General features: G+C 34.2%; 1 protein-coding gene across 1 annotated transcript; it reads right to left on the bottom strand.

Annotated features, from left to right (window-relative positions):
* Nucleotides 1-29,850: 29,850 nt before the first annotated feature.
* On the bottom strand, nt 29,851-64,217 carry LOC117321794 (LIM homeobox transcription factor 1-alpha-like). The gene is made up of 9 exons (XM_033876368.1): nt 63,997-64,217; nt 51,214-51,399; nt 38,577-38,794; nt 35,595-35,731; nt 35,200-35,277; nt 34,613-34,754; nt 34,117-34,152; nt 33,628-33,702; nt 29,851-31,278 (listed from the first exon to the last, which is right to left on the bottom strand). Exons 2-9 carry the CDS (start codon nt 51,396-51,398, stop codon nt 31,103-31,105), a joined length of 1,047 nt encoding a protein of 348 aa, XP_033732259.1. The 5' UTR covers nt 51,399; nt 63,997-64,217; the 3' UTR covers nt 29,851-31,102.
* Nucleotides 64,218-64,911: the final 694 nt, after the last annotated feature.

Below are 64,911 nucleotides of genomic sequence, written 5' to 3'. Positions count from 1 at the left end.
ACTGTGCTCGTGTCATTCGCTATTACGCTACAGGCATTACGACTGTCACCCGCCGACTAGGCTTTGTCGCTCATGCCATTGACAAACGCGAAAATCATCGCGAGATCACGTCCTGCATGAGACTTTGGTAATATTTGTCACATTTGTGAATGGGGGAGCCCAGGACGGGGATGATGTTCGGATTAGGGGCGGGGTTTTCTGATTAGCCTTCTGTCAATCAATCATGTGTCACATATCTCCATATGGTAAAACTCTTCATCGCTTACTTCCGCTTCTGTGTTTTGTTTTTAACTAAAGTGAAAGTGATCCGAATACGATTCTATTCATTTATTGCCTTTCCTTATCGTCTGATACAGGATGGGAAGATTTCAGACTTGAGAACAAAACTGATAGCCAAATCCTTCATATCAAGCTTCTAGTGGTAGGAAACATCATATCACAGTTATAGTATTTCAGGAATCTATATATTTGTCCAAAGCCACGTAGTTTAAATTAAATAGCTTAACTTATAAGTAAATCACTTCTTAAGTAGCGTACCATGAATTACAATTTACTTTCTTGTTTCTAGACTATGTATCTGTCTCAGATCGTGGTGGGATTTTGAAGTTAAAGGGGACACTGTAGAGACAAGTACGTCATGTTAGAGTGAGACATCAGTTATGAAGCCTGGTTACAAAATATTCTATAACATCAACACACCAGGAAAAATAATCCTACAGCGTGAGCATACAAGGTACAATATACCACAGAACAGTATAGAACACAGCGTTAACACAAGGTACAATATACCACAGAGCAGTATAGAACACAGCGTTAACACAAGGTACAATATACTACAGAACAGTATAGAACACAGCGTTAACACAAGGTACAATATACCACAGAACAGTATAGAACACAGCGTTAACACAAGGTACAATATACCACAGAACAGTATAGAACACAGCGTTAACACAAGGTACAATATACTACAGAACAGTATAGAACACAGCGTTAACACAAGGTACAATATACCACAGAACAGTATAGAACACAGCGTTAACACAAGGTACAATATACCACAGAACAGTATAGAACACAGCGTTAACACAAGGTACAATATACCACAGAACAGTATAGAACACAGCGTTAACACAAGGGGCAATATATTACAGAACAGTATAGAACACAGCGTTAACACAAGGTACAATATACCACAGAACAGTATAGAACACAGCGTTAACACAAGGTACAATATACCACAGAGCAGTATAGAACACAGCGTTAACACAAGGTACAATATACCACAGAACAGTATAGAACACAGCGTTAACACAAGGTACAATATACCACAGAGCAGTATAAACACAGCGTTAACACAAGGTACAATATACCACAGAACAGTATAGAACACAGCGTTAACACAAGGTACAATATACAACAGAACAGTATAGAACACAGCGTTAACACAAGGTACAATATACCACAGAGCAGTATAGAACACAGCGTTAACACAAGGTACAATATATTACAGAACAGTATAGAACACAGCGTTAACACAAGGTACAATATACCACAGAACAGTATAGAACACAGCGTTAACACAAGGTACAATATACCACAGAACAGTATAGAAGACAGCGTTAACACAAGGTACAATATACCACAGAGCAGTATAGAACACAGCGTTAACACAAGGTACAATATACTACAGAACAGTATAGAACACAGCGTTAACACAAGGTACAATATACCACAGAGCAGTATAGAACACAGCGTTAACACAAGGTACAATATTCTACAGAACAGTATAGAACACAGCGTTAACACAAGGTACAATATACTACAGAACAGTATAGAACACAGCGTTAACACAAGGTACAATATACTACAGAACAGTATAGAACACAGCGTTAACACAAGGTACAATATACTACAGAACAGTATAGAACACAGCGTTAACACAAGGTACAATATACTACAGAACAGTATAGAACACAGCGTTAACACAAGGTACAATGTACTACAGAACAGTATAGAACACAGCGTTAACACAAGGTACAATATACTACAGAACAGTATAGAACACAGCGTTAACACAAGGTACAATGTACTACAGAACAGTATAGAACACAGCGTTAACACAAGGTACAATATACCACAGAACAGTATAGAACACAGCGTTAACACAAGGTACAATGTACTACAGAACAGTATAGAACACAGCGTTAACACAAGGTACAATATACCACAGAACAGTATAGAACACAGCGTTAACACAAGGTACAATATACCACAGAACAGTATAGAACACAGCGTTAACACAAGGTACAATGTACTACAGAACAGTATAGAACACAGCGTTAACACAAGGTACAATGTACTACAGAACAGTATAGAAGACAGCGTTAACACAAGGGGCAATATATTACAGAACAGTATAGAACACAGCGTTAACACAAGGTACAATATACCACAGAGCAGTATAGAACACAGCGTTAACACAAGGTACAATATACTACAGAACAGTATAGAACACAGCGTTAACACAAGGTACAATATACTACAGAACAGTATAGAACACAGCGTTAACACAAGGTACAATATACTACAGAACAGTATAGAACACAGCGTTAACACAAGGTACAATATACCACAGAACAGTATAGAACACAGCGTTAACACAAGGTACAATATACCACAGAGCAGTATAGAACACAGCGTTAACACAAGGTACAATATACCACAGAACAGTATAGAACACAGCGTTAACACAAGGTACAATATACTACAGAGCAGTATAGAACACAGCGTTAACACAAGGTACAATATACCACAGAACACAGCGTTAACACAAGGTACAATATACCACAGAACAGTATAGAACACAGCGTTAACACAAGGTACAATATACCACAGAGCAGTATAGAACACAGCGTTAACACAAGGTACAATATACCACAGAGCAGTATAGAACACAGCGTTAACACAAGGTACAATATACAACAGAACAGTATAGAACACAGCGTTAACACAAGGTACAATATACCACAGAGCAGTATAGAACACAGCGTTAACACAAGGTACAATATACCACAGAGCAGTATAGAAGACAGCGTTAACACAAGGTACAATATACCACAGAACAGTATAGAACACAGCGTTAACACAAGGTACAATATACAACAGAGCAGTATAGAACACAGCGTTAACACAAGGTACAATATACTACAGAGCAGTATAGAACACAGCGTTAACACAAGGTACAATATACCACAGAACACAGCGTTAACACAAGGTACAATATACCACAGAACAGTATAGAACACAGCGTTAACACAAGGTACAATATACCACAGAGCAGTATAGAACACAGCGTTAACACAAGGTACAATATACCACAGAACAGTATAGAACACAGCGTTAACACAAGGGGCAATATACCACAGAGCAGTATAGAACACAGCGTTAACACAAGGTACAATATACAACAGAACAGTATAGAACACAGCGTTAACACAAGGTACAATATACAACAGAACAGTATAGAACACAGCGTTAACACAAGGTACAATATACAACAGAGCAATATAGAACACAGCGTTAACACAAGGTACAATATACTACAGAACAGTATAGAACACAGCGTTAACACAAGGTACAATATACCACAGAGCAGTATAGAACACAGCGTTAACACAAGGGGCAATATATTACAGAACAGTATAGAACACAGCGTTAACACAAGGGGCAATATATTACAGAACAGTATAGAACACAGCGTTAACACAAGGTACAATATACCACAGAGCAATATAGAACACAGCGTTAACACAAGGTACAATATACTACAGAACAGTATAGAACACAGCGTTAACACAAGGTACAATATACCACAGAGCAGTATAGAACACAGCGTTAACACAAGGGGCAATATATTACAGAACAGTATAGAACACAGCGTTAACACAAGGTACAATATACCACAGAGCAGTATAGAACACAGCGTTAACACAAGGTACAATATACTACAGAGCAGTATAGAACACAGCGTTAACACAAGGTACAATATACCACAGAACAGTATAGAACACAGCGTTAACACAAGGTACAATATACCACAGAGCAATATAGAACACAGCGTTAACACAAGGTACAATATACTACAGAACAGTATAGAACACAGCGTTAACACAAGGTACAATATACCACAGAGCAGTATAGAACACAGCGTTAACACAAGGTACAATATACTACAGAGCAGTATAGAACACAGCGTTAACACAAGGGGCAAATATACATACCACAGCACCGACACACGATAAAAATATGCATAAACAGCGTCAATGTACAAGTCGATACATTGTACATAAAGAGAAATTAAACACGGGCTCAATTCAAAAGGACGAAAGACTCACGGACAAATACATAAAGACAAAATAGACACGAGCTCAATACATAAAGACAAAATAGACAAGAACTCAATATGTGAAGACAAAATAGACAGGAGTTCAACACATAAAGACAAAATAGACACGGGCTCGATATATAAAGACAAAATAGACACGAGCTCAATACATGAAGACAAAATAGACACGAGCTCAATACATGAAGACAAAATAGACACGAGCTCAATATATAAAGACAAAATAGACACGAGCTCAATACATAACGACAAAATAGACACGGGCTCAATACATAACGACAAAACAAACACGAGCTCAATACATAAAGACAAAATAGACACGAGCTCAATATATAAAGACAAAATATACACGAGCTCAATATATAAAGAAAAATAGACACGGGCGGAATACATAAAGACAAAGTAGACACGAGCTCGATACATAAAGACAAAATAGACACGAGCTCAATTCATAAATGACAAAATAGACACGTGCTCAATTCATAAAGACACAATAGACACGAGCTCAGTACATAACGACAACATAGACACGAGCTCAATATATAAAGACAAAATATACACGAGCTCAATATATAAAGAAAAATAGACACGGGCTCAATAAATAAAGACAAAATAGACACGAGCTCAATACAAAAAGACAAAATGGACACGAGTTCAATACATAAAGACAAAATACACACGAGCTCAATACATAAAGACAAAATAGACACGAGCTCAATACATAAAAACAAAATAGACACGAGCTCAATACATAACGACAAAATAGACACGGGCTCAATACATAACAACAAAACAAACACGAGCCCAATACATAAAGACAAAATAGACACGAGCTCAATACATAAAGACAAAATAGACACGAGCTCAGTACATTACGACAAAATAGACACGAAATCAATACATAAAGACAAAATAGACACAAACTGTATACAAAGCGCCAATACACAACGATGGACAAAAGACAACTTCATAATCTGCTTATTATAATGACCTTTGTAGCATATAATACATGACCTCACACAGGTTCAATTGACAATTGAGCATGCAACCACGACACTGATAACACAGCAAAATTGAAAGTCAAATATCGATAGGAGAATTCAAAAAATAAAAATGATTAGATGTCAAACATCACAAACTCGACACCGTTGAAGGGTAAACTGTGCATGTACCAGAACTGGTACTGAACATATTCTCAGAGGGTCATATGTTCAATAGATCGTATATACAGTACTACAGTTCGAAATTAAGAATGAGAAATATTACAAAAGTTTAAGCATAAATCTATGTATTTTCCAAGATACAGGAATTACACCAGGTGTAAAAGTCTAAAGGAAACTTTAATTTAAGATTATATATATAACTTCATTTCATGTGTTTGAATATTCCGATCGTCTAGTCAATCTCAAATGTTAGTGAAGTTTTTTTTTCGTATCTAGTTAGTATAACACAATCATCATAGAGGTTTACAGGAAGAGGGGAGGTAATCCAAGAATATCTTCTAACACGAAATATCAACGAGAGCGCTGCTCCGTTATATAAAAAAACAACACTTATATTTATGGTAACTCTATCGCCACCTTAATATATATTGATATGTATATATATAATGGAAAGACATTTGATTTCCCTTTGATTCAAAGACTTTCAAAAAACCGGTTTTATTTTATAAATGCATATCGCAGTTTTCCGTCACAGCAGGAACTTAATATGATATGGTCATTTTGCCTTGACATGTACACTTAGATGTATGGACCGTGATTTTTTTTTATAATTACACAATAATATATATAAATTGAGTTTAATTTCAAATACATTCATTATACAGCTGCCAATATATCACCCTACATACATTATTTTCAATTCAATTCATTTTATTGACTTTAAGCTTTACATCTTATCAGTAGATATAACATATTTTCCATACAATAAATTGGCGGTCACAGCAATATAGCAGTGAAGTAACAATATCTATAGAGAATGGGCAAATCTGTGAACGAATTAACCTTTACATCAAGTTTTTTCCTTAATAGTGTGGCATCATATACATACTTACATAGCATTGTTAAATCTTTAAAGTTTGTTGTACTAATTAATTGGATCATCTTAAATATATGTAAAGGGCAATGAAGTATTACAGAGTAGGAAATGTAACTATCATAGCATTAGATAGGAAATGTAACTATCATAGCATTAGATTAGTAAATAGGATAGTATGGCAAGCCAAGCTGGCATTTATTCGTGGAGCAATGTTGATCCAGTATTTTACCAAATTAAATACGACATCTTATATACTACGTAAGATATCTGATATGATTATGAGATATTTTAAATGTTTATGAAATATCTTAAGTTTATGAGACATCTAATATGATATATAAGATGTTCTTTATACGATATCTTATATCTTTTATGAGATATCTTATATCTTTTATGAGATATCTTATATATTACATAAGATATCCTATATCTTTTACGAAAAAACTTATTCAATATATAAGATATCTTATATAACATAAAATATATCTTATGAAAAAATATATAAGATATTTCATTTTCTTATATAGTGTACGAGATATCAAATGTATTATGATACTTATATGTTATATAATTATATAAGATATCTTATATAATTTGGAAAATTCTAGATCAACGTTGCTTCGCGAATAAATGACAACTCGGCTTACCATAGGATAGCAGCATTAGGTATCATATGTGGGGTGATCCGTATAGCGTTAAAAATGTTACATAATGTCGTCAAATTCTTATCAATTTACTCAATACGGAAACTAGCTGTAAAGTGTCCTAGATACTATTATTTACTATTGATATAAAGTATCTTAAAGATGTGACATCGCCGACAAAGAGTAATTATGGTCGATTGAGGACAGGAATCAATTGATGTATATTTTTTACAATACCATAAGTTACATACTTTACGATATAACCACACTTCCGATTTGGTCTTATAATTCTATCGTTTAAATCTAAAGCGGAGAAATAATTCATTGCATCCCAAAGGAATCCTTTATATTGTTTGTAAGTTCCGGATCATTATCTGGTTGTTATTGGTTGGTTGTTAAGATACATGTCACACTGCTGAAACCACTTCCTTTAATTGTCGCTTACCAGACAGAAAGTTACATACCAAGCCTAAAGCGGGGTACGGCCGACTTATTTCGGTGTGCAATTAATCATCTATTCCCTTAAAATTCGAAAGAAGTCTGAAAACCCAATCTTTTGGAGGCTAGTAGCGTGAAGTATGTAACATGTACATATATGTATTAACTATATGACAGCCTATTCTGGTTTGGAGGCTAGTGGCGTAAAGTATGTGACAGTTATGCCACTCTTTGTTATGTGGGCAGTAAGTGACGCATTTTGTTGTGTGGGCATGTATTGACGCACTGTGTTGTGTGGGCATGTATTGACGCACTGTTATTGACGCACATTGTTGTTCGAGCAGTTATTGACGTCCTCTAAATTTCTTGTGCGGACAGTAAGTGAAGCCCTCTTGGCTAAATAAACACCGTGGTCGTTACTATCAACCTTGTTGTTTTATTCATTAATAATTGCTTATCGTTGGAGAGTATCTCTTATGTCTTTCAAACTGAAGAATAATCATCTTTGTATTTACTGTGGTAAATGACACATTGATACCGCGATAAATGAAACGAACCATATTGCTCTTTCATTGGTATGTCAGAAATGTAATTCATTAACATTTGCATAATTGAAAAGTTTGAATAAACTTACTCTTTATCTAGTTCTGGGTTAAAGTAATATGTATAATATGTGTAAGACGAAAACTTACCATACAGCTTTCTTATCCCTCTAGGACTCATCAGTGATGCTGGGGACATCATACAGTTCTGATGCTAGGGAAATCATACAGTTCTAATGCTAGGGACATCATACAGCTTTTTTATCCGTTTAGGACTCGTCAGTGATGCTAGGGAGGTCATACAGCTGTTTCGTCTTTCTAGGACTCGTCAGTGATCCTAGGGACGTCATACAACTGTTTCGTCCTAAAACAAACAAATCCCGTTAGCTTTATGAACAGGGTTTGGTTAGTTTTCTTTTCTTTTTTATTGATTATCGCTATGGAAACGTACCGATTTAAGTAAATATTTTTGACATATTTTATATTAAACTGATTATATCTGTTTATATCTTCGCTAATTATTAATTATGCAATTTTACTCTGCAAATACCAAAGCATCTAACGAAACTTTGCTTCCAAATTTTTACTACTTTTTTTGTAACACTTTCTATGCTAAAGACAAAGTTTGGATTACAATATACACGTCATTTGTGTGACAGTCAATGCGATAAAGATACCATGGAGATATTCATAAAATTCAAAATTGAATTTGGTTTATTTTACTAAATAAGCCTTTAACTGTACCCAGTGGAGGCTTTAGCAGGTGGGTATTGTTATCCTGGTCTTTGTATTCCGCAATTACATGCGCGCGGGAAATCGACACTCATTTACCGTCATTTATCATGTCACAAAACGCCTGGCTTTATCAATTATGCAAAGGGCGAATCGCGAGCAATATTTCCTCTGCGATTTAATATCTATCCGAGTTTTTCCGAGCCGTGAGCAACGGAAACATGCCGCTATAATGGCCAACGTTGTAAATCAAGCCGGAAAACTCGAAACGGACATGGCTGTCAATAAAATCTCGAAATACCCCACGTGCGCGAGGAAGTTAACGATGTTGATTTCACGCGTTCTTATTGTCATTGTTGGCTGCTTTACTATTTGCACGTGGCACGTTAATGGCACGGATAGTAAAACAAAAATTACATCAACAAAAAGAGATGGATAAAGATTTTGATAGGAAATACTGACCTGGAACGAATGGATACAATCACAAACGTTCATGGCCAGGCCGGAGGGAAGGTGATTTGTCATTTCATTATAACTTTGTGATCTTGGCGAATTGACAGAATTGACGAATTCAGAACATAGAACATGCTTTGAGTTTTCTTTATGTTACTCTGTGGTAGTGACATATGTTAGTTATATATATTATATATATATAGCAATTGGAGGATTTAACAATACATTGACAAAGGACAAAATATGACTTCAACTAACAGGCTGTATAATTTTAGCATATTCAAAATATTTAAACATCAATTGCATAGTACGGTACATATATTTTACATTTCCGTACAACAACACTCAAATAAGCATACCAAGTCAAAAAAATGCATAATACTTTTTAAATGCTTTGTATTAGCCAATGAAGTATGTCAGAACTTGTAGGGGAAAAAAATCGAATAATTAGTAAATAAAATGTCATGACATTTCAAACAATGATGTAGACTCACAAATAAAATGATTTCCGTCTAAATACTGATAAGCATAGACAGTGTGAATGCTGCATGCTCTACTATAAGTCAAACTTTGATTGAAGGAAACATAAAACTTAATAATAAAATATTGTTTCAAACTTTTTGATTGTCAAAATGCCTCATTGCAGGATCTATGATTATAACAAAGCTGTCATTAAAATATTTCCTCAGAAAATACTTTACCTTAATCGTTTATTAAGCGAAGTTGTTTGTTTTTCATAAAGAGTAAAAGTCCCAAATCATGGGTGACTACTCTGATAGCTATAGTGGATACTACATACACTGACTTAAAAAACGCGGGTAACAATAAATAAATAAACAAATTTGCAAGGAGACCTATAAAAAGTACAAGGCGAATAAAACCTGGCAATAATGCCAACATAACGAAATTAAAGTTCGTACGTCACACTGACTGAATTTGTCATCAGTATGTTCTACTCCATGTTTCCTATATATGTATGTTGACACGTATACTACTGTACATGTACTGATAATGGGCCCATATAACAATTGATTACGACCATTCCCTGGGTGCCAATATTCTGTAACGATTGGGGTTATTTTACAATATTTCAATTCATTCTCAATGTTTTCTTACAAGAATATTAATCATATTAACTTAATTAATCCCTGCTTTGTTCAGGGGAGATGAACAAATACAGTGTAATATGGACTGAGGAAAGGGAAACAATATCAAGACAGCCATGTGCCTGATTAGATAAGCATTATACAAAAGACCAATTAGTAAATAACACCATTAAACATGAATTCGGTAATATACAATTTTACTGTGACCTTTAAATAGTTTGAGATCAAAACTAGTGTAACCTTGCATATAACATATAATTATGTCAGATAAAAAATAAATGAAATAACAACACTGTTTCAAACAGATGCTCGATTATATGCCAGATAATTAATACAAACCTGTATCAAACAATTCAAGGGGTCGCCAGTGATATTTTGGAAATCCAGAATGGGTCAGAAATTAAAAAGAATAATTAGACTAAACAAGCACTGTGATACGGAAGGAGGGGCCATTGACCATACATATGGGGTTATTGGATCAGTATGTATATTCTGAATCAGTGCCACTATTAGTTACAATGTAAACGAAGTCGACAGGTTAACGGAAAATTCATAAAGTTATCGTCGCAATATTGAAATCCAACACCGTATTCAGGATGGAAGGAGCATACAAATATTTCTGACAAATATTGGAGCTTAAAACACTCTTGATAATCCCAAGAAAATCTCATTAAATACATGAATATAATATGTATATAATTTCATTGAAGTCCTTATCTCCGACGGAAAGTATCTTTCCTATTGTTATTTTCAAGTTTCAATCCAAACTTCAAATGGTAACCTTTAGATGAGATGAGATGAATAATATTGTGTTGGTTATTACATATTGCCTTTATAATCATGTTTATTTAATGCACAAATGTTCTTGATAATTTAAAATATTGTTTAATCAAATGAAATAGACCTTATGTAATATGTAGATTTGAACCCATGTATACAATTTTTTTCGCTTCATTACCACGCTTCGTACTGAGATAACTTTTGATAGACTTTGTTTGCACAATATGTTGTACTTTGATAAACGTGTAAAAAAGATAGAATCATCAAATAATGTTGGTATTCTTTGATATATTAGACATGCTAATATTTTCCTAAATGATTCATTGGCTAAAACACGGTCACGTGGAAGTCTATATTTTGAAATATTAATAAATCTATCACAGAAACACCGAGTCAATATTTTTTCTTATGACGTCATAATGCATGAATGTAAATTTCCTAAATTTTGTAAATAAAATGCAATTCAACTCTTTTGCGAACAAGTTTCAGAAATATTATAAAGATTACGGATCCATGATTCGGTTAACATGACGTTAATAGGACCTGGTAGAATCTAATATACTGACCTCGGTATATCACAATATTGACCGAATCAAAGGTCCTTAGTATCTAAACAATATCAAGTATAAGAATAGAGACATAAAAAAGTTAAAGTTAGCATAGGATTTTCGCAGAGAAGCATTTTAAAAAAAAACACAAAACTGTAACCACTGATGAGTCGTAAGACTTAAAGTAATAAATGAACTTGAACTTGAACTTGTAACCGATTGCTTAGGTGCATATCATGCAAAGGTTTTGTTCGGTCACATACATAATGTTGTGACGAAAGCATTCATATGACTCGTATTTCTATACCTAACTGATGGATATGTTTACTACAGGTAATATACACCAAGTGTTGTTGCTATGGTAACACTGATTGTAAAGTCTAGATTTGAAGTCGATCTCGGTTTTTTTTTTTTTTTTCTTGAAACATTGTTATTTACGCATCGATAATGCTAAAATAAGAGTTAAATAAGTCTGGACTGGATGTTCTGAAAACGCAGAGGGAGTCGAGTATATAAAAATATACTTCTGATAATTGATTATTGATGTCATGTCTTGGTCGCCTTATATAGACATAAGAAAAGCAAAACCTCAAAGGAGGTCCGAATATGTGATCTTTTAATACAGAAGGCATATTAAGCTGATCATTTTCTTAATCAAAATCGTATCTAATAACATTTCAAATCGGAATAATCCTTGGAAATTGAATTAAAATTTAATAAAAGCAATATAATAACGTTTTATTTAATTTTGAACTGGAGTTTTGATCCTTTAATGTCGACGGGATTATTTGCAACCAACATTGGTATACAGAGAGCGTTATATTATTATCAAGTAAAAGTGACCGAGGCCTTACCTATATGACAGGTGGCTATATCTTCCTCAACTTATGTTCATACTATGATTGGTGAAATAATATCGACAGTATGGTGATAGATAAATAAACAAGGCTATCCACCCTTTTTCAACTATGTTAGTCAAAGCTGTTCAATGTGATACTCTTCCATTCTCGAAAGGAGTGTGTCATATAGAACAAAATTGGCTTGCAAAAAAATGGCCCAATTTCCTAGGCAGCATTTACAAAAGACTCATAACAGACATAGAATACGGAACAAGAGCAAGATTATCAAACTATGTAATTACAGATAATCATTTCGACCTGTTAAACAACGAAGGTCATTTTATGGAAGACGTCGACAAAATAATAATAAGTCAAAATATTGATAAGGTAATTCTCATCGCAATGTATCGGATACCTCTATGTGAGTCTTTGTGCCACACAGCTCTAAATTGACAAACATATTGTTTTTCCTGTAGGATTTTGATTCCAAAGTTCAGACATCGTCACGTGACACTTGTTTGATGGCTGGTAATATAGAGAACGTCACATATATTAGCACCATGATATGTTGGGCTACGTGTACTTAATACCTCTCGGTATCACATCTGTACCTAGACTAGTAATACCTCACGGTATCACATCTGTACCTAGACTAGTAATACCTCACGGTATCATACCTGTACCTAGACTAGTAATACTTAATACCTCACGGTATCATATCTTTACCTAGACTAGTAATACTTAATACCACACGGTATCACATCTGTACCTAGACTAGTAATACTTAATACCACACAGTATCACATCTGTACCTAGACTAGTAATACTTAATACCACACGGTATCACATCTGTACCTAGACTAGTAATACTTAATACCACACGGTATCATATCTGTACCTAGACTAGTAATACTTAATACCACACGGTATCATATCTGTACCTAGACTAGTAAACGTACTTAGTTCTATTTGACGACCTCAAATTTTAGCGCCTGTTAAATTTTGATAAATAACGCCATTGATGAATTGGCGCGCCCAAGTTTTTTTTATTGGAAAAGTATGTAGAAAATGCTACAAGCGTAATCATAATCTAGCGCAATGCTTCTTGCGAGAAAAGGTCTAAAATTAGGTTACCACTAAAATGTACATATTTATGCCATCATATTTTAAGCTAATTATAAGATTTGTTGAAATGCTTAACAATGCCGAAGATTTATTTCACCTGATCCAATCAGAATGTCTGTGCTATCTCATGGAATGATAGAAGAAGTCAACTACTTTCGTTTAGTGTCATGGTTCCATGGAATTGGTTAGCGATATAATAATCTACAAACCAATACTTCCATTTATACATGTAGCTATTCAACAATTCATTTGTGTTATTGAAATACAGATATCCTGCTATTACTAATATAAACCCGCCTCAGGATAATATTCGTCACTTCAAAATTGAGGTTTACATTTCTTGAAAGATGGTAAAAACAATACTCGCTATATTTCTTTTGTTCGCAATGGTATAGAAAAGGGTAGATATTGGAAGCAGCAGTTACATGTGAATCGTTAAATGTCCTACCCAGCCTTATTCAATGTGTGATTGTTCCCGGTAATGTGAAGGTGATGGCTTATCATCATCTTGGAATGTTACATGGATATTAGAAGCGTATTTGTCTCTAAAATTAATATCCTTATAATGGGTTGGCCTGCGACCTATTGAGGATGTAGATTGTCAGCGCTCGACGTTTCTCCCGATAGCAAAGGAGTACAAACACTGCCATGAGAGGAATGTATTTTATCACAAATTTTGAAATACATTTGTTGTTGTTTGTTCGAGACATACATATTCCATTGAATTTGTCAGCGAGTAAAACACAATAGCTAACTAAACGTCGATATAAAACTGAGGTAACACTCAGTTACCAACTTCCTTCTGAGAACGTTATAAAGTGCGATAGGGAGGAGAGATAGACATAAAATATACCCCTCATTTGTCTCAAAAACAAATCTTATACCCCTAGTTCTAGATCGGATATAATGGAATGTACGGAATACCGGGCTTTCCTATCCGCTTATTTTAGTCTATAGCATTGTGGTATCACCTTGATGGCTCCCTCGGGGATGATTTATCTTACTGAAGACCTCCAGTCCGCCAGCTCCGACAAAAGGCGTGTTTGACTAATTATACCAGCGGGTTTATGATTTACACTCTTTTCATATCCAGGAATACAATTGCATTCCGGCAGATGAACGATTTGGAATCAAATTAAAATACGGCTGCTCCGCCGACTCAGTTCCTGTATAATACCAGTAAAATGGGGCGATCTATTTGAGGTCCGTCCTTTTGTCTGAGACATGCATTCTTCTGTTTATATGTACACACAAATGATACTTTATCAATGGTAGTTTTACCAAAAAGTCAACATGATCCACACAAATCAGCATGTCTGTCAAAGGTCTTGTCAAATCTCATGATAATTTCTCTTCCCGTTTTCGGTTTCATCATGGAGGTATACAAGTTTAAACACGGACATATTCTCAAAGTGTGCGAATGATAAAATGATAATGATATGATAGTTTCAAATTTTTTAATACAAAATAGTACAAAGTAATAAGCACGAATTCCCATAAGATTAGTTATCAGACTATTCACCTGATTTTCGAGAAACATTTCGAGTCTAAATCAACGCCAACACATGCCCTTTAAGTTATAGTAATAATCTTCCGTTGGTAACATTGGAGTTAACTGAAAACTATCTATAAACATGTACAGTACCGTTAATGTATATCACTATATATTGTATGAGCAACAGCTGCATACTGTAAACAAACTTATTTTCGCGGCGACTAATTTCGTGTTTCCATGCCTAATGACTTTTTCGCGGCGACATGATTTCGCGTTTTCATGCTAAACTACTTTTTTCGCGGCGATTTAATTTCGCGTCTTACAGTCATAAAAGGCCTTCTACATATATGATTGAAACTATTTCGCCGCGATTAATTTTCTTGAATGTTAATCATCCGCGAAATACTATTATCTATCTATTAAAATGCGTTTGGGATCAGCGTAGCACTTAGATAATGAGTATTCAGCTGTTTTATTCTCGTATTAGAGAGGAGCTTTATATTTGCATTACGGGTTGTTTGTCTTGTTGACGTGCAGACGAAAGTTTGATTCACAAAGCCCCTCGAGCCTGCCAGTGTAGTAAATGATCGGACTCACAGAGCTTCCAAACACAGTCGCATTACGTGACCCCTTAGCTCTGCAATAGAATTAAAATATTCATTTCATCACATTTTTATTTTCCAATACATTACTATTTCAGAATGAATCCAGATTCACCAAAGCATTACGGCTGTGAGGCGGAAAATGTCCTTGATTTCTTGCACATACAAATGGTTGATATATGCTGCGTAACTTGGACATTAATTTGTTTTTGAAAGCCGTTGACATTAACGAATTCTAGGGAAGTGATTTTACAAACGGAATATTTCCTTAATATATTCTGTTGTGATGTGTGATCGGAAAGACACCACGCCTCACAGATGTTCGCGTTATAATTCTCCCACCAAACTACCGTAGTTATGGTAGAACAGGAGCACGCTCAGATATTGCCTTCACGTGGTTTTAAGAGTATTTCTGTTACATATGCATTTATATATAACTTTAATTTAGGTGGCCTAAATTACTTTAAAGTCCAAAATAATGAATTGTATTAAATGATGGGGTTGTTGCCAATTTTCTTTATTGTATTTTGTAGGGAATACAAAGAGTTGTTAAACTTCCCTTTTGTACTTCTCAAACGTGTAACCTCCAATCATCATTGGATGCCCGTGAGATGGAGCTCTATTGTCATAATTAGAAAAGAACTATACTGACTTCCATATTCCTAATTAAAGGAGTAACTTAGATGGGTTTGTTGAAATGTCACTCTATTCGTGTGTATTTTTAAATTGTTTTTATGGAGAAGAATAAAGCGTGTTTCGCTTTCGTTTGTTCTTGTTGTTATTGATCTTCTTTTGTTATTGACCTTTGATATTTGTCTTGTTATTCTCGATGTATTCTTAATCAGTCTCGGAAATGTTCTCTTCTTATCCTTATTAACACATGTTACTGAGTGCCAAGTAGATGTGTGTTATTATTCCAAAACCGCAAAACCTAACAAGTTGTTATTGTGTTCATCACTCCGTGAACAGCAGTGGTTTTTTGAGACAGCTGTTTTTGTAGTAGTTGGTGGCTACGACGTATTTTGTTTCGGTCCTGAAAACATAATATAAGCATTGGACAGTTACCAGATGCTAGCATTCAGTCGATAGGAATAAAATTTGGTAACCTATGAATATCCATGCCGTCCATTGACGATAGTCCATTTATCTGTCACCCAAAATTATGGGATATGGTTATTCATTTGTATTGAAATAATATATTTATTTAATATATTGAACATCAATTGATAGTTTTTTTTACCAAGATTTAACTGATTTGAAGTGTTCCCGATTCTCAACTACAAATATTCCATTTCCATATACTTGATGAGATACCCAGTGGTTTCGCTGTTCCCATGCATCCTAGTTCTCATTTTGAGAACGTGAGTTTACCCAGGTTTGACCTAAATTTCTATGGTGCAGTCGTCGTTGAAACAAGACGCTAACTCTTTCGGAACACCTGGTCTTATTCGCATTTTTTCACGAGTATCCATGCAGATCTATATTTGTTTTCATAATTTGCCCTCGTTTTATCGATTTTAATTTGGAATCATGGTGTATTTATTATGTCGGTATTCTGTGTTTTTCTTTTTTTTATAATGTCATATTGCCTGCTTTAGATGTAGAATTACATAGCGTATATATTACATAGATTATACCGTGGATGAATGCAGAAGGAGCCTACCCTTCCGGATATCCTTGTCTTAATTTCTATTGTCATTCTTGTTTTTGAACAATCCCTTCAAAACAATAGAGAAACATCACATATTAACATTACACTAACAATTACCTTTAAATTGGTATTGACATTCAAATAATAATGCAACGATATCACCAGAAAGAAATGTTATTTAAAGGGCTGTCGATACCATCCAACGCGTGGCCATTATGACGTTTGGATTGCAGTTATGGAGACCTCAATACTTTGTTATCAAAATGACTGCCCCATCTAAATAATCCCACTGTGTTTAATGATACGAATCTGTATGAAACGGCAAAATGTGTAGGAAATACAAACATTGAAGTATACAAGATGAGGACTGAACTGAAATGCCATGGTATTTGTTATAACATCATAGAAAGATAGACCACTGCTTATAGGCTGTTTTTTAATAAGAAATACTTGTGCGAAAGTAAACACTATTATAGAAAGCAGTTTTAACAACCGTTTTCCACGGGAAGTCTCTAGGGGTTGATTTATCCTGGGAACTACTGTAAAACAGATTTCGTGATCGCTTGTAATAAGTGAAATGTATCGATACCGACTTCAATGAACACCACACGTTATCATACAACTCACTCTTCACACTCAGTATATGCATGTAAATATGTATTCTTGTAGTACGCATGCTCCGATTGTCAGCCCAACAATAGCGCACCGGTTCTATTTTTACGCACATTGAACAGCAAAGGGGGAGAATTTCACACGGATTAGCTGGCCTTTATTGAAAATCGTTTTATTTTCTCTCGGGGTGGTCCACCTACTACTGTTTCGCCCTGTCCTTTAACCGGAGATGGGAGCCATGTTGTGTTGCTGGTCAGGTGGTACTACACCCCCTTTTCTAGGTTGGTGTGTTATTAAAGATTTTTATGTCTTTCTTGTATTATATCACTTTTATGAACCAACATGTACTACATAATGCTCTATACACTTTAGTTATCTAATCTATAGACTCAGGGCCGGGCATCCACCCCAACATGCTTCTGATCTTTTTTTGAACTTTCCACCAGGAATAAATTATTCCATCATAGTAAATGTGGTCACAATACACCGCTGTAATCCTCCCTGTATGTAAGAAGCTTATGGGTAGAGAAGAAGGCGTAAATTTGATCTGTCTGTAGCCAATTTTTTCCCAAATTGGAAGAAAAAAATATTTGTATATAATATCTCAACATATTGGATAGAATACGTGGAATCATCGGCGTTATGTTCGTTTTTTATAAAGATTTCACAGGAGGATCTATCTATAGTTCCTGTATGTTACTACAGAGAAAAGTAAAAATATAAAATACACTGTAGCAGTTCATGTAGACAAACATCTCTCTCTGAGAACGGTGTTTGATATGAAGTAACATGAATTTCATCAAGGTATTAATCTAAAGGATATACAGTACAATATAATGTAACACGAAAAATGAGAAATATATATATATATATAAATCATCAATTTACTATTAAATAATCTATGTAAACAATTGTGTTGAATCAAAAGACATTCCTCTTTTCGAGTAAGAAAAATAAAAGAGAAATGAAACTACATGACTTGTAGGTTGTCCAAATATATATCAAAGCAAACATCTTATTAAAATAAAACACCGCAATAAAAAGTGAATATTACATACCGACACAATCAAACCCTGAACAAGAAGTATTTAAACACACAAAATGGAAGTATCTTATAATTATTTTAAATATTTAATACAATGTATTCACAAATGTAAATAAAATAGCTAATGTATCTGTTTTTGTCTTGTTTATTAAGCATAGATAATTCAAAAACAAACGAACAAACAAAAGCAACAAAAAGTAGGGATTATCTACGCTATTCAAGTAATTATGAAGGGCTTTGTTCTGAAGACAATATATGCAACAAAAGAACTGAGAAAGGGTTTACAATACTTTATCAGAGAAACACTGCAAAAATGGCATACCCTTTCAGGTCACATTCACAACACAATATGATACAATATAAGATTAAGGGGGAGTAAAATAACATATCCCACGATATTTAAACAAGCCTATAAATCACTAATCTGTTGCAATTTAACAAAAGTATCTTGATCAATTGCATGTACTTATTATGGCTTACCATGATCTGGAGAACCTGTGCTGTTCGTGTCGATCACATATATCGTATAAAACAATAATTCCATTATTTTTATAAGTGCCTATAAGATACAAAAGGACATTTATTTGATCGGATATACTCTTTAAAAACGTACACTTTGAATCTGTTTTGACATTGTAATGCAAATGGTGGTTATGAATAATATTATACAAATATAGCACATAAAGAGGTGTATTTCAATTATCAAGAATTATTGAGAGCTCGGAGCATGGTAAGATGATTGCTTCCAGGAAAAAATGTAGATGTCTTGAAAAAGCCTAAACAGTCTACCTATTTATCTTGGAAACAGTCTTCGAGTACAATATATACAGGTTCATACAGTTTCTAAGCGTTCTTCTTATTAGATGACCCTTAGATGTAATTGAAACCGTATAGAATGAAATTATAGATTTTTTTCAAATAGTTTGAAATGACATTTGATAAGGTATTGCTAACAACATACGTCATAAAGTCTTATTTATGGACTAGAGCGATTTTCTTTTAAGGAAAATAAATAAAAGACTTGATATAGAGTACGCGTCCATGCATGTTTATTAATAAAGAAAGTTGTTTTAATATCCAGGGACGGAAGACAAACAGTGAGAGATAGTGTTGAGATAGGGTAAGGAACAACCAACAAAGCAGGGGTCATCTCCAGGTATTGATGTCGCCCCAGTGAAAGGGAGCAAGATAACATTATGGACTTCTGATCTCAACAGTCAGTAGCACGGGCATTGTCAGCCTAACCTAACATTTTAAAGATACTTCTTCAGAAAGTCGAAAACTTCTACTAAACCATACATTCTGTATGAAGAGTACGTCCATTTGAATTTTTATATGCTTCGAGAGTAATTTCTGAAATATTTCTTCCATTGTTTATAAGTAAGTGCATATTGAAGAGTTATGTGTTGTAGCGTATAACGGTGTTACTGTTTTGTCACCACAGTTTATATATGTGTACCTATGATACAACTTTAATTTCGATTTAAGGGACCAATGATATATGGACTGTATAATTAGAATAGGCCAGGAATATGCAGACATTGGATCAACAGCATACAGCATAGAGGAAAAGCTTGCTGGGCGATAATTAAATACGATGGCAACAACATTTTACATGATCTAGTTATACAGTATGTAATTTAACAAAACATATTCACACAAAAGCAAAAACGACTAAAAAACGACAACACTAATACAATAGAGAAAATCTAGCACAATCTAACATCAACACAATATATAATGAAACAATGCACCTAATTTGATTTGATTTAATATTACATAAAGTCTCTGTTCTTTGACATAAATGTCATAAATAATCTATGACATTACATGCAATCTTTATTTATGCCATTATATAAAATCTCTGGTCTATGACATTGCATCAAATCTTTGGTCAATGACATATATGTCATAAATAATCTATGACATTACATGCAATCTTTATTTATGCCATTATATAAAATCTCTGGTCAATGACATTACCTACAATCTTTAGTCTATGACATAAAGATTGTCTCTGGTCAATATCATTACATTAAATCTCTTGTCTATGACAGTATATCTAGTCTCTGGTCAATGTAATTACATAAACTATTTAGTCTATGACATTGAATAAAATTTCTTGTCTAGGACATTACATACAATCTCTAATCTATGCCATTACATGCAATCTCTAATCTATGACATTACATACAAGTTTTAGTCTATGACATCAAATCTCTGGTCTATGACATAATATAAAATATCTTGCCTATGACATAACATGAAATCACTTGTCCATGATATAACAAAGAATGTATTGTCTATGACATTACACATCATCTCTAGTCTATGACATTACATATCGTCTCTAGTCTATGACATTACATATCGTCTTTAGTCTATGACATTACATATCGTCTCTAGTCTATGACATTACATATCGTCTCTAGTCTATGACATTACATATCGTCTCTAGTCTATGACATTACATATCGTCTCTAGTCTATGACATTACATATCGTCTCTAGTCTATGACATTACATATCGTCCCTAGTCTATGACATTACACATCGTCTCTAGTCTTTGACATTGCATAACATCCTAAACATTTACTGCTTAACACGCATCTTTGTAAAATCAATAGGAAAACAAACAATATAGACATACACCCCATACCTATGTGAGAATGATTTGATTGATTACCCCATGCTTAAGTATTTTGATTTTACTCCATGTGGTGTTATTAAGAAAGTGTGCAAAGTGTTGTCATCATGATAGGGAGCGATTTTTATTCCTTATTAAGTATAAGTATATTTAGAACACATACAATCATAGCATTACCACTTGGTCTGGTAGTGAATCAACTCATATTGCACGACATTAAAAAAGTCCTTATTTTTGTTATTAGAGAAAAAAACATGTTTTAACGAATTACTTTAATATAACGAATTCCATGGATGTTATAATGGACCAAAGAAATTTGTTTGTTGCATCCGAAAAAAAGTAGGATTTTTAAAGTATTTTTACAACTAAATTAAATCAAAATGTAATTAGAAATTCATAGTAATATCAGCTTTTGTCTGTGACACGACGTTCACCACTTTCTGAATTAGTTTCCTTTATTTTCAGATTTATTTTTCGTTTCATGCAATAAGTCTCCTATTTTTGACATATATTGTCCTGTCGCAGGAGTACTTTCAATCATCACACATGCATTCTTTAGCTTTCCGATTTATTTTTCATAATTCTCAGAGTTGCTAAATTTTCTCTTCACGATTAGACAAAATTGTTGTTGTTGTTGTTGTTTTTAACTGATTGAATTTAGAACATTTTATTTTGCTAATAATGTTATAAATCTTTCAAATTTGTATTGTTTATCATATTTCGATGTTTTGCATTTGATACCTGGATCATTGTCTCATAATAATAGTTTCTCGTTTGACCTAAAGTGGCATCGCAACCTCGTTGACATATCCTGCCATTATTTGGATGCCTGGATGGACATACACTAGATATAGTTATTTTGGCGTACTACCGAATAAAATGAGATTATCGCCATGATGAATTAGCGCTCAACAATATATACATGTATAAAAGAGGGTATATAATAATTTAGCGGAATGTATGACTTCCGGAAAATATAAATAAATAGCATCCGGTTCGTCATTTTCGTCAATATATTAAAGAATTTGGATTTAGATTAAAAAAAACGCCATTATTGGTACCGATATTCCCAAATAATGACGTAACCTAGGCAATCTTATATGGAATTTCTCTTTTTATTTATTGATTAATTAAATTGTTTTGGGGGGTTTTGTGTGTATGTGTGTGTGTGTGGGTGTGTGTGGGTGTGTTTGTTGTGTTTTTGTTTTTTGTTTTTTGTTTTTTTGTTTTTTTTTTATTTCTTTGGGTTTTTTTTTCATCTTCTCTGGTAAATGACGTTATTGCTGCCACATGCCAAGCATCTTGTTTAGTAATATGTGTTATGATATAAAATTAGCGAATCAATGACGTCATAGATTCTTTACGCAGCAGCTGTGATTACAGGGTGCCAAAGCAGTATGAATAACACACTCCTTAGTGTACAGAGGTCATTAACAGTATCGAGATAGTAAAATAAGATATGTTATGTTAATGTAATAATATAAGAAACTAGTGCATCTGTCTTTTAATTCAGAAGTTTACAGATTTCCATATTTTAGCTTTCGCTGTAAAGCCCTTTGCACAAAATGTAATATGCTTTGACATGTAAACGATCCCTAGTCTATGCCATTAAACAATTAAAGCTTAACAGTACACACATCTTTTTTTCAATAAAGTCATGTACGTACTGCCAAACAATAGAAAATGTCGCTTAACACAATACAAACACACACAGAGTTAAACAAAGAACAAACAAGATAGCCATACAAACCACACTGACGTGAGAATGATGTGATTAATTACCCCATGCTAAAGTTATTTGTTTTTACTGCATATGTCAGTATTCAGAAAGTAATCGATGGTTGTTTGAAAGGCGTTGTTGCCATCATGATAAGGCGTGATTGTTCTTTTTAAATCATATTTTATGGTTGGTAATCGGTATTAAGTATGTCTAGCTCAGTCATACATTTTAATCATAACATGATAACTTGGTCTGGCAGAACATAAGTGAATCAAGTCCTTAATTTTCTTATTGCAGGAAAAAACACGACTTTCGGGAAATGTGAATATATACCATCCCCGTCATCATTTCTATCAATATATTAAACTCTGTTGATATCTTGTCAAAATATATTAACAAAATGTAATTAAGATAAAAACAACGCCATTATTGGTGCCGACATTCATAATGAGGTAATCTAGCAATCTAACATGGAACTGTTTTTATTTTTGTCTTTTGTTTTGTTTTATTGTAGTTTTCTGTGTGTTTTCGTCTTTTTTGTTTTCGTTTTTGTTTTTGTTGTTTGTTGTTTGTTTTTCGGTATTTTGTTTTCATCTTCTCTGGTAAACGGCGTCATTGCGATCACACACCAAGTATATTGTTTAGTAAAATGAGTTGTGATATTACATTAGCGAATCAATGACGTCATAGATTTTTATGCAGCAGCCGTAAATATATGATGGCATAGTGGTATGAATAACAAACTCCTAAGTTTGCAGGGGTCATTAACAGTATTAAGATAAGAGTTAAATAATATGTTAATGTAATAATATAATAAACTAGCACATCTGTCTTTATTTAAACTTTCGCTGCAAAGACATTGGACAAAAGAACTTACCCAAACCTCATTATATTTTTATAAGAACATATAACTAAGAACCATTGTAAACGTGTTATTTGAAACAACTGACCTATCAAAAGTGTTTTTTTCTATGTAAAAATTCGACAAGAGGATGCTAAACAAAAGATTGTTTATTCCCAAACCTTTGAAGGATTACAATGAGAACTACAAATGGTTGGCCAACAATTTGGCGTGCTTTTTTACGGGCCTGCATTACACCTAAATGCTTTCTATTATCAAAAGTTACATTTTGTGTTAAATATTGGATCAGCATCCACGCAAAGTTAAACTTATGGGCCGATACGGTAATTAATCAAATGATAATATAAGCCATCAACGTATTGGAATTTAGTTGTCATTGTTTTTAGAAATGGTATTTCTGGTTCAATATCCAAGTACTGAATGTACTGATACTTTTTACCCCCTGGGTAGGCGCCGCGGTGGCCGAGTGGTTAAGGTGTCCCGACACTTTATCACTAGCCCTCCACCTCTGGGTTGCGAGTTCGAAACCTACGTGGGGCAGTTGCCAGGTACTGACCGTAGGCCGGTGCTTTTTCTCCGGGTACTCCGGCTTTCCTCCACCTCCAAAACCTGGCACGTTCTTAAATGACCCTGGCTGTTAATAGGACGTTAAACAAAACAAACCAAACCATTACCCACTGGGCACTTGAAAAGGATCAAGGTCATTTATTTGAAAAAAAAAACTAGAAACAATACATCATGTACATTTTGGTAAAAAAAACAAAAAACACCACCATAGGCTTCTTGGTGAATGAGAATAAAGATAAAACGATTTTAACATCTGTAGCCTCGGCGTTCTTGAAAATAGGTGAAGGTCATTGATACAGAGTTAATTTCATAAGCCCTTGGTCAATGAGAAGAAGTCGTTTAGATGCTTTGATACATTTGACTCTGGTGATCATGTAAGTAGGGGTCACGGTCATTTAATGAACAAACTTTATACCCATTCATTCAAAAATGCTACAGGCCCAAAATCATGGCCCTAGGCAATTTGATAATTGAAAAGATGCCATTTAAAGATCCTTGTGTCTAATGATTTTAAGATTATTGGACACTGTGCCCTTTAATGTAGGATAAAGCCATTAATTTTAACAAACTTGATAGTCAGACACCTTATGCATCCTATATATCATATATCAAGACTAGACTTTGTACAATTGAGAAAGAGGGCTCTTTAATGTATCAACCGAAATAACACATTTGAAATTTTACCTGTGCCGAAACCGAAAGTTGACCTTTTATTTATTTTTTTAGCTTAAGTCGTTTAAAGCTTCGAGGTTAGACGTCATTGTGGCCATATTGGATTTTTGACCTTCTTCAAACCGTGTCATGTATCGCACGATATAGATTATAACCATTTCAACTACTTTTTTGAAAGATTAAAACGCCGCAAAATCTACAAAAGAAGCATAATAATTACAATAGGTCTTTTCACCTGTTAAATCCCTGATACAATCTTGTGTTTCGTAAATAACGTGTCGTCTGTTTCATCGATGCACTGAACATTTTAATATTCATGATATGTAGATCAAACCCAGGAAATGTCACGTTATCAAACTGTGAACCGGAGTAGTGAACCATCATACGTTTTTACGAATATTAAGCCAGTAACAAAGTGCACAGCGCACGCGGTGATAAATTATTAAACGATCGTTCTAACGACCATAACAACCTATCCACCCCAACCCAACAATAAGTAATATGAAACATTTATTACAATTTACACAAATGCGACGACATGTGTTCGTAAAAATGTCTGCACATCATTCAATACCACCACCAGAAGTTATTGTTACCACAGGGGACAACTCAGAAACATTAAGACAACTGCCGGGCCTGGACTTATTCCCCATACAAAGTGTTAACGTGTAAGCATGTTTCTTTAATTTATTAATTTCTTTGGCACGTCGGTACTGTTTTTAAAGTGCCGGTGGCTAAATTTGCTATCATTTTGAAAGATATTCTTCCCTTCCAGAAACCCTTTCCATTTTAAAACGCTCTATTCATCCCGTTTTCATATTTAACCCTCGCGTCATCAAAATTTATTTTCTTATTTTTTAATTGTTAGTATTACCGTCGTTGTGTCTTTCTCTACTGTAGAAAAAAATGAATTACGTATATCATCGCACTGTTGTAAACTAACTGTTAGGCCAAAGCATAGTGACAATGAAAAAAGTGTTAATTTGGCCTACGCAATCAAATTCCTGTGCTATGGTCTTCTGGTGATAATACATTAACACGTCAAACTTTAAAACTTTTTTTAAAAATCTTTCATGCATATCACAAAAGTTAGAAATGAGAAAATAAGAAGTTTTGTGAACTTTCTAACTTATTAACTGATTTGTTCTGATTTCCATTTTTCTCAAGACCACAGAAATCTAGCCTTGTTTACATAGTATCAATGTAGATTATAGCTTTATCATCCTTTCGTACTTAGCTCTTTCTATTAAGAGTAACGGTACATAATTTTCAAGAGAGGTGTTTACTCCCGCATCTTTAACGCCGAGAGCTCAGAGTTTAATGGTGTAGATCTTGATGTATTTTCTTCCGATTCAAGAACTTTGTTTGAACCTGTTGTGATGTATTCTCCTTAATTCAACAAGTGTGTTTACCTTTGGATGATGTACTTGCTGTTGCCTTTGATGTGCTGGGTGTATGCCTAGCGGACAAGTGTGTTATGTGGTGGACAACGGGAGACAGATACCGGGTACTCGATCGTGTCTAGGAAGCAAGAAGAAGAATTCGGACGACAATGGCCCTGCATACACATGAAGGGACTGTACAGTCCGATTGTTGACAGCAGTATACGTCATGTGTACTGCCGATGAAAGAAATTGTATCTTGTAGATATCATATAGATTCATTATAATTATATCGTATTCCTAAAGAATTATGTAAAAAAAAAATAAGGCAACGGATCAAAAGATATCCACTAAGGAGGACTCGATATTTTAATATTTTTAAATATAGAACAAATTACTTTCATATCGATTCATTATAATTATTCCTAATGAATATTCTATATATAGATCAGCGTACTAGCATCACAGCTATGTATTGTAGTACATTGTTGAAATCGAATCATCCCATTGTAAAGTTTGACTTATTAAACAATTAAATATGCTTTAACTATTATCCTTGTAAACGATTGTTGTCAAACTATAAATATTAGTACGTCTCAACTTTAGACAGCAATCACTGACCTATTCCATTTAAGAGATTCATCAATTTTTAACCTTGGCGATGAAAGAGCAGACTTTTCTCCAGGTTGGTAAGGATAGCTATATTAAAGTTATCTAACACAACCAATAGAGTTATTGCCAGTGACGTTTCGATAACAGCTCTGTTATCTCCATACATCTCTGGAAGTGAAGCCACTGTGTTTGTGCACTATCACTACAAGCTGTGCTTACCTGTCGACGATTATTACCATCTCGTACACACTTATTTTTACCATCTTGTACCCTTTTACCACCTTACCACCTTAGTATACACACGCTTTACTAATCTGATGAAGATAAAAGTGCTGATATGGAAAAGTCACTAGCAATAACTTTATTGGTTAGCAGACTACTACCTCCATAAATGTAGAATTGTTAGTATCATGAGAACTTATCAACTCCTTAACCTTAGTATTCCCTATGGTCATTGTCATGTTAAAACATTAGTACACGAGTGACACGATTCTAAAGAAGAAATAAATTCTTATTTATTACATGAATGATTCCGTCATGAGTTTCCCTTCATATACTATTTATGATAGTGTTTTTATTTTTCTATTTTTGTAAGCATTTGACGAGTACGCCCGATCGAGATTATTCTTATTTGTTATGATGTAGATCAGATCCATTACTGAAACGAGCAGATTTCAATATAAGTTTTTGTATATTTATAGCTTATTGTTTTGTAGAAATTATTGTACCGTACTAGAATCATGTGGAGAATGCTTACATATGCCTTTTTCTGATGGCAAATTAAGTTTCTTTTTATTCAACAAAATTCCTTTTCGCAAAATTTGTGTAGTGGTTGTCAAATTAATGTTTTTAATTTGATTAAAGCTCAGAAATAACTTTCCATAACATGAATGATAGAGTATGAAGTTTGGACATTCACAGAGTTACATTCTAGAGAATTTTTTTATTATGAAGGTAGAAAGTATATTTCTGTACCTCGGAGTAGGTAATAGCGTCTCTTGAATAACTACTGCAATATCTTAGCATTATTTTCAGTAACAATACATTTCACGTACATCGTTATAATGATAAAACAGATCAACAAGATCATGAGGTAAAAAATGCTTTCAACAAAACACAAAAAATGTTAGCGAAAAAAAAGTTAAATATGAATTTGTTCTCTTTCAGAAAACATACTCATTTAAAACTTTTCTATACACACGGGTTAGTGTTTAATTGTATACTTTCCAGATTTCTTTATTTACAGTGAGAATGATTCTTCAATATTATTTATACAAACAAATTATGCCAGGTGCTTTGATAAGTTCTTTAGTGACGGTTTTTGATAAGCCCACATAGGCTCGACCTTTTTTAATATATCGTATATGTACATGTAGTAATATAATGTATTTATTTCTGGTAAGTGAACTTGAAACTACACGGTGTATATCTTGGAATTTCTTTTTGGAGGTTTTTTTTAAAGACTCATTCAGGCAGTTAAAACATAAAATATAGCTATTTGCTAACCATTTTCTTTTTTTATTTATGCCCATGGTCTGAAATTTCCTTCCGGGAAAGTAACCACATATATAAAACTGCAAATAAAATCACGGCTTTATACAGATTATACATTGCTTCATGTATCCTCCAGAAAATACCAGACTTTGTATTTTCAACTAAAAAATGTCTCCGTTCTTGAATAAATAAAGAAAAAACAAGTGGTATTGTTTATTTCATGTTCTATTTATTGTACAACAACGGTTGAAGTTTAACAATTCACATAAATAAAAGCGCGACATTTGTTATAATAAAACATAGCACAAAATAACTAATATAAATATCTATAAATTAAAATATGATACAATTACACATCACTGTCGAAATATATGTCAAATAGTTGCACTCGCATCCATGCCATGTTGGCAGTAAGCGTATACATTGTAATTGTTTTTCATTCGTTTAATGAAATATCGTATTTTTAAAATAAAACTGATTTTGTTCGTGAAAACTTTAGACAAGAATAAATTACAATTAAATCTAATGATTAAACGCTAGCTACATCATTAAATTTGAAGGTAGTATTCATATTTTTCTATATTTCGAAAATCATTTTTTTTTTTCATTTTAAATTTGAATATCTTCCTATGTTATAAGGTATGGACAAGACCTTTACAATAATACAGTTGATATTTACTTATCACACTGTTGAAATATTTAGTCACAGTCTTCTTAATTACGGTTTGGTTATTTTGGAAGGGGGGGGGGGGGGGGGGGGGGGGGGGGGGGGGGGGGGGGGGGGGGGGGCTAAAACTGATTTCTTACTGTTTTTCTGGATTTTTTTTTTTTTCCTTAAAATATATTTAAGCTATATTCACAGACAAAATCCTATCCTATCCGGAATTGAATGAGGTATCATTTGAATGACAAATGAACTTCGCCTATTTAAGCATTTCTAGAACATTTGCATCGTATTAGAAATGTCATCAATGTCAGACGGGGGGAAGTGGGAGACGGGGCGGATTAAAATATGTTTGCTAGCAAAATTACATATCTGTGTACGTACATTATCAGTATGCATGAAGTTAATAGGTACTGCCACGTTTCAGTAGATGTAATATTTATCGATAGATCACGTGATACGAAAATGTAAATATGTGATTAATAAACACAAATGTTTGCAACAAAAATAATATGTAAAACAACCAGGAATGTTCAAATGTATATGGCATGCAGGAATTCACTGAGAGGGACACTTTTGTTTTTCTTTGAACAAAGTTAGTATGTACAGTACTTTATATAATTGTATCGTATGTGTTTAATGTGTAGTAATTCATTATATACATTCCGTAGAAGGTGTGGTATAGTTGTAATATTTAATGTGTAGTAATTCATTATATACATTCCGTAGAAGGTGTGGTATAGTTGTAATATTTACCTCCGGGAAAGTATGGTACAGGTGAGATACGTATCTCAGGGAATGTTTCATACAGTCGTGGTATGTATCCACGACAAGGCATAGTACAGTTTTTAATACTCATCCCAGGAAACCTGTGTTACAGCCAGCAAGGCTAACTTTTACAGTTATTCATTATTTGGAATAACTACTTACAAAAAACCCCGAATAATTGTCTAAATTCACACCCTGCTGAGAAGGTGAAGAATCACATCTCTCACAGAAATGAGTGTATCTGGGTATGGCGTGTGTCCCCCTGTATATGTTGCAAAATCGGAGATTTTTTTTCAGACAGCTAATAAAATAAACGCATGTCACAAGAAATGGGCGGTAACATATAGCTACACTACAGTACAGTACAATACCGACATACTGCCCCAAAGTTCTGTATATACGATGACACGGGGTCTTAAAGTCGTAAAATACAAATTGCACTGATCAAAACACTGATTTAATTGGAATATCACTAATAGAGTTTAGAATCGCGCGTCAGGTATTCAAACCGTAACCGATTCTATACACCCATTCACAAAAAAAAGTATGTCGCCGTAACCTAATAGATTAAATGGGTCACAAACAAACAGGTGATGGAGATACTGTCAGGCTTCGATGATGAAGAAGACGAGATAAATATGATGCACTCCTCCGTTCCTCACTCCACACTGAAGTACGAATTCTGCATTGAGTACAGTTTGTCGATAGGGTTTGGTACCCCACTTGAGTCTAGTGTTGAATGACCTGTCGTTTCCCCGTTGAACATATGATCCAGACACTCCTCCATAGAATGCCGAGCTCCCCCAGGAAGATCTAGGTCGTCATACGGTGACGCTGGAAGAACAGGAAGAACGCATAAAGTGATAATCATGTATGAAGGAGGACGTGAGGATGAAAATGTTACTAAATATATCCTGTGTTACTGTGTGATAAAGTACTTGCTTATGACATGATTTAACTTTCTGCATGTAATTTCTATTCGTGTGAGCTTTCTTTATATGTTAGTAATGTACTTTTGTGAACTTGTTTTCTCTGTGAAATGTCTATGTCATTAATGTACTTTTTTATCTTGCTTTCTCTGTGAAATTTCAATGTAATCAATTTACCTAAATGGGCTTGCTTTCCCAGTGAAATTTCTATGTCATTAATGTACTTTTGTGATCTTCTTTTCTCTTTGAAATTTCTGTGTCATTATTGTACTTTTGTGATCTTGTTTTCTCTGTGAAATTACTATGTCATTAATGTTCTTATGTGAGCTTGCTTACTTTGTAAACTTTTATAATGTGAATTTCCGTATGATTTTTATATCAAATCACGACAATTTTTAAGTAAATACGCCTAAATTGGATTTTGAAATTAACTACTAGTATGCATATCATATAACATGCATCTACCTCAATGAACTTGCGTTCAGTACGACACTTTTATAAGATGTGTTATAGGTTATTGTTCTTTGCGTACTTATTAATTAAATGTTAAAATTTTAACAAGGTAGACTTAATGTGAAATTCTCATGTGAAATATATTTTAAATCATTATATGAAGTAATCCCTGAATTATAATCTAGATACATATATTTTACGTTTTATTATGATCCTTACATTAATTACTCTTCCATCTCGTCCAAGCATTTTCTTAGAAGATAAAAAGATCCTCAAAGAATAAACTCGTTTAGACGTCCTTCATCTATATCATAGGTTTTATGTTAACCTATTTATTAAACGTGTTTCACGCTGACACTTGGAAAGACTTTGACTGTAACCTTGATCGGACAATACTGGCAACAGCCAATGGAATTTAGATAACGAACTGTACAACAAGTTTTGTAACGGAGAGCACCATGATGTATGAACTGTTAAACGGTTAGTGTCATACAAAGGTAGGTTTACGTTGATCAAATAAAACAATTGATTCATTCCCAAGATATGAAAACACCTGTATGATATAACAGGTGCCCCTTGACTGTTGTAGGTTGTATTAGGTGGGGGTATGATGCATGTTGAGGTTCATACATGTTGCATACTGTATTTCATTATACCTCAGACTTGTATCACAGCTTCTGATTAGTGAAAACCATGTCACGTGATTAAAAACATTCGTTATGTCAACCACAAATTTCCAAATAATTCATTATTTACTTGCTGTCGCTTTCGAAACATCATGTCACCCTCTGAATATCATAATGTCACCCTCTCGTGAGCCCTCCAAAATCGTTATGTCACCCTCTCGTGAGCCCCAACTCGGAACTCTCTTCCGTAACGTCTTCAAAAGTAGTCGAATCAGAGGAGTTCCGAGTATTCTGCTCGATAACAACAATGGCTGCCGGCGGACGCTATCGTCTGCCAACAGTGGAGGAAATGGCGAAATTATTGCAAGAAAAGGATTCTAAAAACACCAAAAGGGTCATCAATGGGGCCGTGGATTCCTTTATAGATTTCCTATCTGCAACAGGTAGACCAAAGGATTTTGAAAACTTCGACGTCCATACATTAAACGTTCGACTGGGAGAATTTTATGCCGGGGCCCAGAAAGACGATGGGGTACCTCTTAAACGATCTTCGTTGAACAGTCTAAAATATGGTTTGAAGAAATACACATTGAACAAAATGAGTATAGACATCAGTGGTCAGGTTAGAATCCTATGGCTATAGGTTGATTACAATTGAGCATTTGTTGAATAGTTGATGAATTAATGAAATAAATTTTCTTAAAAACTGTTGATAGTCTAGTAATAAATAAACTTATTGATACCAAAATTGATTCACTTATGTTTTTTTCGGTATAATAAAACAATTACTGCCCTTGTTCCGGGTTGACATGAATATTTGCCCACCCTTGAGGTGTCATGTCACCCTCGGGCTACGCCCTCGGGTGACATGACACCTCTCGGGTGGTCAAATATTCATGTCAACCCGGAACGAGGGCAATAATTGTATAATGTAGGTAAGAAATCACTGATATGAGTCATTATCCTGTCTCATCCCATTGGATATCACTAGGCTGACAACACTAAGTGTTATGAGAGATATCATCCAAATTTTCAAATTTCGATCAGTAGTGACTTGAAACGTCAAACAAATTATAACACCCGAGAAGTACAATCAATTCCTCGGGTTTGATGAGAAAATGCTAATTTTGATTTATTTTTTACATTTTCTATACATTGGTAGAAGTATGTATTACCTTGATATTCGCTGGCAGGAAGTGGCGATATTTGCTCTGCGTTGCCATGGTGACGGTTTTCTGATATCAGCGATCCTAAAAATGTATAGACATTCAATGTAGTATTAACTATTAACTATCCTATGGATATTATACAACAACTTGCATGGATGTATATTTGTTATTTGCTGTGCACTTGGATATACTTTAGTCTAATACAGTAGAAAAGAAATCACTTCCTTAGTTAATAAAATGAAAAGTCTTTGTACTTATACCTTCATTACAATGTATAAATATTTAAACTATATGCATTATTTCAAACGATAGTTATATCTATTTACTTTACCAGTACATAGTATTTTGGAAGAATGAAAATGGATCAGTAAGCTTTATTCTTCTTTTGTTAAACTCAAGCTTTAAAAGGTTAATCAGCGAAATATTCTGCCAGAGTTGTACAAATGTTTGCAAAAGTAAGAGAAGAAAATAAACATGATTATACTGATTCCTTACCAATAGATTCATCGTCCCCAAGTCTGGTAAGACAATCTGAAAGGATAGAGAGAAAAACATGACGATATGTACTTAGAAACATATCCAAGCAATCCCAAATAAAAAAAATGACTTACTGCTGTTCCTTACTAATCAAAATTAATAATCAATATCACTTGGGAATATATACATGTTTATTTCTATATATAGACTCAAAACATTGAAGAATATCGACATAATAACGAAACCATAATTCCAACTCAAAATCGTTAACATGAGAGCAAAATATTAACAAAAATATAGATTTATATGGAGACAACTACGTACAAGGAAAATAAGACCAGGCGTTTAAATAAAGAAAACGTCTTCTGCTTCACCGTCGATACCCATTATACAAATCTAGATCAAATCAAGGTTAGGTCACATTCTCAGACAATATATGATGTATCCCTACTACGTAACACTGTGTATATCAACACGTTACCTAAACTATACCCCTGTGTTTACAAATCGCTACCTTGATCAGTATCCTCGTCCTTAGAGTCAGACTTTGAGTCGGATTTGTTGTCTTTTTTGTTTTCATTGTGTTTGTTTTTATTTCCGTTTCCATTCTTGTTTCCATTCCCGTCCTGGCTCTGTCTTCTAGCTAGCTTTTTCACCTGTGATATAGATTTGATTACTTATTACACGTAGAACGCAGATACTTAATTTTCATTAACTGTCGAATTCTTCTCTCTGCCAAGGTTATCTATCACTGAAGAATAAATTGATATCTAGTATTGTATCAATCCTCATTAAAAAGTAAATGTTCCAGAAGCGTGTTAAGTCACTTCTATTGAAATTTATTGTTCTATGGCACATCTTTCATTAATAACATTCATATAACGCCCTATCTCATTTGGAAAATTACTCTAATGCGCTTCACATTACAAAATATAATGATACATTTTATTTCAAGTGTGGCACATTGTACAGAACCAATATATAACACCTAACGACTCGAGCAATTAGATGATAATATGTTCTTGACACGTCTACGAAAGACGCACTTTCTTTTATCACCGTTTATGTAACCTGGACGTAGTTATACTGAGGGATACCTACCTTAGCTCGCTGGTTCTGAAACCACACCTGTACTACTCGTACACTGAGTCCTGTCTCTGCCGCTAGTTGTTCGCGCACCTGTAAAGTACGATATAAAATATTTTACAAAAGAAACACAAGATATCAACGTATTTTGATTCAAATTGAGAGTTGGATACAGAAGAGCAAAAAATTAATTATCTGCATCATACGACTTTTTCGTCTGTTTAGGACTCGTCAGTGCTGCTTATGGCATGGATTGATGTTTTTCGAGTTAAGCCTAGTTCTTCGAACTTTTCGACCAAATGATTTTAATTTATTATCATTATATATGTTTTATGACGGAAATAATTTGAGGATATTTTTAATCTTTTCCTAAAAGAAGTTTAAATATGCCCTATTAGTTTTTTATGTACCTTTCTGCAAGGCTTTGGATTCAGCTCGAACGCTGCCTTGAATTTCCGCCGCTGGCTGGTTGTGAGTATAGTTCTTGGTCGCTTCGGATGTTTTCCCCCATCACTTTCTCCATCTTCATAACTCTCACTGTCGTCACCTTGAAAACCAAAATGTATTACGTTTTACACAAAGTTATCCTGACGTCATAAGCTGATTATAGTAAATAATAAAAGTAAATAAAGAAGAAGAACTCATTGTCATATTACTAGATGTGATAGATCTGTGGTATCATATATCACTATGAACGTTCATAAATAATTGACGGCAATACATTGAGGATGACTGTTGCATGTGGCAATCTAGTTGTATTGCAGTTCATCGTAGAGTATCGAAGAGTATCGTAAAGGAGCGAAAAGTATGTGTCTAATTTCAATTAGAATGTTGTATGTAGACCCTGACTTGATATACATTTCGTTTCTATCTTTTAACCCTTTTACCTATTGCTAGTTTAGATAAGTCTTTTGTGTGTTACACTCCTGTTTATGGTTGGTCCTTAGACGCCATCAAAGGAAAAGACTATCATATGTATATAAAATGCCCAGAGGTCCTTTATAAAGCGTACAGCCTAACTAACTTATATCTTTATGATTTTAACTTGGATCGATAGTCAGGAGTGTATTTATAACATGTATTTTTAGTGCGCCAGAAAGCGACCGGAATTGACGGTTCCTGTATATAATTACGTTAGATTTTCGGTAACCAAGACACATAACGAACTTTTACCGCCTAGGCAGCAGCCTCGGCTGCTTGTTGTTGGCCGATTATCCCCCACGTTTGTCATCCCCAGCACGTCACAATCAATAATCCGGTCCGGATTCTGGCTCCTAATCTACCATACACCATGATTATCTAACTCTGAAGTCGGCGACGGAAGCTGTCATAACATCAGACTGATCCGAGTTATGTGACTTCTGTAGCTTGTTACTACGTAGTTATTTTTATACCACGTTTAGAATTTTATCACGTTTAGAATGTTCTTAAAACGTTATACGAAGTGTTTCATTCGAACATAGACTATTGTATAAACATATTATGTATATTTCCTTGTACAAACAATAAGTAAGCCAGTTGGATCACGAATAAGATCTTAACTCATTACAAACATACATCTCCCCATCATACACGGGATATGACAGGATAACACGCGATTATGAGAAAAAGAAAACGGCCCTGATCTCCTCAAATAATATTTCACCTGATTGTACATATTTCACTCCTAGCTGATTAGTAAATGACCTCATTTTATCTGAGGTAACACATGATAATTCTATAAGTACTAATATTACATATTTGTGTATATTTTGAATGTGACAACAAAAATTTGAATAAATAGAAATATTTTACATTACAGAATGTTACGTTTATTGTTTTATATCAAAAGAACATTCTGACCTTAATTTCAGTTGATATATATAATTTAAAATCGATGTTATATTCCTGAATATACGACACTTTAGACTCCGAATAGCCAACATCGCTAGATTTCGATGCTATTAATGTACAACATACACATAATGGCTGTATATAATCATATTTATGTAACGTTGGTTATGTATAATTAAATTTCAAGTTGGTTATATATTATTATATATAAAGTTGGTTATGTATAATTGTATTTGATTTGGTTATATATAATTTTATCAAAGTTGTAATTATATATAATTTTGGCTATACATAAGTATGTACAATGTTGGACAAATGAACAACGACCTTGACGGGCTATAGAATAAATGAACAGCAATATTAATGTATCATAATTGCAATATCCAATGTGATCATTGAAACGTAATTAGAAGTTTGACAATGTCAATACTTGTAGCAAATATTAGCTTTGTATTTTTTTTTATCTTGATGAGTGTGAAATTTCAATCGATACCCAATAAAGAATCAGGCTCACTTTTTTTCGTGTTTGTAGTTAATATGAATATTAGTTTGATTCACATCTTACTTATTATTGTATAGAATTTTATTAAGTAAAGGTAATAAGAAAAATAAAACGGTATATTATAACAGAATGAAAATATCATTGATAGATTTATATGCATTATTTAGTTACAAATATATAAAATATTAATGCAACGGAATATCAAGCGCATTCCATTCTTAAACCTCAGCCAGTGTCATTTAAGGACGGCCTTACCCGTGTGCGGGATGCATGCATGAGTTGATCTTTGTGAATGTTTTGGTAAACTGCAGTGAATGCATGTGTATACTGTCGATGACAAACAGCAGGACATCCCACCTGGTCACAAGACATTGACAACGGGCGAACTAGTTGTCCTACTTCTAAGATGCTGAGCGTTAAGCAAAATCGAAAACTATCAATTTTAGATAATTTGGTTAGTCTTAGCCAAAGGGCAGAGGTCAACGCCCAACTAAAGGCCAAAATTTAAACAGTGTCAAGGGAGGCATAAAAGAAAAAAGCTTTTTAGGAAATATCAGCTCCAAAATTAAGTCTTTTACGACCATACAATGGAGACAATTCTTACGTCCTACCCGGAGATAATTTCTAAAAAGGAATCTTGTCCATATTTCATACGTTTGGGATATATCAATTGTTCTTTAACAACATGTAGGTTTTGTTTACATTCAAAATTATTGAAACACGTATGGAGACTGTTGGCATAGATATTAATACCCGTGAAAGTAAGCACTCAAATACAATATCGAACGTTTGTTTTAGGCACGTGATGTTTTAGTGTCATGATTTTACAGTCAGATACCGGCGCAACAATATATAGACAACATATGTGTAGATAAAGCTAGAAAAGTTTAGAATACATTGTTATTGGCAATGTGGTATTATTGTGTTATTATTGACTTTTAGAAACAAATTTGTTGTTGTTGTTGTTGTTGTTGTTGTTGTTGTTGTTGCACGTGTAGATATGTCTTTGAAAGGCCTGAATGGAATTGTACTGCGATACTGGCAGACACTGACTTACTTTTCGGACTAAGAGGCAGCATGTGAAACTCTTTTTCGTAATCCAGCCTACAAAACAGTTGACCATCTCTCACGACAAACTGGTCACCTTTCTGGAGTTGCTGACCACACTCAATACACATGAAACACTGTAGGTGGTATACGTATCCCTGGGCTCGCATCACCAGCTCGCTAGGAGACACGAACATACCACATCCATTACACATCACCCGGAATAATCTGAAACAACAAAGTGTGGATATGTCACATCACCCGGAAAAATCTGAAACAACCAAGTGTGGATATGTCACATCGTCCAGAACAATATGAAACAACGAAGTGAGGATATGTTACATCACCCGGAATAATCTGAAACAACAAAGTGTTTAATATGGCACATTACCCGAAAAGGTCTGAAACAACAGTGTTGAGTAAATATATCCCATCACAACGTTTACAATTATAGATACGTAGGTATACACTTTTTGTGATAGAGAGTATATATTAAAAACTAAATTAGACAAACTGACGAAAGTAAGGACTTAAGATATGAAAACATCTAAACGTTTCTTTCGCGCTGACAATAACAGACTGCGTAAGGCATTGTAAGTAATTCCCTACTCGTGATAGCAGCCCGAATATACTATTGTAATTGTAGGATAATCAGAAGCGCTTTACTATTAATACAAGATGATTAGTTAATAGTGTTAAATTGTTTTTCTTATTGTTTTTCATGTTTTTATTTGAAACTTTGTCCCGAATACCAATCAAATCGGCAGGACTTGGCAGAAATCATAAAACGTGGTTCATAAGCATTCATGTGTGAAATATAGTTTTTGTTCACAAACAAAGAAAAAACATTATAATCTTTTTGATTCGCCTTCTAGGAGATTGATGGTCACGTGGGCCTGTATTTCTGCTTCAATGCCTTTAAAATAATTGCTTTATCAACTTTGAAATTGCACAAATGCTTTTCTTCAGGAGCTACTTGTGTTTTAGGTTTACTGCACTAGGTAAACCACATGGTTTTGTTCTGTGAGAAGGCGTCTAAAAGACGACGTAAATGAGTAGATAATGGATACAAGCGTCCAAAAGACTAAGAAGAATAGCTGGATAAAACAGATGAGTTAGTGCGACAGAGAACGCTACTTTATGCTGGTGTTTCCCGGAAATGACAAGCGCTTTGGTGACGACGAGGCCCGCGGTGAATACAATCTTGAACAATAGTGGTCGAAGAGCCAGAACTAAAGAGCGGCAAATGAAATACTAGGGACAATGTTTGGCTGATGGGTTGGGAAATGATTCCGACAAAACCCCACTGGTTACCAGATACGATCCTGTTAAAGGGATTAGCTGCTAAAAGGAAAAAAACGAAAGGCGAGAAAGCACGCTTCTGAGACTCACAAAAACTAGAACTATTATCTCAGTGTATTTCTTCCGCTGGGGTGTACAAACTTTCTCATTCGATAAGTGTAAAATAAACAAACTACAAAGCCAATACTTTTATAAACAAAATAGCAGAGACTTAGTATTAATTAGTTGCCTTTATAACATTCAATCTAGAGTTTAATGATTCAGATAAGACTGGTGCACAAGCACTAATAGAAAGAACCATTAGGAAATTATGAAAATAATAAAGTTCTGTAAGCCATGATTTTGAAATAATGTGATAATTACGTCAACAATGCCATCTCCAGACGCGAATGTTTCCATCCAATTATAAATGTTCTAACAATATGATACCTTGATTTAATGAAACCATTGTGTTATGGAGTAGTATACCCTTTCCTGCCAATGTAGAACCACGAAACTCGTATGTTATAAAGTTTCATTCCTCATTCGGAATACATACGGTTTATATTGCTAAAGCTCTATTTAAAGGTGCCGTTTGCTTGTCTCCATGTACGAGATCAATTCGTTTTTGGTAGGATGTGCGGCGAGCATATAAAGCACGCGCGATAATTTTGTTCTAACAAATCCAGCCGTGATTCAATCAGATTGTTATCTAACGCTACACAGATTAGATAACGGCTTTTTTTTACCTAGAAAGGGCAAACAATAAATTATTGAGGGACGACCGACGTAAACGCAGTTTATCGCTTGTGTTTTATTACAAAGGGAACATAAACGAAAGTCCCCGTATTTTTACGACTTCATACATAATTAACTAGTTTACATGGACGTCACACTGGGTAGATCGTCATAACGTTCCGCCGGGTACCGTCATAACGACCGGACCAGGTACGATACACGTCCCCGACCCAGTAAACCGCGCCGATAAAAACAGCAGGCCCAGCTTAGTTCTGGAAATAATATCTGGGAAAAACGTCAGCGTAATTATGTGGACAGTAATGCAGACTGTTGAGAAAAAGAAGACGCATCACAATAACTCAGCACGCGACTTTACCGTAATATACGTCACGAACTGATATATTGCGACAAGGATGTAACAGTTTTAGCCACGGTACCGCTACAAAAAAAAAGGCTTTTGTTGAAATGGAATTTTTGAAATGATTCTGTTGTTGATGTATTATATAATTACATTAATATATATAACGCAAAAAATATGACTATAAAACCAAAACAAGCTACAATAGCATAGCAAAGTCTACATGATCATTGTATCACAGATATCAGGTTATGACTTAACATGCAGAAACATATATAAGTATAAAATAGGTATGTAACTAACTGTTAATTAATAACAATTCAAAGGACATCATGTCAACCGATCAAAACGTATAAGGGTTTATTTCACGTGTCGTATAAACTGAATTTTTTAATGATTTAAATGAGTTGTAATGATTTCCCGCGTATTGTGGTAGAATATGAATTATTCCAAAATAATATAAACTACCAAAAACATCATAACATATGGTACTAACAAACATCCTAATAATACCCCGGTATATAGTACTAAAACATCATAATAATATATAATACTAACAAAATTATAAAAATATATAATACTAACAAGCATCATGGAAATATTAAATACAAAAAAAAACATCATAGAAATATAAAATACTAAAAGACATCATGGAAATATAAAATACCAAAAACCATCATAATAATATATAATACTAACAAACATCATAATAATATATAACACTAAGACATAATGATATACAATACTAAAAACACTACAATGATATTGCAAACTGTAACATATCTATACAATCATTTATCACAGACCGTAAAATATGTAATACATAGCTAAAATGTATTGTAGATCTCATCTAGAGACCTCTTAATATAAACATTTCCTTTCGAAAACACAGTCATTCAGTACTACATGTACAAAAACGTTTCATCGGATGATGGACGGTTTTGTTGATCTATCAGTGACCTAATTATCCTTATAGAGCATGTTTGTAAACACTTAAGACATTTCACTGAAGAATATTGTAAAAAAAATATTTTAAAGAAATATGTAAGGCTGATATAACGTAATATTTACTAGATATGTTTGTGGTTTAATTATTAAAGAACAATAACATTGCTTTACTTTGGTTACACTAGACCATAGAGAGTTCCAATGTGTGTTTACAATTGTTCAGGTTTGTTTTACCATATCCTACCACTGAGTTTTAGCTTTGTAGAATTTTGTCTTCTTATTTGCAATAAATAAATAGATCATGGATGCTGAACTGTCTTCGAATAAAAGTGGTTCAAATAAATACAAATCCGTCAAAATAACGGGATTGCTTAAATGAACTTTACAGACAAAGCCATGCGCTACCACCTGAATACAATATGAATCAGTTTGTTAATATGTTAACTTCGGTAAACCCATGAAGGAATATACCATGCTACATTCGTGTCAGCGACACGATCCGGTAAAACGGAAGGTTCCGTAAATACCAGCGTGGTGCCCCGCCGTCAAACGCTTTAACAGTGTATTTGTCCAACATCGAAACGTCTAACGGACCGCGGATTTATGCTTTGGGGACCTTGATTGCTGACACGGGATCGATTGTGGTAATCTGGTGTTTATGGGTGGTGGACGACGAGGGAGTCTGCGAGGCTATCATCCGCCATTTCTGTGTTGTACCACTGCCGGAGTTGTGACAAGTTTACGACGCAATACAACGAGTTTACAAACATCTTCGCGACACGCCGACTTGATTTATCTTCCAAACGTGAAAGCGCAAACTCTTTCGAGCGCAAATAATTGTGTAACGAGCATGCCGCCGCCAAAACGCATGGCTTCTTTTTTTTCATTTCAGATTTAGTCTAAAACGTCGAAACGGTTATCTTATTTACAGCAAGCAAATGGATACTACTTAGCTTTGCAATAATATAATTATGATATATTCTTAATATATCATTTTGAAAAGAGCTTAAAACTTTTTTACATAGTTATAATTCAATGTTATATTGACTTACTTCCGTTGATTCACGAAGAATGTCACTGGAACCATATGTCTTTATGCTATTTATTTATTTCGTGAAATTTGTTTTAGTTCTGACATTATTTCCATGTGTTAAATGTTGGCAACGAATACATAATAAAGTGTATTGAGAATATGTATATGTTAAGCGATTTTAGTATTTACACTGCCGTTAAACTGTTTTAGTATTTACACTGCTGTTAAACTTTGTTAGTATTTACACTGCTGTTAAACTTTTTTAGTATTTACACTGTTTAACTTCGTTAGTATTTACACTGCTGTTAATCTTTGTTAGTATTTACACTGTCGTTAAACTGTGTTAGTATTTACACTGTTTAACTTCGTTAGTATTTACACTGCTGTTAAACTGTGTTAGTATTTACACTGTTGTTAAACTGTTTTAGTATTTACACTACTGTTAAACTTTATTAGTATTTACACTGTCGTTAAACTGTGTTAGTATTTACACTGTTAAACTTTGTTAGTATTTACACTGTCGTTAAACTGTGTTAATATTTACACTGCCGTATGTCAAATTATATAACAATGATGTTTGATAACATAAAGCCTACGGTTACAAGTCTGTTAGTTATTTGTTATCAGTTCCAGGTAAACAAGCAGAGTCATACACCAGACAGCTGATATAAAAATGATGTTTCGGATCCCACAACAATAGACGAGTTTTAAAACCAGGTGTCCTTGTGTTGTTGCCATGGTGATGTTTGGAAAATTCTTCACCTTAAGCTGACCTGTTCCTTCTTTATTCTAATTCTTTTTGCCATTGTTTTCCGATAATAAACGCTGATTATATATTTCAACTTATTGTAAATCTGTTTGGTTTTATTTTATACTGCTTGCAAACATTTCCCTTTAAACGGAAAGGTTTTGTGAAATAATTTTACTGCCACTACAAATGACATTCAAGTCAATTTATGTTTACTCTCGTTAAACTTGTTCCTTCTTTAGCACCGTGTTCAAATTATGCTATTTTCAAATGAATCATGTTCACAATGTTAAGCATAAACGTTATAAAACAAATCAATTAATGCACTATAATAATAACAAACAATCCACGGGTATTAATTCATCGGATATAGATACCACGCCATTGAATTCACGAGATAAACATTGCTTTTAGAAATGAAGTTACTAGATAGAAAATCCATGATGGAAAGCCTATACTTATAGATAGAATAAGATTTATCCCGCAAAATGTGTACCAGGTGTTCTACTTACGGTATACAACACGGGGTATTAGGGACACACAAAACGTCATCACGTGATCATATAATGTTAGGAAACAGGTAAGCTAAAAGTGTTTACATAAATCAAAAACCGATATCAAAACACAAATACTAAACCGACAACAAAGGGTAGAACAATCGGCAATGGGGAAGACATTATTTTGTTGGAGCGGTCAGATGTTTGGCCTAAAATTGGGGAAAACAGTTGTCACTCAAAACAATATTAATCTCAAAAAAAAAAAAAAAAAACTAAACAAAACATCTGCCTTGTGAAAACGCGTTCTCCGTAATGATGTTAAAGTAGATCGGCTTTTGTATAGATAGAATTTCCTTTTATAGGAATTTCTTGCGTGGAATAATGTATCTGTTATCACAAGTGATATCGAGTGTTTAATCAATATCAATAACAATTACGCCCTAAATTGTGAACAAAAAAGGGAGAAACTGAGTAATAAATTATAAGCATGAAAATATTTACAAATTGTCTTTCTAACAGCGAAAGTCAACGTGAAACAAGACATCAAACAACAGTGTCATTTTTGTTTGTTTGTTTTGTTTAACGTCCTTTTAACAACAGCGTCAACACATAATGAAAATATAAAGGAGAGTCAACACAGAAATTTGGAGATTAATCCAAAAGACAAGTACAAGAAAATTACTGAGCAACTAAAACAAAGGGTGTTCACGAGTGGCATTTGACAAGAACAAGAAAGGTACTGAGCAACTAGAACAAAGGGTGTTCACCAGTGGCATTTGACAAGAACAGGAAAGGTACTGAGCCGCTAGAACAAACGGTGTTCATGAGTGGCATTTGACACGAAAAAGAAAATTACTGAGCCGCTAGAACAAAGGGTGTTCACGAGTGGCATTTGACAAGAACAGGAAAGGTACTGAGCCGCTAGAACAAACGGTGTTCATGAGTGGCATTTGACAAGAACAGGAAAGGTACTGAGCCGCTAGAACAAACGGTGTTCATGAGTAGTATTTGACATAACCATACGTTCAATGAGAACGAAACATTACAATTGATTCAGGGACACGTGGGGTGTATGCTTGTGTAAACACTGATCTCTACTGATGTTGATTGTTGTTTCTCACTTAAAACATTTGAAAGCAATCGTATTGATACTACAGGTAATGTAACGTATGACAAAGGATTCGTCAATTAATTCACTCTAGAGTTTTCATCAGGGTATGATATTGTTATTTACTTTGAAATGCTAACACTCTTCAATCGACAATTAAGAAATCAAACATTTCAAATATTTTCTCAAATATCAAATATCTAGATAAATGTATTTCTATTTCAACTAACATGAGATAATGTCCAACTGTACATGTCACCTGTTTTGTACACACATATCTAACGTTTTAAAGAAACTGAATGAAATTGTTCTTTGATATCAAAATCATTTCCATACCAATCTTTAATATTCACAAAAACATTTTATAGGAATTTTATTAACGGCAATACGAGAGGACCGCTACGTAAACCAACATTTAATATAACGTGATCCAATTTTGAAACAAAAAAAAAAGTTTCCGTGGAATTATGCTAATTAAAATGCCCTAAAGTGTTTCGATGGCTTTATAAGGAGACAGTTCGGATATTAGCCCTGCCTGACCAACCCCACAGTAAATAAACCCAGCTTTATTGTGGCGCAGAGTGATACTTATATTCCTGAAACCTGAATACTTGTGGGCCGACAGGCCGGTAACAAGACAAGGCCATGATAGGCTAGGCAATATCGTGTAGGCCGTGGGCCAACCCTACGCTTCGTATTTCGTCATCACTGCCTCGCGGAATAGAATGATAAACGATCCACAAACGACAAATGACGGTTTGTCAATATGCAGCACAAATAGTCTTGAGGCTACCCTCTGTTATTAAAAACGTCTTCACCCAAATGAAAGATTTTCTCAATACGCATGAACGTTATTGAAACATTCGTTTTATTTGTTTCTCTTTTGGAACGTCGGGTTCATGTTGCTGTACATTAATAAAGATTTTGTACTTTGCTGTGATGTAATAGGGTTAGAAACAGAGTTATAGAAATGTGTCGAGAGTCTTCACTCGCTCATCCGTCACACATCAGCTCTCTCCGATACTACAATACAGCCTCTCACAACGCGTGTATCATACGGTAGGCTGCGCTGACGATCTAAATATTGTTTGAAATGATTTATTGGTACTCTAAGAACCAAAAAGAAATATTTCAAATGTAAATAAAATACCAAAAGCAAAAACATGTAAGATAAGTGTGCAAATAAACTATTAGAAGAACCCCTTGATAAAGCTAAATTTCTACTGTGTCTAAAACCGTATTAAAACATGTAAATCGCTAATAAAATATAGCATTCACGTAAACACAATAAATAACATAAAACCCTGATAAAGATGTTTGTTTGTAAAAAAAACTGACAGAAGTGAATTAGGTGCAAAGTACCCCTAATTCAAAAAAATCATAATTTACAATATTAGACTTCAAAAGAACATTAAGTACATGTATGCATTGTGAGCCGTGTTACTTTTCAAATGTGACAAACAGATTATGATAAACCTCGGGGACTGAAAACTCCCCCAAAAGTGTCTACTTCAAGCAATCTCAAAGTATTGCATTAGCACCTCGTAAATCATTCTTCTGAAATATTTCAAAAGATGACTTCCTCTGAGGTTTAAATGTACATTTTGAGCATTTATATGACATATACTTCTACTTTTGAATTGTTGTATTCTAGATAAATGTCTACCATTGACCCCTAGTTTATCATTGACCCCTATGTCTACTATTGACCCCTACGTCTACCATTGACCCCTAGTTTATCATTGACCCCTACGTCTACCCTTGACCCCTACGTCTACTATTGACCCCTACGTCTACCATTGACCCCTACGTCTACCATTGACCCCTACGTCTACCGTTGACCCCTACGTCTACCGTTGACGTCTACGTCTACCATTGGCTCCTATGTCTATAACTGATCGAACCTGAGAAACAATTGCGGAAGTATCAATTTTGAGTGAGGACAACGAGGAGGTCGACGACTGTAATATTATGTGAGAAATGACCGAATTATTCACTGGTTTAAATGTGAGAAAGGAACGAATTATTCACTGGTTTAATGTTTTATAGCTTATAACACCACATAGTTCTTATAGGTTTATTTCGAGGCTGCACTACATTAATATAGATATAATGGTATATAATGATTTCCCCGTTAGCAACTTACCCTACCCACTACACACGTTAATATCTTATACTGACCCCTAACCTCTCACACATTGCCCTATCCCTTCATACATTAATATCTTACACTGACCCCTAACCTCTCACACATTACCCTAAATCCTTCATACATTAATATCTTACATTGACCCCTAACCTCTCACACATTACCCTAAATCCTTCATACATTAATATCTTACACTGACCCCTAACCTCTCACACATTACCCTAAATCCTTCATACATTAATATCTTACATTGACCCCTAACCTCTCACACATTACCCTAAATCCTTCATACATTAATATCTTACATTGACCCCTAACCTCTCACACATTACCCTATCCATTCATACACTAATATCTTACAATGACCCCTAGCTCCATAACTCTAACATCTAAACCATCACGTTAAACCTTTACCCCATCACATCCAAAGCAACCTTAACTCACAACTTCTAGTCTCTGTCTCAGAAACATGTAAACAGAAGAGGAACAAAGGGATATGGTATTTTTATCCCTATGTGTAATAGCACCTATGTTTATAAAAATGGGTATTTACATAAATATGAGGTAGGTTGTATTGATGATAGGGCCCTTGTCTTTTTTTATCACCACACTGTATTCTAAATTGATCACCTCTTCACAATTCTTGTCTAGAAAGAATTGCATTTTTAAGTATATAATATGATATAACGATTAACATTTTATGTTTGCCCTTTTTAAAACCTGTAATATCTGCAAAAAACTAGATGATAAAATTATTGCGTCACTAAATTCATATGTAAGGACAATACCGACTTGTATGTTTTTACTACAAACCTTAAAACGAAATGCATCACTTTTCTTGGTATGTATTAAAGTACAGGTGTTTTAGGTGCCATTAAACTTCTTCTTTGTTTACATCAATTGTAATACATTTACCACATCACCATTTGCCCGTATTCTTTCGTCGTTATATTGTTAATTTTGAAGAAAATCCATTAGAGGAAATGTGGAAAAAATGAGCAGAGCCTTGAGATATGACAACATTTAACATTACGCACGTGAACTATATTTTACAAGAAAATTAAAACTGTTATGAGCATATGTATAGGTCAAAACCTCGCATAGCTTGGATCCCTTAATATATCAGCATTAATGAAGAATGTCAGATTAGTTTTGCAAGCGATACCAATTTAGGTAAGGAGGATAGCACTAAGTAATACACTTCCATAAATGGGGTCACCCTCAGTTAGGGTGGCCCTCTGACGTAAGGTGAAGGATTCCATGAGGGTATGCTTGATTTATTGTTTTAATTTTGTTCATTTCAACTCCCAGCGATGTATAATTAATCCTTATTAATTCGCCGATCGCTTCGAAATGTCATATTTCATGAGACTAAACACCATGTTTCGTGTCCGTTCTTCCCGGACCTATGCGGTCGTGTGCCGGCTCAGCATTTAGTCAATACGTCTGACATCAGGGGCTCGCCAAGGGTATTTTACTGTAAAACAACTCGAAAATTATTTTTATTTGAAAATATTTCGAGTTTCCAAATATCGTGTTTACCTATTATTGTTCTATGATTTAGGCAATGCTCTACATATTGAAGGTTTACAATGATTTCCAATTTTGTCTTGGCTCCAGAAGTTTCAGATTCTAGTATCATCCTCCGGGAACCTCATCTATCGTTGATGGCCAAGCCCAGATGGTTGGTGTCGAGGTCTGCGACGATCCATGTTAATAAATTCCCAAACAATTGCAGTTATCGGTAACCAAGGGGTAAGAACAATTTGTTCTAGGATAGCGCATGTTTAATTGAATCCGTAAACACATAGCAGATTCTACAAATCGATTTTGGCATTCCAAACCTTAGCCATTACCGAGATACACACTGTCAACTGACTGAGTAAAGCCGAAAACGTGAATATGCATGCAAATGTGTGCAGTAAATAAAAAGGCTCTACTTGAGAGTTTTTTTATCTTTCAACATTATATTTCTTCTTTATAATCACGTAGAATTTCTCGGCCCTTTACCTTAATTAAATTAAATAATCAAATAGCATCACACCTTAAATAGGCATACGCTTTATAATAGAACCGCAACATGAGTACCAAAGCACTAACAGTGCTATTTATCTAGTTTATCTTATTATTATTTTTTTTTTTTTTTTTTTTTTGTATCTTTATGACCAATGGACAGTTTAAGGCATTAAGTGTCAAACAAGTAAATGAAATTAAAAAGAAGCTTTAAAAGGTCAAAAATTACAATCGAACAGTTGTAGAAAATTAATATCTTTTGAATACAACCAATACACCATACACAATAAGATATACATTTACAGGTTAAAGGGTGCAACATTTCAATTTACGTTTTCTGTATACTTGTTTTTCTATTTACTTATATTTTTTCAATCCTCATGATGTGTTCAGCCAATGATTAGATTAAAGGCACTCTTCATTTGAACTCCTGTAAACAAAAGATCTATGTTTTCCTGATTCCAGTCAAAATATTTATAACACCGCTGTTGTTCTTCAGTGCTAGTCAGAAATACTCCTTGTATGACCATACAATTTATAACCTCCTGTTTAAAACCATCGGTGATTCTTTTAGACATCAATGTCAATAATTTCACTTACATAGTATAAAATTATTGATTGTACAGATAATGTTTATCGGATTGTCCCAAAGACACATAAGTAAACGGGTAACCCATGCCTCTCATCACTTTTGAGAGTAGAGATATATTATATCTTATAAAACTGTATATTACATTTGAAAAACAATACTATTATTTCTTTGATAAATTATTAAGTACTTCATTATATATATTTCTACACTAACTTTCATTTAATTGTAAGACTATAGTATTTTCCGGAATCTCGATGCATTACCTTTGTTTTTAGCTTGCCTACTTTTAATCTATTTATAGTTCGAATTATAGTTTCGTTATTGTGTTGGTTACTTTGTTGTTTTTATACTAGTCTATATAAAAAAGCAAAATATTGAGTCATATTTTATAATAACAATAATAATGATTAAAAATATTTAAGTGTATGATTGTATTACAGTATACTTACATTACGAGTAACACTATAAAATATAAAATATTATAATATTTCTGAAAAAAATTGTATTCTATTTAAGGGGCCATTATACTATACTCAAGAGAAAATAAATCCACACCATCCAGCTGTTTCCATCTGTGCGTTACCAAAGAATTAAAAACATATTTTTTAACAAAACAAATCGTCGTATATATCAAAGTCAAATTATGTCACTAAATAACATTTGATAAATGAAATAAATATGATACGACTGAACAGGTTATATTCGGTTTATATTGAAAATGGCAATGATCAATATTTCCCTCATATATGATGAGTTTGACAAAAATGAAATAATGAACAAACTGGAATGTCGTGGACGATATTCTATGAGGGTTTTACTTATAATTTTAATTGTTGCTTTTAACTTTATTCATATAGAAATGTTATTTTCAAAAAGTGTACATCCTACCCCGATAATAATAACAAAAAAAAATGTTGCCAAAATTGAATAGGTAACCGACAGTAATATTTGTCAATATCTAGAATTTGGAATTATGACTTTGGTTATCACCTATGTATGCTTATACGACCTGATTATATAATTTGTAATATCAAGTTTTATTTACACTGAAAGCATTCATCAAGACAACACAGTAGAGTGCTTTCTTTGCTTCCCAAGATAAACGTTTGTGGTAATAGCATTCATAAATAGATTATTGAAATTGAAATCGCTACCAGAAAAAAAGGAACAGTGACAACTTACTTTTCATAATCTAACTTGCAATAGAACTTCCGATTCCTTGCAAAACAACTTCCGGTTAAAGGCATTTGGCAAATGGAGCATAAAACACAATGTTCGTGCCAGGAATTGTCCATGATTTTCAGTAGAAATCTATCTTCGATTGCCCTCTGACATCCAGCACACATCTCTTTATGAACAGTAGGCATCCTGCCGAAGAAAAAAACAGAGTTTCAATTAACGTATCAATGATAATTTCTTAAAATACAACCTTAAAAGCTATCAACATGATAAAAAAACATATATAACCCACATGAATTCGTAAAAAATAATAAAATATTTTATCTTTAACATTTCCTGTTGTATCTAGAATTATCATATCAATTTACACCTGGATCTGTATGATCACATTAATTTACACCTGTATATGTATGATCACATTAATTTACACCTGGATCTGTATGATCACATTAATTTACACCTGTATATGTATGATCACATCAATTTACACCTGTATATGTATGATCACATTAATGTAACCTGTATCTGTATTATCATTTCCATTAAGCCTGTATCTGTATTATCACAATAATTAACACCTGTATATGTATGATCATATCAATTTATACCTGGATCTGTATGATCACATCAATTTACACCTGTATATGTATGATCACATTAATTTACACCTGGATCTGTATGATCACATCAATTTACACCTGTATATGTATGATCACATTAATGTAACCTGTATCTGTATTATCACATCCATTAAGCCTGTATCTGTATGATATAATCAATTTATACCTGTATATATATGACCACATCAATTTATACCTGTATATATATGACCACATCAATTTACACCTGTATATTTATGATCACATCAATTTACACCTGCATCTTCATATTCACATAAATTTAAACTTGTATCTCAATTAGAAAACGAAGCGTTCAACTGTTTCAACACATATTTCTTTAAAGGTGTTTGTTTCTTATTCTCAAAACAAGGAAAAGATTAAAATCAAATCATAACAGCGGGTGCCTAACATTACCGTCATACCAACCTGGGATTTCAGAAACACACGTGTCTTTATATCCTGTTGGACAGTAAATGAAACGGCAACATATGAAACTGTTTAGCTAGTACCCATCAGCGACATATAAACGGTTTTCATCGAGGCTAATTTGTTTGTTTGAAGTTTAGCCAACACACATCAACAAGATAACCCGATTCCATTGGTGCTAATTTCTAATGTGCTCACCTGTGTGTTCTCAAGATTCTAAATTCATTTTACGTGAAATCGATTTTTTATGGACAAATTTAAATATGTTGAATATTTTTTAAGTTGAGTATGGCGGAATCACGCTTGTGTGGTCAGATCTGGGTTTGTTTGTGTGGGTATGTCTTATGGGAATCAAATCTAAACTACGTTACACCGTAACTATTCCTAAATCACTAGCCCTTTGATCTTCTAGTCTTTTTGTGGACAGGTTTTACATATGGTTGACGATCCTGAAGAAAAATAACCAACGACATGAGCAAAGTGTACAAGAGTCTTGTCATGGGATTATAGTTGGTAACGTTTGTGTTAGAATCTCAATGAGAAAGAGTGGAGTGTGAACCACAAAATAAAGGAAGAGAAATGAAGGCAAATGAAGCAATGCTGTTAGCCTGTCGTAGTTCCATGAGTCAGTGAGATGTGTCCAGGTGCGGGGTTACTTTTTCCAGATGGTCGCTTTCATCCAAAGGCCCCACTTACACATTAATCCGCGTGCTATTAGCATATGTTATCGCCAAAACACAAACACAGCACCACCAACTGGCTGTGTGGTTGTCACTGGGACACGATCATGTCCCGTATAGTTCTCTCAAATTGTAACATTGTTCGCTGTCCGTGAGCTTTGACTTGCTTTATCAGGCACACAGTCCGGGACGCTTAACATATTCGGACGTCAACACAGCTTTAGGGCCATGGAATTGACTCCTTTGTGAGCCATAATACATAATTTGCAACGGTTATCGACTTCGAATAAAAGCTTGTAGAAGGATTAGTACATTTTAAGAAACTTAAGCGTTTTTGTGACTTGTAAATTTGTGATACACGGGCATTATGTGAAAAGATGGGCTTAAGTTTGTTGTTGAGACGGTAGCCGCGGTGGGTGGTAGCCAATTGAACACATTTTACTGAAGAAACCTCACAAGGGATTGCGCTTTTCCAGTTGGCTGGAGTTTATTCGTTACTATCTCTGTAGTTGACTTTGATGTGTTGCACCCACTTCGCGTCTGTTGCTAAAGCTTCAGACTTGGAATGTTGTTACAGGCGTGTTTGCACTGTATTCCTCACATTTTCGTATCGATTTAAAATTCTATCCATCATATACCTAAGCTAAACGTCAGTGCTTGTTGTAGGTTATGTCTCGTCTGGAGAATATTTATAAGTGACCGTCTCTCTGATGTATTGTGTTTGTACAATAACAAATTATTACATCTGTACGTAAACCATAAAGTGTCGGATCGTATCAATGCTATTTTGTGTATGAAATAGTTTAAATTTAAAATCACAAACAATCTATATAGCTATTTAATCCGTGTACAAATTATATATTTTTATATATAAAACAATTAAAAACAAAATTATATTGATAACTTCGTGGTGTTGCAGGATTTGTGATTATAGAATATCACATTAAAATTACCGATCTGGATAACAGGATATAGCAACGATATACTACATGTATCTTGAAAAAATACCATATAAAAACATAACGTTTTTCTAGCATAGTTCTTTTTTGTCGTGCTAATCAGCTCGTCTGATTATGGCCGCTATGTAGCACGCGAGTAAAGGCGATCAACACACGGTTGTTGGAAGGACAATTTATCCTACTTCTTCAGCAAAATGGAAATAATTACATCCTATTATGTGAAATTCGAATCGTTTTTCTAGTTGTCCCCGAAGGCATCGTTCAATGGTCGATCACGCGTGTCATTACAAGTGAAAATATTGTCGGCATCTCTACGTGTCTCGAGTTACGATACTGCCACATCATTACATACTAAGTCTTAGCAATCGTTCGAGGTTGTCGTTGTCTTCCTTAATGTTATTATAGCGACATTTTTTACAATATTTTACGTATTGTAGAATAATTTTAAAAACTTACAATGATAAATATATTACAACACATATGTTAATCATTATAACGGTACAGTTCAACAAAATAAGGACAATATCCGAACAATATTGAAATAATGTCATCCATTATAACAAAATAAAACTAATCTCTTCCATTGTAACAAAACTGATGTCATCCATTGTAACAAAATAAAACTAATCTCTTCCATTGTAACAAAACTGATGTCATCCATTGTAACAAAATAAAACTAATCTCTTCCATTGTAACAAAACTGATGTCATCCATTGTAACAAAATAAAGATAATAACTTCCATCGTAACAAATCTGATGTCATCCATTGTAAAAATATTTATGTTACCCATTGAAAAAAATAAAACTGATGTTACCCATAATTACAACTTTGATGTCATACTTTGTAACAAAATGGATGTCATACATTGTAACAAAATGGATGTCATACATTGTAACAAAATGGATGTCATACATTGTAAATAAATGGTTGTCATACATTGTAACAAAATAGTTGTCATTGTAAATAAATACATGTCATACATTGTAACTAAATTAATGTTATATGTTGTAACAAAATAACTAAAGTGATGATATATACTCTAACATTTCTGATGTCATCCATTTTAACAATATTGCTGTAATTTACCGTGACAAAAGTGAGTTCACCAATTGCAACAAAAAACTGATGTCATCTATTGTAACAAATTTCATATCATACATTATAGCAAAATTGACGTCAAGTAAGAAAACTGATGTCAACCATTGTAACAAAACTGATCGCTAACTACACTGATGCCGTCCATTGTAAATTGTCATTGTTTTTGGTAACTCCGTAGTTGTTTACATGAATAATATAAAGTACATGAAATATAGATTATACTTGCATGTAGGGAGATATTTTTTTGGTTTGAAGATATGTGTAGATATCGATTGCAAATAACAAGTTAATTTATTTTAAAATAAAAATATTTCTAGGGCAGAGTGTTTGAAGTAATTGAGTTTCTAAAATAATTATAAATTTTCTGAATATTGATCCGTATATAATACTAGTAATTTTTAATTAAAATTCATTTTATTGTCACTTCATACAAGCACTTTATTAAATGTTTCTCTATGAAAATAACGAAACCTTATTAACTTTGAAACATATATATACTTCATATATACTTAGTACTAGAGATCACACAAATTCATTTAAACATATTATATATATCTTAAATATTAACTTTGGAACTAATTCATACCACAGATCACACAAATTAATTTAAGAATATTATATATATCTTGAATATTAACTTTGGAACATACTTCATATCACAGTCACACTAATTCGTTTAAACATAAATATATTTATTTTGATTTCATTTGTTTTATTTCATATTGATATGAATACAAAAAAAAATATTTAATTCATCCTTATGGTATTAAATGTTTTTTTAAAGTGTTATGAGTAAGCAAGAAATGGTTTGACACAAACTAATTCAACTTATAAAAAGGCCATGTACCATATTTAAACCATTATGGTGTACAGGATATCCCATATACATAGCATTATTTTATTTTAAAACAAGCAAAAGAAGAAAGGAGAAAATGTGATGATACCGTATTAAAGGGACAAACATGTATTACCAATTTTGATATCTTATTTTTTTAAGAACAAAAGTATATATTATCTATGTTTGTCTGGCTCGCTCTGTATATTCATCTCAGTTGTCTAAGTTACTTATAAACACCTCACCACAAACAAATACAACATGACCGAGAAGAATACCTCGAACATTACTAACTATAGTCGGACATACTGTTTATGGAGTAAATCCTTGCTAAACTCTTTTATACAAAAACATTGCAACCCGTTTTAATTTTTTTAGTAAACCGATATTGATTCTTCATTCTTTGTTTTAAAACAATCTATAAAAAGTTATCGTATCTTTCTTCAATTATGATTACCAAGGGTTTTGTGAATAAATGATTATGTTACTCATTGGAGTTGAATATTTGTAATAAATAAAGTTACACATAATTTCATTGTTCATTTTATTCTTGTATAAACTTATACAAACAATACAACAAAAATGACCAGTATAACAAAAATTCATCAGGAATCATTTAATTGCATATATTTTAATACCGTGTACGATTTGTAGCCCTTCTGTATTCGTTAATTTGTTAAAACAATGAAGACAAGAATGACTAAAGGCAAGATGGCTTCCACAAAAAAACTTCAGTGAAAACATGAAAGTGAAAACAGTAACGAGACCCAAATAAATCCAATACCAAACAAGACATTAGTTTTCCTACAAAGTTCCCAATTAAGATATATTTGTCCATTTATCAATATTAATTTTTTTTAATCTACTGATGCAGCGAAAACAATCCTGCTATGACTATACAGCTATACGATGCAGTTTTAAAAGATCCATTACTCGGTATTTGCCTGTGTCTATTGCTATTTTATCTAAGGCGTTTTTACTTATTGTGTGCATTTTGAAAAGTCTTTTCACATAACAATTAATCTATATTCGTGTTAAAATGTTTCCCACATCAATTAAGTACCACTCAAAAATGGAAATGGACAAAACAGTCGGAAACTATCAACTGGTATTGACTCGTGTCAGAGGTTATTACACTCCGTCTGATTAAGGTACACGGTGTTTGGGGCATGGAAAGGGGGTTTCTGTTGGATTCCTGCTCCAGGTATATAGACTGAGACACGGGGTTTGGAGGGGAATGGAGAGGGGATATCTATCATTCGTATATAGGGTAGTTATACAAATGAAAGGATCTTATTTGTGTGTAAACAAGGACCGCCCAATTATTCAGGTACAGTGTGAAGGCGTTCCACTTATGGCCTTTGCCTGTCTACAATTTAATTAATCTATTTATGTAAGCACTACGTTTTTTTGTACCGTATGCCAGATCTTTTGGACACGTTTAAGTTGTACAAACACTAATTTTGCGATATAATTTGAATTTCTGTCTGTGGACGTATTCCACGAACAAGTACCGATATTATAAACAAGTCAACAACGTATCCGCTGAATTTGTTCAATTATTTTATACAGGAGAAAACTAGATCGTGAAGTTGTACCATTCGGAATCAAAAAACACAGCAAAGAATGAATGATAGGCAATACAATATTCACTGCCTAATAAACAAAAAAAAAAAAAAAAAAAACATTCTCTGATGCCGATGACTAACGATTAGGTTTATCATATGTCTGGTTATAGCCCGAGTCAATTTGTACGGGTTTTAATCTATGCAGTGATGTAACATAATTTATGCTTATTTATTTTTGTGTTTTATTTTATGTATAGACGTAACATGACTTGTGCTTGCTTTTAAATTTTGGTTCAAATACGACAAAATATCCAAAACGTGTAAAATAAACGAAACGTATTTCCAACGAAAAATGAAAGAAGCTATGAACAAATGGAAGATTTGCATGGACACCGTTAACAATGAAAGAAGAATTAGACTAGACAATCCGGAAAGATTAGCGTCTCCGGTTTGAGCACAGACGCCATCCGTCATTTCAATCACTGTCTAGTTCACGAAATGTCACGTTCTAAAGCTAAGAGCCAGGTTCGTGACAAATTAACTACTTGGTATAACCATAGAACACTCGAGTTCCATATAGGTCATTATGTAGCAGTGTGATTCTGGATGAACTTTTATAGCCACCATACACCTTACTCCTAAATTTGGTTAAATCTGCAAATTCACATCTATGTTAATCCGCAATCGGCATCTATCAACGGAATCGTAACATTGGGAGCAAGTCTTAGAAAATCGACAGGGATGGGGTGGAATGGGGAGCGGGTACGTGAATATCGACAGGGATGGGGTGGGGTGGGGAGCAAGTCCTCGTATGTCGGTAGGGGTGGTGGGGAGCAATGTCCTAGAATGTCGACGGGGTAGGTTGGGGTGGGGAGCAATGTCCTAAATTATCGACAGGGGTGGGTAGCAATGTCCTAGAATGTCGACAGGAGTAGGTTGCAGTCGGGAGCGAGTCCGAGAATATCGATAGCCGGTGGGTTATAGAAATGAAAATACCACAATATGGAAATTGCCATGATCATACCTATTACATAGATTGTTGGTTAGATTTATCTTGCTGGTGACCGTCTTGATTTCAAAGTCAGTGGACATATTTCATGTCATTACATTATACCTTATACTGGTCTGCCTCATACTGGTCACAATCATATCAATATATACTGATTAAACAAGTACTTGTCATAACGGGCACAGTTATATCTGTCCCCCAAACGACCCCCACAGTCATCAATACAGAAGTTGATCTCGTACCAGTGTTTGTAGTGTCATACTACACCTTTATACAAAATTTCATCAAATTCTGACAATATCTAAAGTTCGACCTATGAGAGGTCTCGGTCTGCCTGACCAGTCAGATGACCGATCGAAAAAACGAAAATACTTTTGCGCACCGCCAGTTATACACGGACACTCATGTGAAGTTTCGTTGAATTCAGTCCTACGGTTTTCGAGAAACATCGGAAACCTTGGCGGCGGTAGAAAGTGGAAAAAAATAAGAATAGTGATAAAGGGAGTAAAACCGAGAAGCTGAGACATGGGTCGGTGTGTGCTGTCATAGTTGTATCCTTTGGCACGACATTTTACCCTCATTGCTCTAGGCGGCATGTGACGGGCCCCCGTATGTTGTTCAGTGAGGTAGTCACCAACTACTACATGGAGTCCCCGCCTCAAAATGACCCTGGCTTGTCACGGGGCGATAAACCCAGCACACAAAGTAAATACGACTTTGTACCACCCTCAACTACTTTGATTAAGGCAAGGATGCTTGAACTTTTAACAATCTAAATCTGGTTTCTTTTCTCTCTCCCTCATAGTGGCATTTTCTCATGACTTTTTGAATTTAAATCGGGGGATTGTAAAGAATAAGATATACATTTTAATCATCCTATCTCAGATCAAACGGTCGCATAGCTGCTTCCGGTCTAGTGCGCGCGGCCCTGATTTCACGGTTCGCTGACCATTGAATGGCGTGTGACGTCTGCAGCACCAGGCCAGATATTGTCACCATGGAGCTAGTACTGAGTGGGGAAAATCGTTTGCTTTAAAACTTTTGGATGTTCACATTTAAATGTCTATAGTTGATGAAATTATTTTCCAGTTATCGGAAAATTATTAACTGAAGCAAGTTGAAACGCAGGCCACCCAGGGGGCGAGGAGGGTTTAATAGGGTGTGTAATCACCAAGGACACATTCCATGGACTGTCCACAATTCAATGGAACATGTAAAAGATTTATTTGCATTTATCTGTAAAACTGAAACTAAAATGAGTGATATTCGTATCGTTGAAGGGCCGCGGTGTTGAGAGTAAGTATCGGGGGGCCTATATGTAGCTTACTACTCCATGTACCTAGCATCCAAATCACATGAGCCTACTGTTCGCGTCGGTCATTGATAGCCTCGTGACTGTGAGTGTGCAGAATGTTGGAAAACGCGTTATTTCGCGGGAGAAGTTGACATGTCACATCCGGGCAGTTGACATCAAGGGTTTGACAAATGCGCGTGATAAGTGTGATTGTCTGGCTTTTACATCCTCAATACATGATGAAGTCGGCCATTCGGATTCGCGTCTAGGTTTTCTGTAGTAATCACCGTTATATTTCATTTCAATCAAGGTGAACATGTAGACGTCATTTAGAGATGTGACATGACATCAACATCGCCATCCATGGCTCATGTTTGTCGCAGAAATGTTAATTACATCAATTCGCTTGCGTTTCGTTCACAAGGGTCCGCATACAGTCCGAGTTTGGCAGTTAAATCCTATTTTCATTTCCATCTAATATTCATATTATCTATTCAGAAGGAATTCCCTTAACTTTTTTTTCTCAAAATGGACAGAAGTATGCATTCGAGAATGAACTCAGTGAACACGAAATTGACCAGACAGGACATGTTAGCTCATCAAATGTCAGTCACAACGATGTGCGGTCAGGCCAAGTTCTTATCTGTATTGGAACTAATATACCCGGGTACATACACCGTATCTGTGCTACCTGTCAAGTGCTCAATTGCAATTAGCGTCTTATCTCACCTGTGCCGTACGAGTAATACCGCTAAGTAAACAAGGCATATCGGGACTATAAAAACGTCAGAACTGCCCGTATGTGTTTACAAATGTTGACCACGCCCAATAGTATTCGCTATGTAGGAGTCAAAATCTACCATGGGCAAACGGCTCCAACGTTCAACAGCAGACAGCATCATGTTCCATAGTCCCAATTTTCTGACGCTTTGCAGAAACAGGCAATTTTTGAACAATATTAATCCCCATTCCTTTCAACCTGACACATTAAAATGTCTACATCAATTAAGATACTTTTTTATTAGCTTACATACATATTTTACCTACTGGTCACCGTTCACTAAATATATTCGTCCACATCCACGTACTTTGCAATCTCGTTTTCAGAGAGTTTCAAATCTACAACAATGGCTAATCACGTGACATAAATATCACCGCAAGGGTTTTTTACCCGATGTATTTCCATTGAAACCTCGCGATATCTTGTGTCCTCGCAATGGCGGCCATTTTCAAAACTATACTGAAAACGAGATAGCAAAGAATATGGAAGGAAATATTTAGTGAATGATGATAAGTCAGTAAAATTTGTATGTAATCTAATTAAATAGTATTTTTAATTGATGTATACCTTTTAATTCTATATGTCAAGTTGAAGGGATACTGGGGAAATGTTCAAACGCCGAGCTGAGGGTTGGTCGGAAAAAATTCTTGTTTTCTGTATGGGTCGGGGTCTGATGCTGAATCACCGTAAGGTTTACTTGTTCAATGTGGCTCAAAAATTCAAAATAAGACAACAGCATATTCAATAACTATCTCGGGGACACGGCTCAAATGTTCAAAACTAATGAGAGCATGTTCAATGTTCAAAACAAAAGAGAACATTGTTCAATAGTTCCCAAGGATAAACGTCGTTCCCAGTAAACCAGATACTGTATATGACCTATAATACGTATCATATGACGTCATTCATTACCTGATAAGTAGGTGTTTGTTGAATTAAGTTAAACATGTGTGCGACAACACATCATCACGACGTCTCGTGTTAATGGGTTCAAGTTCTCCCGGAACGTCGCACGAAACAGGATGTAGGACCAACAGAGACAGTGATATTTGGTATGGATATAGATATAGGTGTGAGTTCATGTCCTAAATATTAAAAAAAAAAAAAAAAAAATCAAGATATATAATACTGCATTTTTACTGTTTGTAAATATAAATGTAAATGCTTTACCGCAGGGTAAAAAAAAATCTATAGAGAACGTTATCCCCTCCCCTGATAAGATATGCGAAGTTGAACGCTGTACCAGGAATGAAATAAAACACGTCGTTATCTATGTGTATTGTTATGTAAATTTACTACTGCATGCCTCCAATCTGTCTCGTTTACATTTTCCGAGAAAAACAAATTGCTACATTTGTCCAAATGCGAATAAGATTAACAAACATGCGTATACACGTATGTACTAAAATGTTATATTTTGGAAGACGTGATACAAAAAGCTTTCTCTTCTATCTGTGAAAACAATAAGTTCAAAATGGTTTTCAAACCGTGACCGATAGAAATATCACATCTAACGACCAGTTGTTATATTTAATTTTCTGTCGATGAAACTGAACTCGTGTTCAGAAGAAAGTTATTGTAAATTACACAACACTGTATAATAGAATATTTATTTTAAATAAATAAGATGTAAAAGATGAATTGAAACACAACGAAATTTATTTGGCATGTTTTGTTTATCATTTTGTTTTTGTAAGCAGCAATAACATCGAATGTGTCTTACATCACGTACATGCTTTATAAATAACAACATAGCGATACTACAAAATGACCAGGGAGATATCCTCACAGATCGGAACCCAGTCAGCAGTGAAGTTGTATAATTATATAACAAAACTGAGTATAGATGAACGAACACCGTTGACCCTTTGTGTGGTGGAATGGGTATAGATAACCAAAGTTATATCGATTAATATTTTTTCCTAAAAAAATGACAATCATATAGCTCGTTAGCACTTTTTCCAGTATAGATAATAAGTATCTAAATATAGGTGCGCGCGGTCAAATCGAATAGTTCGATATATTCAGTTAGAAAATCGCAGAGCCTTTTTCAATTTAGCATCTATATCGAAAATAATACCAATGGACAATGGAAAACAAGTTGTCAGCCGACAGTGGGAAATAAGACATTCAATGTGAAGAAAAAACAGAATCTTATATACAATATATCCCCAGTTTTAACTATTACGTTAGTATTATGACGTAAAACAATTAACACACAGATTATTTACCCTTGTGAAAATTAGTCTATATTAGTGCTACATTATATATAGGTAAATATAAGCGCCAGAGTAAATACGTTAGTACCGCTTTATATTTAACTTGATATCATTATCACATAATATTATTACCGCTTATTATATAAATAGATATCAATACCACTTTATATTAGCTTAATATTTTTACCAATTTATTTTATAACCATTTTACTAAATATTAGTATCACTATCATGTTATATAAAACTTAATATCAGTACCGCTTTATTTAAAATTGAATATTAGTTCCACTGTATATATAACTAAATTTCAGAACCGCTTTATATATGACTTAATATGAGAACCTCTGTATGTATGACTTAATATCAGTACCGCTGTATATTTGACTAAATATTATTTCTGCTGTATATAAAACTGAATTTTAGCACTGCTATATCATCACCACTGTTGAGTTTACTAAGATATTAATACAAGTTATTTTATTTTTATGGACACTTTGTATAAAACTAAACATAAGTACATTTTTTACGTGACTAATTTTTAGTACCGCAATGTATATTACTAAATATCAGTTCTATTGTTATCGAGATTTATCAGACGTTTGGTTAAGGTATTTAGGAGTCGCAAGTGACCATGGGGAGATTTTACCAGGCACGATATCTTGCCATTTGGAGTGTGACAAATAAGTAACTAATAGTCGTTAACTTCATGGCAACTGAATATATATCTTGACAATTGATAACATTCAACTCCACGGCATTATCTTTCAGAAAATTATTATTGTGCTGTAAATATTTAGGTGCATATACTGAAATTGATAGAAAGTAGAAAAAGAACAAGGAACGCGGCAAGTAGATGTCAATTTAGAAATGAAGAAATTGAATTAAATTAGAATATAAAATAAATATTGTATGTACGTATATGTGATTACTTCAGATTAAAAATTTTACTCTACAGTTTTGCCGATCAAATGATCGCCTGTGATAAATACACCAGTGTTTGAACTCTTTCTAATTACTATTTACTAATTACCGGATAGATTAAACTAATGTAGAAAACCTCTCCAGAGAATTAAATGACGGTTATAACTCATCTCGGGTAAATATTTCATAAATCATTTTCAAAAATGAAATTCAAGTTTGACTGTTTCTTGAGAAACAAAGCTACTACCAACGGTTTAAACAATAGCGCCTTTATGGTTAAATTGTATAAATTAAACCTCTTTAGTTTTAAAAAATAATTTGAATTGTTCCAAACAATCACAAACGACATTAAATATGATTAGAACGAAAACTTACCTTGTGGCGTGGCCGTTTTCTGTATGACGAAGTATATTTTAACCTATATCCAGAACTTTAATATTGGAAACAGATTTACAGCATTATTTTTGCAGATTGGAGCAAGAGAGGGAGAGTGACCTTGGTCGAACACAGACCCTTCTCCAGGACTACCCCTATCATTAGTGCTAGGATTAAATTCAGCCTACGAGTGTTCAATCTAAATATTGTTGTCACTCAATTCCGACTACACGTGTGCCAGGCGCCGTATCTCCACGCGATAGGTTAAGGGAAGTCGTGTCGCTAGCTCCGCCTTGCGGATGACGGAATATTGATCTACAAATGCGGCGCTGTGATTTGTCGCGGTTGTCCGGAGGTGTGAGAAATTACGGCAGACAGTCGACCTGTCAGCACGCCTCCGTCGTCAGAATGTTGACATCACTCAACACCAATATTTGTAGAGAAAAGATAAATTGTGGATTAAGGCGATATCTGTGCTAGTGAAACCAACAGCACTAAAGAGTTACTATAATGTTATGACGGCACTGACTGTAAAAAAAATATGATGTCTTCAGATGTAAGATTGTGTTTAATCTAAAAGCTAAACAGTAAAACGAGTTTTATAGAGAGCATTGGTACTAAACTCCAGAAACATGCGTCTCTCTTGAGACCGGTGTCGTCATTGGCGATTATCATCCCTGCCTTGTCGTTCGTATTCAATTGTTTATTGCATACCTGTACACGCGATGTTTGTCGCTCAACACCCACTAAGATAATCAGGTTTTTTTACCCCTTATCATTGACAAGAATACATTGCTGAGTGCACAATCGTCACGTTCACAATGGAAATTCACGTCTTTTCTTAGATTTTTCTGTAAAAAAAAAAACAAATAAAAAAATGTTGAAAACTTCTATGCCTGTGTTATTGCGAAACTA

This window comes from Pecten maximus, chromosome 2 (genome assembly GCF_902652985.1).
Source record: "Pecten maximus chromosome 2, xPecMax1.1, whole genome shotgun sequence".
Taxonomy (NCBI): domain Eukaryota; kingdom Metazoa; phylum Mollusca; class Bivalvia; order Pectinida; family Pectinidae; genus Pecten; species Pecten maximus.
Note: the sequence above shows the minus strand (reverse complement) of the source record. Positions and strands in the feature narration are given on the sequence as shown.

Coding starts and splice junctions, on each gene's coding strand:
- LOC117321794 (XM_033876368.1), bottom strand. CDS start 51,398: ATGCCTACTGTTCATAAAGAGATGTGTGCTGGATGTCAGAGGGCAATC. Junction 38,795..51,213: donor TGCAAGTTAGATTATGAAAA/GTAAGTTGTCAC, acceptor TTGTTGTTTCAG/ATTATTCCGGGTGATGTGTA. Junction 34,755..35,199: donor TTCAGAACCAGCGAGCTAAG/GTAGGTATCCCT, acceptor TCTATATCACAG/GTGAAAAAGCTAGCTAGAAG.